Source organism: Alosa sapidissima, chromosome 2 (genome assembly GCF_018492685.1).
Source record: "Alosa sapidissima isolate fAloSap1 chromosome 2, fAloSap1.pri, whole genome shotgun sequence".
In the NCBI taxonomy this organism is placed as follows: domain Eukaryota; kingdom Metazoa; phylum Chordata; class Actinopteri; order Clupeiformes; family Clupeidae; genus Alosa; species Alosa sapidissima.
The window spans coordinates 3,655,270-3,727,358 of NC_055958.1; the positions used below are offsets into that span (position 1 = coordinate 3,655,270).

The following is a 72,089-nucleotide window of genomic DNA, read 5'->3' on the forward strand; positions in this document are numbered from 1 at the left end:
GTTAACAGCTCCACTCCTCTCCAAATTTCACTAAACTATTAAGCTTCTTTTCAACGAAACATAACGTGAACTCCGTCCGAGCTGGTCTATATAGCGCAGACTAGCCTACCTTATAAATGTGCGTGTGTGACATTGGGGATGCAAAACACAGCATTAGCAACGCACAGAATCGACTGTTACATATAGGCCTACAAAGCTAACATATCCTGTGTCAGTTTGAATCTCATCTCCTCTATAGTATTTTAGATATTTTCAATAAGTTCAGTATTCACACCAATGCGCAACAATTCTGGAAATGGTTTGGAAAAATTAATGATGGAAAAAAGTTATTAATTGTGAAATTACGCAGGCTGGAATGCATGTCACGGACCACCTGCAATGATGCTGCGGACCACCAGGGGGCCGCAGACCACCGGTTGAAAACCCCTAGTCTATAGTATCAACCAGTGAGCTTGATGATTTCATTAATCATTATCATTTAACAACCAGCTGACTTTGAAATTACCTCTAGCAAGTTTGCAAAATTGCAAGAATTGAGTCTATTTCATCTAAAGTTTTAGATAGTCACTCACAGACACATTTCCAGCATGCATGATCGAAAAACTCATGTGGGGTGTTGCACACACCCTTAAACAAATCCCCATAAAAAGCTTCCATATAGCCTACCACAAAGTTAATGGATTTGATGACAATGCCCAATCCCCCTTCCTGGAGGATTTCATTTGACAGGCTCTTGTAGCCCAGCAATTGTAATGTAATGTCTTCCTCATTATATTTTAATTATTCAGCCAAGATGGAAAGGTGACATTGTCTTTGTTCAAAAATCCACCTGACCTAAAATTGGTGGCATTTTCTGTGTGAAGGATCCTTGTGTCCTTGTCGAGAAAAATGGAAAGTCCTGACACATAAACTGAACGAGGCCCTCAGGATACAATTTCACAGTCATAAGGACTGAAGTCTCATTTTGACAGCATCCCACTTTTCGCACTACTGTAATCAAATTTCACACCTCATTTTGAATTAATAATTGACATGCTGAGTTAAAATGAGATTTGCATGACTTTGATTGCTTTCAGGCTCTGGCAGTGTGACCACAGTGCTAGGTCTCTACATGTCCCTGACGAGAGAGAAAACACTATCTCAGCATTTGCCATTGCTAGTGTTGATCAATAAGCTTGTGGTTCGTTTCAGTTAAAAAGTCATGAGACAGCGCAAGACCTACAGTAATATTTGTCCAAGCAGATGAAGAATCAGAAGAATTACTTTCTCCCTAACAAACAAAACAATCTTAAATAAATCAAATAAAAAATAAAACATGCACTTCTATTCTATGGTGCGTGTGTACCAGTGCAAATGATTATTTGAGTATTGAGTATATTTGAGTATGAGTATTTTTACCCAACGTGTTCTTATGTCTTTACTAAAGCATGCGCACACACACACACACACACACACACAGATCCCTTAAGGCTCACCTGACAGTCTTTGAGTGCTGTTACTTGTACATGTCCTGAACCCATTACTGATAGCTTCATTGAGCCATTCAGTCATCATTTCCTGTGCAAGATACATGCATGTTACAACACGTCCACATGGTGCCACCCCATGTCTACATAAAAGGCTAGCATGGTTCAATGACAATGGTAAAAGGCTAGCATGGTTCAATGACAATGGTGGGTATTTATTGTGGGGATCCATGACTAGAGCAGTGGGTCTAAATGAGATGAAACAGCCAATGATTAAATTATATACTGTATCCTGTATTTATATAATTGCATTTTATTTGTTCATGTTTAAATGAAAATAGCATATTACATTATACAAACACAATATTATTTGTTAATGCAAGTAGTCTACATTTTCTTTTCTGGGCGTAGGTTTGGTCTGAGCTTTGGTGGGGGACAACCTGCCAAAAAAAAAACAATGTATTTGTTTTCACTGATATCCTCGTATTTTTGCCTATTTGCCTGATATCCTCGTATTTTTGCCAATAGGCTATTAGCACTGTCAGCTAAATTTGTAGGCCTACCAAAAAATGAAGTTTCTGGAATTTATATGCCTTGAACAGTGCATAATATTATGACTTACACTTTTTGTTTCTTGAAATAGGCCTATGTCCTCCACCTTTCTTTTCTTGCCCGACATCCTCGAATCGACAGCAGAGCAAAGATTATAGAGCTAAGATATTTGCAGCTAAGTGTGCCAAAAACGTAGAATCGACACCGTACAGGGAGCTATAAGCCAATCAAAAACAGACCTTTCTTAAAGACGTATTTTGGGAGGCGATACTGAAGTGGGAAATAATTTAACCCTTTGTGTACCACATCCTCTTTTTTCCGTTTTCCGTTTCAACCTGAATATTGGTGGGGACATTTCAGTCGTCATTTGACATTGGTGTGGACACATCCTTCGGTCCACACGCACATCAACGCCTATGCTCCCAGATTACATGCAGTAGATTTCCTGAATCTATGAAACCTGTAGAAACATATAGCTACCGAAAGGAAAATGTATTGTCTCAAATGTCTTTTCTTGATCTTTTCTTGATAAGAAATAAATCTGCTCTTATTGAAATTTCATCTGGTTCTCCTAAACCCACCTTTGGAGAAATAAGGAGCAGAAAGAACAGATTGAGACTTAAATTCATTTATATTTGACAAGAGGAGGGCTATTTCTATAGCCTAGAAATCTAGATGTGGGCAGGGAAAGATGGCTGGGCCCTGCTCTCCTATACCCACATCCACGGCTGAAGTGCCCTTGAGCAAGGCACCTAACCCCTCACTGCTCCCCGAGCGCCGCTGTAGCAGGCAGCTCACTGCTCTGGGTTAGTGTGTGCTTCACCTCACTGTGGGTTCACTGTATGCTGTGTGTTTCACTAATTCACGGATTGGGATAAATGCAGAGACCAAATTTCCCTCACGTATTACTTATTTCTCCCAAAGAAATAACCCATGTTGAATCCTCTGGGGGCCATGTAGTGTTTGGTTAAAATATCCCATTTCAAATCCTCTGGCTGTCATGTAGCATTTTGGTTGCATTACATTTGTGATAGTACATAGTATTTACAGTTACATTCATTTAGCAGATAATTGTATCCAAAGCAGCTTCCAAAACGAGGAATAAGCTACAATAAGCATTCAAGCTATGCAGAGGAGACCTAAGGTCAAAAAAATATTCCTATGCAGAGGGGACCTTAGGTAACAATACAAACTACTAACAAAGGATTGAGAATGCAATAGTGTGAGTACTAGTCAAAAGAGATGAAGATAGAGAGAAGGGGAGATGAAGGTAGAGAGAAGGAGGTGAAGGTAGAGAGAGAAGAAGGTGAAGGGAGAGAGAGGTGAGGGGAGAGAGAGGGAGGTGAAGGTAGAGAGAGAAGGAGGTGAAGGTAGAGAGGGAGAAGGTAGAGAGAAGGTGAAGGTAGAGAAGTAGGTAATAAATGCATGGATTGTTAGATGGTTGGAAATAAGAGGAACTACTCTCAAAAGAGTTAGGTCTTCAATAGCTTCTTGAGGATAGCACTCTTGCTGCTGAAACACTGTAACGGCACAGGTACAAGGACCCATCTTTCTCTTTGTTATTTATACTGACACAAACAACATGTAAATTATCTTGTTTATCCGTGTTCTACAATAGCCACAGAGAACTGCACTGGTGTGGGTGCTGACCCCTTGAGATATTACCGCATTCTGGGCAGATGTGAGGAGAGCTTCCTGAAAACAGTAGAGCAGGGTGACCTAAACACATCAGCCCTGGAGGTAAGATAAAAAGTCATTAAGGAATATTAAAAAGTGATATTTTTTATGGGATGGAGACTGATGGATACAGGAAGAGCAGCTGCAGAGTGCTTTGACATTTGAAGGTTACATTATCGAATGGTTCGCCACCTTGACAGACGCCTCTCAGGTGTGCTGAGAAGTACACAATAATGACACAAGGAAACTGCCTTGTTGTGGTTGTTTTTTCCCACCTACAAGTGTGAGGTGTGGCCACAAGGTGTGGAAACCAATTAGAACTGTAAACAAAGACGCAACAATTTCAGTGTGAAAAATGACAAGAATTGAAGCACCCTGCTGCGGAGCTTACATGAAACATTCTAACTTTTGTTAATTTCATCACGTTGAAGATGCCAGCGGTACAACTGTGGCTTTCAGCTCTATAGACTAGGCTAGAAGTGAGCAGTGAGCAGCCTCCAGCCATAAGCAGGAAACGTCAAGTCTGATAGAGAGAAAAAACCCCAACATATATGCATTCCTTCTTTCCGAATTCACAAAGGCTTGTTTCTCCAAATATGTCAGTACTGTAAGCTTTAAATAGAAGTTTTAATCATATTTCCATATGTTAAACACATTGAGGATAAAAATGAGGCAGGAAATGACTTTGGGGAATCTCTGGAAATCCAGTTAATTTGCTCCCTGGCCAGAATTAGGCCCGCAGCGCTCATAAATTACCATTTCATTAGGATTCAGAAGCCAAACAGACTTAAATATTCATGTATTCCCCATCTCTGATTAGATTTTAATTACATGACTTTGTCTTAAACAAATGGGGGGCGTCAGCATAAAGGAGCTATTTGTTTTGGCTGATAATGAGCACACCTGAAAGGTAGAGAGTGGCAGAGAGAAGAGGAGAGGAGCATTCAGACTCAGAGACAAAAAGGCCCCCAAGGCCTCTCTCCATGTGTGTCTGAAAAAGGGAGGGAGCAAGGGAGAGAGAGAGGCAGACAGAGATGGACAGAAAGGGAGGGAGAGAGAGGGGGGGGTGAGATCAAACTACAGACGCTTTATAGCCCAAAGTCCCAAAGACATCTCTCTGCAATTCAGAAAATGGCGAGACCCCGACTCTCAAGAATGACTTTCTTCTTCAAAGTCACCCCCCATTTTCCACCCCTCTTGTTAAAATTTTCATGACATTGAATTTTTTTTTAATATGGTAAGGGAAATGACTCAATCAGAGTTGCTGCATAATGAGTATTTCAGCCATTCACTACAGTTGGGATGTGACAGTCAGACACTGGAAAGAGATTATTATTATTACATAAAAAAAAAAATTCAAGAGTTCTTACAGTGGATTGTAATAATATGTGAATTGCCATAAATATAATAGGCCTACAATGTGGTGAATAATATAATATAGAATATAATCTCTTAGCGTCTTGCTTCTTGGCCAAAGTATATGTTATATATTGAGTGATGAAGATTGAAATTGATGTATTACCAATAATATAACATCATATCACATATTTCAAGTACAATCACATCCTAATGCATTTCATATGCTTATATTTCTATTTTTGTCATTTTTTTAGCTCTGAACAATGTCAATAATCTTTAACTGTGGCAAAGAGGGTAAATAGTACGTAGATATATTCCTTCTCACCCTTTTTCATTGTCCTTAATGTCAGTAAAAAGTACACAATTAAGATCAACAGAGAAATCAGTGCAAAGCAGTATTATGGAAAGCAACAGTTCACTTTCAAAAGTTCAACGTTCAATCAGCAGGAATTATTATTGCTTTTTGGGCAAATCTTGAGAAATAGATTAACATAATGTATTCATTTAAAATTTCTTTGACAGTGTAGAGGCAGTGCATGTCCTGTCCACTGGCCGCCGGTAATCCTGTGGCGAAGCACATGGGAAAAGTGTGTTTTCATGAGATGGTTTTGCCAACCATCAAACGGTTATTGCTGAAGACAGCCTCGGTAATGGCAGACAGGATTAAGTAAATTACATAAATTCCCACTAATTCAACTTTCAGACTTCCCCATTCAAGCGCTCTAGTCTTGTCATAAGAGAGCAAATTTATCACACACGTATAATTGGAAAATGCCTCCTCACAGATGTCTGTTACCCTCTGTTCTCTGTCTTCCGCTTGTACATTCACTGGCATGACATATCTGGGAAACAACCTAATGTTCTACTACGCACAAATGTAAATGGGAAAAATTACATTTCATAAGCATTATCTACATTCATCCTAAATCACAGAATAGCCCTCTGTCAGAGCCCTTAATCCTTAATCAGATTTCTTGTTCCTGAGTTCCGACAGTGCATAAGTGCATTCATTTTAACATCATCCAACACAATTTTACCAGAAAAATTCTAGAAGTTTCCAAAAGTATTCCTGCCCTCGATGGCATGCTAAATGAATTTGTAAAAGGGATCAGTTGATGGGGTCAGGAAAAGATCTTACGGTTCAGTTGTACGACATCTTTATCAAGTAGCCTTTAAAAAAGCTCCTTTTGAACATGAGTGGTAGTGAGCCTCACAAAGCAGTTGCTCTCTATGCTCTCCTAATTGATTAAAGTAAGCAGCATTAACATTCGTAATTGTTTCTTTCCTTAAAAGTTTTACTGCACATATTTCCGCATGAGAACAAGAGCCTAATTTGTCTAACGTACATCATTTTTTTTATATATCAGGCTGTCTGTGAGGATCCAGCCTAAAGACAACTTCAGGCCAAGACTCTTCATCTTCATCTTCAGGACAAGAGTTGATTTTTTCGCTGATGCAAACTCACTAGGGTCCAAGTCTACATGCTAACTCCCTATTCCAGGACACCCAGTCAGCCTTTTTTTTCATGAACTCATTAAGTCTGTTCACAAGAGGGGAGATTGGTCCAGTTTATTGCCAGCAAGCTTACCAGGGCTTCACCACGAATATGCGACTCATGGCACGCTTTCAAAACAATTTCGGAAAAATACTGATGAGGGCATCCTGGGAGCATTATTGCACACTCGGCCAGCTTATCTCTATATTTCTGAGATAGGGAATAGACTGTTTGAAGTGCACTACAGAGGTGGGAGGAAGCGAAGAGCACTTATTGTGTCTTGGGGACGAAAGTGAGAGGGAAAAAAATAAAAAACATAACAGTCAGGTTGCTGATGCAAGTTGAAATCATACATCCGCACCACTCGACACACACAGGCCTGAAACTGATGCTGATGCTTGGCCTTCAATATAGAAGAATCACACCCGATAAGTGAAGATTAACAAGCTCTTTCTTCTGGTAATTGTGCCTTTAGGGGATTCTTGGGCTTGGCATAATTGCCTGCCTAAACACACTGATTAGGAGAGAAGTAGTTGCTGAGTCAGCAGAGAGAAAGAGAGAGGGGGGGGGGTGTTGAAGAGCTGGAGCATATTGGTTTACATTCAGAAGAATAGTTTCATTCTTTCTTTAGGGGCATTGCCAGGGAGTCACATGGGTGACCCACCTCGCACCCTGAAGGTCCACATTAGAGGTCTGCGTGGGACTGATTTTTCAGTCCCGCTCCCGCCCGCTCCCCAGGGATGGATGACTGCACGGGCCTACCGGGCCCAGGCCCAGGGGCCCAAGGGGTCAGGGGGCCCTGAAGCCCAAGCCTTTGCATGGAATCATTGCCTCAATATCAACAAATCAGGATGTAGGCTATGAATCTGATTGAATACATCTTGGCCCAGGGGCCCGAAAGTTCACAATCCGCCCATTCTGCTCCCGCAATATCCTGTCCAGCTCCCGCCCGCTCCCGCAATATTCTGACCCGCTCCCGCATTAATGTGTCATTTTTAGTCCCGCTCCTGCCCGCATCTGTAACATGATGTCCCGCTCCCGCCCGCTAAAGCCCGCATGCAGGAGGGATAGCCTATTCAGCTTTTCTTTTTGTCTCACAAAAGGAGCACACACCCCTGAGAAAGACTCCAGATGTCAGTTTCTTGGTTCTGAATGTAGGCTAACAACTGAAGTAGGCCTAGCCTGGTGCCCTCTTCCTCTGTCATGCTTTCGATTTTTGAGTTTTGACAATGAGCAGCAGGAACAAATTGAACCCACGTAAACAACAATATAGGCTATAGGCCTGCTATCCGTCAGTTATGCTTAAACCCCGTTTTTTAATGCTGCCTAACAGAACATCCAGCTGAACTATAGTTATGAACAGTACTTTAATCGTTTCCATATTTAATTTTACGCACATATTTAATGTGAAACAAAATCGAGAATCCAGATCCAGAAATCGAAACTTAATCAGGACATTGAAATTGTGTATAGAGTCGTTTGGTGGGCTTAACATAATGATTGCTGAGTTGCAACGGTTTGGCTTGAATTCCCTGCTACTTGAAAACAAATATCCTATTGCGTCCTATTACGTGCAGAGGGAATTTGAAAGACAACTGATTATCCCGCCCCTCGGACTGAGCACTGCGAACGGTGAGTGCCCAGACCCTACATTTTAATGTGGGTCTGGCTCGCCAGGCTACACCTCTTCCCCTTAAAGGATAATTCCGGTGTGATTTTGATCTAAAGTGTCTTGAAACATGATACCAAGTGTGAACATATGTCTCATAGCTCACCTCAGCTTGTCCCCTGCACTCAAAAATCTGGCGCTAGTTAGCCAATGCTACCAACAGTGTTTCATTGTGGTGCCTCGGGCATCGGCCTAGCCATGCAAATAAATCACTGTTTTACACCATTTACGAGGCTCAAAGTAGCTCCATACTTCATTGGTAGACTTCCGAGGGCCATGACATTTAAAACGAGACATGGAGAACTTTGAAAAAGCACTGGTAGTTTATTTACAAGACGATTTATACAGACAGTACCTTAAGGGATTTTACCGTTGGACGCCATCTTGAATTTAGTCACGATAAGTCGAGCGACGAGTACGAATGAACAGGTATGATAAGGGGTCAGATTCCAAAAATAATTAAGTGGAAATGCATGGATTCAGTTGCTTCCAGTAGCAGCAACTGGAATCCATGCAAGCGCACAAGTATATAGTATCCAAGTAGCGCACATATATGTTTTTCATACCAAAGTCAGAGAAATTAGGCAAAAAAAAAAAGAAAACCAGCAACAGAAAGTTGCTAGGTTGGTAATCGCTTATAGAGAGAGACAAAAAAAACAGAAGTAATGAGGTTATGTGCCATAATGAGGTTATGTGCCATCAAAATGATTTTGGAAACGTTTGATAAGAGAGAAAAGTGAATTTCCGCTTTCAGATATCCAGTGCCACGTCACTTTTGATTCATTAGATTTGATTCACTTTTGAATCAGTGAAGTACACACTGAATTCTATTACATTTTTAATTAGCCATTGGTAAATTGATGTTGCCTCACAGTCAAATTAAAAGTATCCTCAATAGCCCAAATATCTATAAAAATATCTGCCATCAAATAGCTAAAAACCTTTTTGTTGTAACCCAACTGCCATTTGCACAGCATCAATGTTCCAACTGCCTCATCTAACATGTACAGTACAGCCCTACATCCACACTAATTAATGGTAATATCCTCACACTAGCCTGTTCATTGTGACAGTGCTCTAGTAATTGGATAACTTGCCCAGCTCATCAATATTATACTATAATCTGAATACAGAAAGAAGAAATTGCCTTGTTGGAGCATTTTCTGTCGAAGCATGGTGCTCCAGTTACATCCTGCCTCTCTCAAATGGAGCCAATAAACATTTTGTCTCATTTCTTTCTCTTTTTTTTGAACAATCTGGTTCTGTTCCACCACTTAGGGTGGATATAGTCGTATCGTTCAGAGTAATTTCCAATTCAATATGTTTTTGTTTTGGATACTGAACATTTTGCTGGATAAGCAGTTCTGAAAGCATTGTCTCACAAAATGGCTTTGACTCTTTTCATGAATGGACTCAATGCTCAATGACGTGTTCACCAACAAGGCAAAGGGGTTTAATTCTGTCGGCTGTGGACTCAACTGCCTTGTGAAGATGAATGTCAACGTGCTCATTGTCCCTGCCAAGTGTGTGCTTGGCTCAAAACTATACAAACCCTGCCGGATTGCTTGCTTTTTTTCCGAACTCACCAACATGTCCTTAGTAGAATGGAGGAGTCTGTTGATATCACACATACAACACTGTGTGACACAGGGAGGCAATACTGTTCAAGTATAAACTTTTAACATCCGAGGTGCTACAAAAAACACGAAGCAACACTTTTACTTTATAAACCGCCCTCCAGCGGGCCACTGCTCTCTAGTAGAGGCTAGAGAGGACAGGCTCACCTTGACCAGAGCTCCAGAATGCGGAAAGCCCTTGGTGTGCAGAGGGCGGTCAGGTGTCATGGCTGTCCCGGTGACGGACATTCGGAGGGGCTAAATATAGCCGCCGTAAGCAGCGCCGTGACCTCTCCTCCTGTGAGGACAGATGTCACTGAGTCAACAAGGGGGACAGAACACCCACACACCCACTCCAACACCAACACTACATCCCTGGCTGCCTTTCCAGAGGTAAACAACAAACAAGCAAACAAGCCAAAAACAGTCTGGCAAACTGAAAGTATATTTGAAATTAATACAATATTGTAGAGAGAGAGAGAGAGATAATTACTCATTAAAACAATTATCTTCTTAATTCAGTTTCTTGGATAATGATTTGCAACATATTTAAAACAATGGAAATCTCTCCAGACTGAAGTGATCATTACGTGTGTTTGTTTTCCCCCCCTTTGTTTTCAATAAGTGCTGTTGCTGTCTAGTCCATAATTCGCCATTTACTCATGCCTTTCCAACTCATCTAATGATCGGTAGCTGCCATCGGTGCTTCTGTAGAATAATAATGCAGTCATTTCTCTGATCTTCTGCAAACACACTTGAATGAGTCAGGCAAACTCCTGCGTAACTAGTAAGCTGTTTTGGGAACAGAGGACAGGAAACAAAGCCATTTTCTTCAGCTTTTCTTCAGCTTTACTCCCTCATCGGTTCCTCTTTGGTATCCTCATGTGGTTGCATGAGATGTGATACACACTTGTATCATGAGCTATATGATGTACTTGCAAGCAAAAGGAAGCCACGCCAGATAGGAAGAGTAGAATTTTGTTTTAACATACTGATTTACAAAGTCAATGAGGGTTTTGAACTGCAATTAGAAATATAAACATCGCGAAATGGAAAGAATACTATCAGACACTTGGAGTGTTGAGAAAAGAAACTAGCTGTGTGAAACTCTCCCATTTATTAACGTACTGAGAGAGCTGGATAAGTATGCCAGTCAAGTACAGTAAGTGTAAAAGGTTATCAAAATGGTTTAATTGCAAATGACCCAACATTGAAGGCCAAATTATACTGACAATAAGGCTGCTCTTTCAACATCTCCAGACTATTCACAATAGAAATACTGCCACTGATTAAATTTAAGCTGATTCTGATTCCGCTGTAAACCATAGAAGAATAGAGGTTACATGATAGCAATAATATAAAAATAAGTCGTCCCATTCATTCTGTCACAGGACTTATGTGGACATAGAACTGTGCATCAGAGGGAACATTGCATAGTATTTTATTTGTCACTTGTAAAGAAACATTGGCTCATTTTAAGTGAGAAAGTTAATGAATGAAAGTTTTAATGTAGTAAAATAATGTTTTTCAAAAAAAAAAAAAAAAAACGATATGACAGTTTATTCAGGAGGGACTTGAGTCTTTTAATGGTAGTGTCTGATTAAGAAAACAGGCCCATTAGTAGAAAAACTCATTAACGCTTGTGAAGAAATTCCCCAACGTAGTTTTCTGCTCCCTCCGATAATTTCCCTGCCCCTTTCCACGAGCACTGTACCACCCAGAATAACCCTATATTTTACTCGGTACGTGCAGTAAGCTCAGCTCCACTCTGCCTTGCCATTAGAGCAAACACGCTCGAACAAAAAAAAGCTCAAACATTCGCTAGAGTCGCGACTTTGAAATGACAATACGCGGCACATATGTCAGTCCATGGTGATGCTGAGCGCGGTGACTCAAACCGAGCTCAGGGCCTTCAGTGCACAAAGGGAACATTTAAACGACTTCCCCTCCTTCCCCTCATCTCCCAGCACAAGAGGGAGCTTTCGTAGGCTTGTGACAAGCTTTCTCTTGTCGCGCGCCTGCGTGCGTGCGTGCGTGTGTGTGTGTGTTTGTGTGTGTGGTGGTATTTTGAGAAGGATGGGGGGACGTTCAGTACAGAGTGACTGAGTGAGAATAAAATGATTTAACTGACTGATCTTTGTACTTGCAGCACAGTTGTGTGATATCACAGTATTACCTCTTGACTTGCGGATGCACATGAAATGATGTGTCCATATAAACACAGTTGAAGGCTTTAACAGTGTGAAGTCAATGTTCCTCTATCATGGCAGTCTAAAGTTGTTGGCAAGCAAACAAAACAAGGGCATGTAAGTAACACCTGTGGACACAGAATCATCCCTGTTGTTTAAGAAAGATGTCTGAGTGTAAAAACATCTGTTCAGACATGTGTTAAAAGTGTTTCACACTAAATCAGCCATCCATGAAGAGTTGACAACAAAAACATCACATTGCATTTACAGCATTTTTCAATGCACGCAAAGCACTTAAGGTAATCGTTGTTAGAGTTAATGACATATTAATGATGCTAATCATAGCTAAGGACTAATGATTCATATAATATTATTTAATATTCATTTAATGCCAGTTTCAAACCAAGAGCTAAAATACAGTATCAACAGTACAATATTATTATAATAACATTTTCATTTTCCTTTTACAAAGACCTTCTGTGGACAATAAAGAACACTGAAGACTTACTGAATGTTGAAGATTCTTGTCTATCTAAGTGTTACAAATAAGTAATGAACATCTTGAATGTTTTTGTTTACCTGCCTTAAGTAAAGTAGCATTTTAACTGAAGGAATTCCAGGTGTGAGACACCATTTGCTGGGTTTATGCTGGTCAATGTTGACCATCTAGTTTTCATTTAATGCCCACTTGGCATCTTCTGTGTAAATATGCCAAATTAGAGCGATGGCCTGTTTAGACAGTTATATAAAACCAAGATGGATTGCATGAAGAAGCACTCTCTGTCAGGATAAAGGGGAATGAATGTCTGAAGCAAACATACCCCACTGTCAAGCATGAGGCACGTCACAGCTAATTCGATCACTAACTACACACCTGCCCAGAATATGCAGCCTCATAAATAATGAAACATGAATGCATTATGCAGTGTACTTATCACAATTATTTGCATTGTGTTGTGCAGGAGGTAGACTTGTATTGTGCTTTGCATTGCTGCACGTGTTTTTGTAAAATCTCTCACATTCCCCTTCTGATGATGGGCGTGCGGCTGAAACGGTGTCATGTTTGTTTGTTTTTGACTTGCCCAAAAATAAACTGGTGAAACAGAGATGAGTCAAATTTCAAGACTTGTATGTGCTTCCTCATTACCTTTGGGTATTTCGTTTGGAATATTTTGTAATAGGTCTAGCACCACAAACAAAGATTGGTAAAGTGCATTCTTTAAAGCAAACAATGTTATAAAAATAATGGGTTTTTATGTTAACTTTCCGTTTGGTCACCATTAAAACTTTTCTTCTCTTGCTTGCCTTGTCTTGCACAAAGTAACTGAGAATGAATAGGTTTCTATAGCAATGGTAAGATGTTGTAATTGCTTGTTTCTGATACAGCAGGGTCAAAAAGATGCACAGGGCAATCTTCTCACAGTGAGATTGCAATTACAACAAGTATACAACTCCCTTGTATGGTGTTTAATGAGTTGAAAGTAATGACAACAGACTTCATTTTGCCGTCTAAACCTCTGGCCGTGTTATGGCCTCTTCCTTCAGATGTTTTTTTATTAACTGGCTGGGTTTTCATAGTGGATTGGATTTGTTGATTAATACACTGTAGGTATACCTCAATGCACCCACAGTTGCCATAAGAACAGTCTCTGAAAGTAAGGTCTGAGAACACACGCTCAATTTGCTTTGTGTATGTCAAAGTTGGAATGGAATCCTATTGCCTCTCACTTTGTTGTGACATAATTGTTTTGTAATTACACACAAAGCTCAAACTAGAATGCACACTGAATGTTATATTTGGTATCAGTCATTTGAAATCGAAGAGTTCTGGCATTATAGAGATACTGCATTCACATTATGCATCACACTTGGGCTAACAATGTTAACTCATCTCTAATATTTAAGATCTTTGTTAACTCATCTCTAATATTTAAGATCTTTTTTCATGCTTGAACTATTTATTCTGCTATATTTGTGCACCTTTGACTTTTTTAGTTGTGATCTGCAGGTTGTTGGGTTGAAGATGGAAGTCTTTGTTTAGAATTTGATGCCATTATCAGTTGTCAAGTTGGGAGGGGGGTTGTTGACAACTGATAATTCCGCTGCTCTGTTAGTCTGGGACTTGCTTGACAAAACCAATAATATCTATCAAACTGAAGGCCGCAGTCTATGGTCCCAAACTCTTACTCAATAATAGCATTTTTAGTGCAATCAAAAACAGCTCCTCATCTGTCGTCTGTGTGTGTGTGTGTCTATTTTCCCCTCTCTCCTCTTCAAAGTTGATTTTCAAACGCATTGGATATGGTTTGACATTGTATTAAATTGTTACCAAGAGGAGAGGGTAAAAAGAATCAGGGAAAGCAACGCACTTGTTGTGTGGCATTTCTGTTCTGCGTAGCTTCATTCACGCCATCGCTGCAAGGTGAAATGGCGTGGTGCTCATTGTGCACACTGTCGCTCGCAGAGCTGATATGCCATAATTGCCTTTGTCATTGTAATGAATTACAAGCCTGTGCGGATGGGCTGCGTGATAAATAGACTTTAATTTATTTTCTATCGAGGACGTGTGCCAACACCAGGCTCTTGCTGATTGGGGTCTTGTGGGTAGAATCGAGGCTATCTTTAGTATATTCTTACCTTACACTAAAAAGTAGGTGCTGGGAATACTCTGTATTATTAATTACAGTTTCATATGATATCAGTAAGGATGTTCTTAATATTATCCTGCCTCATAAAAGATGGCAAATGTTCTGCCACAAATAGCCTATCTAGTGCCCGTTCATTTATGTAGTTGCTTGCTCTCTTTTTTAGGCTATATAATATTAGCACACACTGAGCAGTTCCATGAGGTTAGCTGTTACATGGTACTTCTTAGAATCTGAGAAATATTGATAATATTACTTCAATTCAGAGCTCAAGCTCCTGAGTCAAAGCCCCTCTGGCAAGCAAACGATAACAATCTGAATGGACAAGACAATTAAAATCAAATTGGTCAGGTTGATGTACAGTAATATGAAACATCCTGTCAACCTCTCAGTCTATAGTACACGATTGGAATTCAGTTTCGTTTGTGTTTGTGTTTGTTCAGTTGTTTTAGAAATGCAGACTGTTTTCCCGTTATTATCACACACAAGCTGTACAGACATATACCATGTCATTCCAGGTGGTTATTTAGGCTATAGTTATTTATTTTGGATTATTTTTCTTGAGCTAAGCAGTATTTTGTTCAATAGTCACAGCATTCCATAAATGCAAAACCTACTCGATACAGATTGCAATTTGATTACAATATAAACACTTAATATAAACACAAGATCAGTTTTCAGAAACTGACTTTCTATGAAAACAAACACCTTTGTGTGGAACCAAACAAAACAACCAGCATAATGAAAAACAATTCATTACACATATACCCCCCCCCCCCCCCTTGTTCATTTCCAAAAACACTTCAGATAATTGCTGTTGCTTGATGCCTCCAGCAACAGATGACTGTGAGTCAGTTCTCAGATACATCTATTTATATTCCTACACTGTCACCATTAAAGGAGGCAAATTGGGTTAGGACCAATATCAGGACCTGTCTTCACACTTTCATACTTTGGATTTAACAATATGTCATCAATACTGTTATAACTGATATGCCAAATTATTGTATGTATATGGAATATGTTTATCTTGTTACAATGTTTTATGCATTTGCAAATATAGCAATTACTGAATGTTAGAACAATTAAATGTGTCCTTTACTCTGTTCAGGTGAAGAAATTAAAATCAAATTTCACTGCTCAAATTCTATTACAAATATTTGGCTTTAAGAGGTGTCACAAAACTAACGATAGAAATCCACAATTTTAAATCTGTTACTTACTTAAGTGTTAGTTAAATATTAGTGCTTGAAATGGCAGTAGAATTTTGATTGTGGGCATAATAGATTATATTTTCAGACCACCCCAGATGTGTTGGTTGAGCATTTGATATTCTCAACACTTCTCACTTGGATTCCAATACAACATCCTGCCACATCCAAATCTTTCCAACATTGCTTCTCTGAGAGTACTTTCATGCTATTGTCATGCTTGCTGTAGCCAGCGTCTGTTTTGGTAGAAAACATTTCTCTCTCTCTCTCTCTCTCTCTCTCTCTCTCTCTCTCTCTACAGGACCTCATGAGTAATGTGCATCCACAAAACACTGGGCATTGTAATTAATGTCTCTCTACAAGGCATTATCTCTTTGGTCTACACTTTTCGCATCATTAACTTCATGTCCTTTTCACAGCAAAAAAAAAACAGGAGATCTTTCTGTGAGCGGACAGGGGAAAAAATCCCATTGTAAAATGTTGTCGTTTTTTTATTCTACACTTCAGTCTGGTCAAAATGGACTTCTGACCCCTGAACAAAAGGGTCACATGGTCTTGAATAGCCTTTCTCTTGCTCTATGCGTTTTAAAGAGAGGACTCTTGCAGCAGGGAGCATCCTTCAGCCTGTGCGCTGGTCAGCCAGGTCAGATGAAGTACTCTTTCTTGCTCTCGTCCATAGCGTCCTGCAGTGCTGGGTCGCCCCGGAGCGCCGCGTCTGCTGTCTCGGCAAACTCGGTGCCCTTGGCCTCGTTAGTGTGGTAGGTGCCCTTGTGCCTGTACATGTACCGCAGCAGCACAGCCACCACACACAGGATGACCAGGACGACCGTGGCAATGACCGCTAAGAGTGGAACAGAGACAGAGAGAGAGGAATAGGGAATACAATAGGACACTAAGTGGGTTCAGGTAAATGAATGCATAATGAAGTGACTGGAAATCTGCCTGCTAATTTACAGCACGTTTCTTTAGTTTGTGCTAATTAGCTGACCTCTGCTTTTGTAATGGACAACCCCGTCTGAATATGGGTTCAACAGTCATCGGAAATTAAGGCAAATCATCAAAAAGGTCTGGTCATGGCAAAGCATGGGTTATAGAGTGTTCTTTTCACCGCACCTGACCCTGTGACCTGATATGACAGGACTCCAGAGCTTTCTGGAGGATCTCAGCGAATGAGCCTAGATCATTATTGCGCACTCTTCATCACCATGCTCCCACTCTTTGACCCAAATGGCACTGTTAAAGCTCAGCCTCGGAGTCATTAAAGGCAAGCAAGTGGACAAATATATCTCGCTGACTAGCAGCTGGTCACGGTCAGTGCAGCGGCCAAGCTGCGAAAAAACACATTTTATTAGTTTGCCTCCGCAATAAGGTGACTAATCTATTACGTTTTAGACCGGCTCCTACGGTTGTCTTGAGTTCACAATGGCATTGTTGAAATCTACTGCAGCACATTAAGCAGAGGAGATATTGCACTCTCGCAAGGAGAAAGTCATATCGCCCAGGGGCGGACTGGGACCAAAAATCGGCCCTGGCATATTTGGCCCAAGCGGCCCTCAAATCGGTCGGGCACACCTAATTAAATACAAAATCTTTGCATTACCCTCCTTAACTATGTATATATTTTGAACTGTCATGGAGCACTGAAAGTGATGTACTGTAGGCCTCATTGACTATTACTCATAGCCGTGGGAAGTGGGGGTGCTCGGGGTGCGGCAGCACCCCCTGCAGGAAAGCACGCGTATTTATATGTCATACCACTCACGATCAGAAAAAATATTATCTGTCTATTATTCTATTATGCACTAAAAAATGTTAGGCCTACATTAGACCTGGGAGATCTAAACAAAAACTAAACAAATTAAAACAAAACAAACCTGAGGGAGATATCCTATGACGCTAGCTTTATGGTACGACAATATGCCATATTAAGTAGGCTAGCTGAATATTACCGTGAGTTTCCCAAGGAGCTGAACACGGGCCGCCTCAATCTTCAGCTTAAAATGATGCATAGTGTTATCGGGGAGTCTCGGTGCACCACGGTGAAAGGTGGCATGGATACTGAGTAAGCTCCATCCACAAACAAGAGCTCTCTTCAGCGAGGTAGATGAACTTATTCATCTGTGTCTTTGCGTGCCTGTTTCAGTGGCCTCCTCAGAGCGTTCTTTCTCTTCTTTTTGAAAGTGTAGGTTAAAGGCTACACTGTGCGTTTATGATGTCAGCATTTGTTGTAGGCTATATTTGTGATATGTGGATCAATTTAATGTAGGCTAGCCTGTGAATATTGCGTTGTGTAGGCCTATGTTATGCATATGTTTTGAGTCAATGTGTTCTGTCTAATATGCTGTTTTGACACCCATGTCAGAAGCGTCAATAATTATTACGTTTTATTAATGTTGGTGTTCAACAGTTTTATATTTCTCGTGTTCACCGATCAGAGGTAGCCATGGAGGACATGATCTCCATATTCAAGTAGGCTAACAAGCATTTATCAAAGAAGAGTTTCTGCTTGAATTTCTAAGTATCATTTCAAATTATTCAATAGGCTACAATTGACAGCAGCACCACAAATTACTGAAGCCTATGTGTAAAGAGTTAAATTACCCAAATTGTCCCACATTGGGACTGTACGATATTTACGGGGGGAGGGCCGGTCGTCAGGGGGGGGAGGGCCTAAGAGAATTTTTTAAGCCTTAGGGGAAGGCCCAGGAGAATTTATTTGGCCTGGGGGGAGGGCCGAGGAAAATTATTTTTTCCTGATCCATGATATTTTTTCCCCCTGATCAATGATCCGTTTTCGATATTTTTAAGGTTTGTAGGCCAAAACATGATTCACGTCTCTTTGACAGAGTGGGCGAGTCCAAAAAGTCGCAACCCTACCTGAATCTCCCACAACTCCCCTCGTAAGCTTGCAGGTCACCCGCGGTTATGAGTCATAAACCAAATATTTTAATGATATTCGGGTCATTTGCGGGAGGGTCAGTTAAAATTAATTAAATATATATTTTCTACAAATAGGCCTACTTAAAATATCACGAGAAGGCTAGCATCAAGCATCAATACAGTTAAGTCAACAGTAAAGAAGCTGAAGACGCGAGTTAAAATAATAAAGACACCCCTTCAGGAAAAGCGATATAGGCTATTGGAAATATTGGGAAAAGTTCTTAAAGAAGATGACAGTAGTACAAGTTATGGTCTATGTAAGCCTACTTCTTGCGAAGCCATTTAAAAGTATGACAGCCGAAACGGGCAGCCTGCAGGAATAAATATTATGGCACAGACTACACAGCAATATCTACCGGGTTCGCGCATGCATAAAAATACCTTAGTTCGTTGTGTTTGTGACTTTAAACAGTGGATGTGCTTTAGTAAAGCTTTGTGCTTCATTCAGCATTTTAAACCAGTTCTTACGCTAACGTTTTGACCAGCAATGTATCTCTCTTGCCTACTTTGCCTCCCCATTTCTATTTTCGAAAGATGTATGTCCATGGCCAAATCTTATTCTAGTGTTCTAATCCTTGGGGGTTGCGTGCGTGCTTGCGCTCTTATTCTCGTTCTCTCTCCTGCGCAAACATTATGTCCTGCATGCCTGCGTGTAGTTCTACTGCATAAAGTTTCGCAAATAAATTAGTTTGTTTTACATAAATGGACTACTGCATGCAGGCTATAACCAAAAGCACACATTTTGTAAATAAGCGGGTCGGATCGCGGGTCGGGTATAATTTTGTCCTAATTAATATTCGCGGTCCGAGTTGCGGTCGGGTTGATTAAAATATCGGGCGACCGCGGGCCGCTTGTGACCAAACCCGCGCAACACTGGTTTGTAGCCCCGTGTGTGTGTAGGCCCTATGTGCTTATGACATTTGCTGGCCGTTTTAACCTTGTAAACGTCATTTTTCGACCAGTTTTATTTGATTCACGTAGGGGGGAGGGCCTAGGAGAATTTTTTTGAGCCGGGGGGAGGCCCCTGTAGGCTATACTACATTGCTGGTACATTTTGGAACATTATAGCTACATTAACTAATTATCTTTAATGTCTTCCAGTAGCCTATCGTATAGGTTAGGCCTACTGTATATTAGTTGGCTTGTGCATGAATATGACTTGATGTTTTGTAGCCTACATTTCCGTCAGTCTACAGTAGTGTTTCTCAAACTTTTTCAGACCAAGGACCACTTAACCAGTAAAAAAAACCTCACGGACCACCTAGCTAGTTGATCAGCTGGAGACTTCGCTCACTGCCTTGCACAACAGACAGACTGAGAAAGTAATTTGTCCGCAGGGCCATTGAGCTGTTCAATGCTTCACTTAAGGGAAGAGGAGAGATAGACGTCTCTGCATAGTCTGTCTGCCTCTTCACCCCCTCTATGTTTGGACACTGTCTGTCCACAAGCCACTTTTTACCACTGTCTTTCTGCCTCACTGTTTGCGTGCTATATTAGCACATTAGCACATATGCATAACCCCTCCCTCCATGCCACAGCCGAACTGTGGCCACACTTATACCTTTTCTTAATATAGTTATATAGATATATAGATATATAGACTGTATTCTTGCACTGTTGCACTGTTGGATTTACTCATTTGCACTATCACCATGACACTTACTCACACAGAGCACCTTACCTTACCTTACTATGCACAGAGAATCACAGGCTCAGTCCCTGCCTCAGTCATTGCAAGCACCTCTTGATTGATTAATCACCCACTATGTGGATACTGTTTTTAGAATTGATTTAGATTAAGTGTTAGTTAGTATAATTTGTATTTTAGTATATTCTTTATACTTATTGTACTTATTGTCTGTACTTATTGCTTAGTTGTGTTTTTTATATTATATACTTTAAATTACTTTTTTCTGCTGTTAGTGAATGTGTGTGTATTGTCTGTATGCTACTGAGACCTTGAATCCCCCCTGGGAATCAATAAAGTATCTATCTATCTATCTATCTATCTATCTATCTAATAGACACAATAGGCCTACTCACTGAACCGCCTTGCTAATTGTCTTTGCATCTTGCTTACTGTGTCAGAGGATTCATATGATTTAAATTGGCATAGCTTCATATTTGGGGCAGCCTTGGCCTACTGGTTAGCACTTCGAACCTGTAACCGGAGGGTTGCCGGTTCAAACCCCGACCAGTAGAAAGCGGCTTAAGTGCCCTTGAGCAAGGCACCTAACCCCTCACTGCTCCCCGAGCGCCGCTGTTGATGCAGGCAGTTTACTGCGCCGGGATTAGTGTGTGCTTCACCTCACTGTGTGTTCACTGTGTGCTGTGTGTGTTTCACTAATTCACGGATTAGGATAAAAGCAGAGACCAAATTTCCCTCACGGGATCAAAAGAGTATATATACTTATACTTATATACATAGGCAGTGTTGCAGAACTGTTTGGATTTACATACAAGTTGGTTCAATATTGCAAACAACTCATCTATATTATGTTTAACCACGTCTGCCCGCGGACCACTTGGGATAGCTTGCGGACCACCAGTGGTCCCCAGACCTCACTTTGAGAAACACTGGTCTACAGTCTTTTAGCCCATCTTTACCATGATAACTCTTCCAAGATAGAACCCTTTCGACGCTCTACTTTGAGACCAACCACCACTCATGCCATCGATGTTGAATTTTGGGCGTCTGATGGAAACTGATCAATCTGACCAACAATTAACATCGATTTGACACTCTTTTGCTGTCCGGGTTTGCAAATCATTTATTTAGAATATTTAAATTGCGCTATTTGTTATTATAATCACAGCACGGCCTTACGTTATCATTACCATATCATTACATTATCGCAATTAATAAGTCATCATAATCATCATCGTCAGCATGGCATGTCACACATAGCCTACCTGCTCCACCACTGAGTTCTTATCATGTAGCCTCAATAGGCTCCACCACCTGCTCACTGTCCCTTGCTCTGTATGCTTGCTTACATCCTCGTTCAAACTCAACGAACTTCAACATGTTGCTGACGCCTTTCTCTGTTAATGGAAAATGCCCGGTATGCCAGATGGCCAGTCCACCCATGATATCGCCGTTATTAAACAATTCACTTTGTCCGGCCCACAGATCAATGTTCTATCTGTCTGAGATTCATTTAGGTGTAGCAGTTAAGTACTGCTGACGGCACGCAGACCATTGGAGGCTAACCCCTATGTTCACTCACCTCCTAGTATGGCATCAAAATAGCCATTATCCACTCCATCTGAAAGAGAGAAGAAATAAAAGAGAGATTGCACCCATTACTTTGTTTGATTTTGAAGCTGAGAACTGAACAGCTATGCTTATATTCCTAGAGAATATTTTGACTCGTTCAATATACACAGTTTCTGTGGCTTTGTTATGGTAAAAGTTCAGAATTTATGAGGTTGTTCTAATAGACAGATGTTTCTTTTGCTTGCAGAGAAGGACTCCATATCCATCACTGGGGACAAAAAGCTCATTAAAGACAGTGATTAAAGGTAATCATGAATTATTGCCGTAGCAACATCTGCCTGCCTGGTCTTGACTTTCTCTGAAGGACATAAAATTGACTGCATCATCACTTGTGACATCAACCAGGTAAGATTTAAAATGGAGATGGATGTAACATGCCCCACAACATAACTTTCAAAGACAAAGAAGAGTAACTCCCTGTGATGAATGTCTGACATATTCATTAGTGCCTAATAAACCACAACATTGAGCTGTTCGCTTGTCATTAAAATCTCATTATTTTGTCTTGTTGACCATATAGTCATACACAACCCATCACTGAATGGAAACGTCCCAGTATTGCTGAAGGGCACTTCATTTAGGGTACTGTTAAGACATTATTATTGGTGCAGTGATAATTAATCTCATTTCAGAAGTGGGACTTAATATGGTTCCTTTTTAGTTCTCTACCCAAGTGACAGGACATTATTGGTTTTACAGATCAAATATTGTTGTGATTTTGGGGAGAGAGTGCATGTTGTCTGGCTGTTTTCTTTAGCCTGTGATGTTGAACTATTCTGTAATTAACTTACTGAATGAATACACACACACACACACACACACACACACACACACACACACACACACTTTGACAGCTGCTGATACAAATGACACAACAAAGCCAACTTTGACAACTGTTACTGAGCCTTCTTTGATTAGTACACATTAAGACAGGACTTCAAGGTGAAGAAGCTCTAAATAAAAATCAGTAGTTGCCCTAAATGTCATCAGCAGTAAAATTTAGTAAAAATAAGTCTTTCCACATAGGCAGAGTAAAAGCAAGGAGCATTTGATACATCATACTATACGATACTTGCATAGGCCCTCTCCTCTTTAGTCCAGATGACTCTATGATTTCCAAAAAGAATGGCAAACTTTGATTGGACTAACCACAGGACCTTTTTCCATGTTACCTCAGTCCATTTTAAACAAGCTCAGGCCCAGATGAGACGGTGGTATTTCCTGTATCATGTCTCAATACAATTTTACCTGTTAATTTTGGCTGGAGTTTTTGAACTGAGTATCAAACTGTGCACATAGACAATGGTTATCCGAGGTTTTCCTGAGCCCATACAATGACAGGTCTGGAAACAGGTCTGGTGTTGATGCAGTGCCATCTGGGTCCAAAAGACCACGGCCATCCAATTTGTTTTTGAGCTCTTTCCCTTGCTTGCAAAGATTTCTCTGGATTCTCTGAATGTTTTAATAACATTATATGTCCTGTAGATGATGCACTCCCCAAATATTTCACAATTTCATGTTAAGAAGCATTAAAATGACATTGTTTCATCATTAGTGCACACAGGTTGACACAGAGTGATGAATACTCCTACATCTTTTCTTTTAAGAGACCCTGCCTCTCTGGGATGCTCTTTTTCCATATCCAATCGTGTTGCCATAGTTACTCTAATTAGTTGTGAAACATTTTTCCTTTTGTTTTCTTTATCATTACACAACTTTTTCAGCATTTTGTTACCCCCGTCCCAACTTTTTTTGAAACATGTTGCTGGTATCAAATTCAAAATTAACATATATTTTCCATTAAATAGTCAGATTTGTCATTTTCAACATTTGATATGTTGTCTGTGTCCCTTTTGTAACTAAATATGAGTTTAAGAGATTACAGATTATTACATTCTGTTTTTATTCACATTTTACACAACATCCCAACTTTTTCTGTTTTGGGGTTGTATTTAAATAATCATATCTATACTTTACAGTTGTAGTTATTCATCTCAGTTTTTCTACAGTAACAGAATAGCAGCTGAAATGAAGAGATTTGTCTTTTCCAGGACAGAGAGACGGCGTGGTGCCTTGACAAGCAGAAATGGCTGCTAAATTTGACAAGCAGAAATGGCTGCTAAATTTGCCGCTGCCTTGAGGTGCCCCCTCGTTAGCCTCGTTAGTGAGATCTGCTGGCTGCCGTGACAGATCGAGACGTCTGCGTTATTCAGGCACTCCCGCGGACGGCTTTCTTTTTTTTTTCAACGGCTGCCATGAAGCCCTGAGGACCCGGCAGACAGGCAGCCGGTGCCAATGGCATGAGATGGCGCTGAGTGTTAGACACATCACTCCTCACTTTTTCTGCCTTCACACATTTTAGCTCACACATACACACACACACAACACATACACAGACACATACACACATACACACACACACAACACATACACAGACACATACACACACACACACACACAACACATACACAGACACATACACACACACACACACACACACACAACCACAGGGCCAAGGGGCCACACAGTCACAAGGAAAATCTAACCTGGGGGCTAAGACTTTCGCTTTCATCACTTTCCCAGAAGTGCAGTAATCTTGCCCAAATGCGGGGCTTTGAAGCACACTGGTAATTGTCTCCCGGTAGGAAGGACTGTAAAACTGGGAGCAAAATTAATTCCTCCCTCCAGTCTCATGGCAGACACAGCGCTGATATGATATTCTCAGGAATAAACTCGATGCTAATATCTAGATCACTGCTATGTGTGGCAGGAATAAACTCGATGCTAATATCTAGATCACTGCTATGTGTGGCAGGAATAAACTCGATGCTAATATCTAGATCACTGCTATGTGTGACAGGAATAAACTCGATGCTAATATCTAGATCACTGCTATGTGTGGCAGGAATAAACTCGACGCTAATATCTAGATCACTGCTATGTGTGGCAGGAATAAACTCGACGCTAATATCTAGATCACTGCTATGTGTGGCAGTAGGGCCAGTGACTATCCCTACTGATACATGGGCCACAATTTATCATGGCATTGCACAGTGGATATGCTGTGGTGCTTAGTCTGTCCACTGTGATATTTTTCAAGGTTAATAAAGCTATTCTGTTTGCGGATGGACTGTTGATTGTAGTCATAACGGTGATGTACATTAAGAGAATCATCAAGACCACAGAGGTATCCTAGAGGTAGTCTAGTTGTATGAACGGTGACCCCCTCTTTTTTCTTTGATATCAGAGACTCATTGTTTGAGTGCATGATTGCATTTCATTTACTGTCACCCCTGCTTTTCATTGTGGAAGTATGATAAAATGGCAAAAGATGATTTTTATACCTCTTTTAATCTGTGTATCTATCTCTCTGGCTATGTTAGGTAGCTTTTTATGTGTAGATAGTCTACTTCCCAGGTTAGCAAGTAGACCTTACCAGTAGATCTCCAGGAAACACTGTTCACCGATAACAATAATAATACATCAATATCTTTTTGAAACTTTTTTAGTCAAGACCTGAATGAAACGCTGAAAGAGGGGTTCATTTGAAATCATATGATGTGCTGTCTCCTGCTTTGCTACAACACCACTAAGATCATTTCATTTGGCTTTCAATCACTGTTAAATTGTGAGGAATTTTCGGTGTCACATGCAATCAAAATTTGATTCCTCGTTCAATACTTGTCATTTTCTAAAAGGTGTGCCGGTTCCATTAAAAGACAAAATGAGGCAGCAACATAATATGTCAGAGGCACCAACAGTTTTATTCTTGCCCCTCACTCAAATCTGTCAGATGAGGAAGCATTGCTACTGCCAGTTTTGTCACTTGTTCATCAGTGGCTTGTCTCTTTTATTTTGTTTTGAATGTTTACCTGATGAACACAGTTGATTTGTTGTTGAATGAACCTCTCTACTTTCTCCAAATGTGCAGCTCATCTGTTTTGACCTGTAGCTGACATAGATTCAGGTGTATATCTGAATGCCTTGAGTGTGTGTGTCTCACCAGTATTTAGTTTATCAAACTCAGATTTATTCAGCTTTTCAATATAGTATTTTATATAGAGTACATGCTTAACTGTTGCCTTTCATGAACTTGTAGAAACTATTAGGTCTCATGAGGATTGTTGGTTCCATCATAAATGATAAACGGGTATAAACCACGGTATAGATTTTCTGATTTTCTGCGAGGTACATAATTCAACATTTCAAGGTCCTCACCTCTCTTTTAGTTAAATCACTTGAGCGGATCATTAAAACACACATCATTAACTCCTGTAGACATGCCTTTGACCCTCTACAATTTGCCTACAGATTTGGGAGGGGGTGGACAATGCCATTGTAGTGCTTTTAAATGATCTGTATACACACCTGGATGGTTGTAAAACACATGCTCGCGATTTATTTGCAAACTTTTTATCAGCATTCAATACAATTCACCCACAAATTTTAGCAAAATTCAACACTAATTAAATGGATCTTGGACTTCTTGAGTGGGCGGCCACAAAGAGTAAGGGTGGGCAACACATTATCTGGGGTCCGCTTCACTTCAATTGGGACACCACAAGGTAGTGTCACCACTGCTATATATATTGTACACGGACTGTTGTCGCAGTAGTTACCCTGGACGTCATATAATCACATTTGCAGATGATACTGAACACAGTTGATTTGTTGTTGAATGAACCTCTCTACTTTCTCCAAATGTGCAGCTCATCTGTTTTGACCTGGAGCACCTTAGAGCAACTTCTAAAAGACAGTTTCCTCAGCGGATATCTACAGGCAACAGTCTACAAAAATGTAGACTGTTTGGGTGAAATGTTTAAATATTTCACCCAAACTGTCTCAGTATTTCACCAGTGCAACTGAAAAAAAAAAGCATCTCTGCATCCCCCAAGACCACCAGCACTAACCCATATGACCACAAGCAATGACAAGGAGTAAAAAATAAATAATGGCAAAAAAATGGCTTCAAACTCATTCTGATGCCACATCGACTTAGACTTAGGCAAATGGAGTGTCTGACATTGCCAATTGCCAATGGAAATGGTATCACTTAAAACACAGGTACAGACCGGTTAGACAGCTCTAGCGTGAGATCATCATTATTGGTTCTAAAGAAACACATCAGTCGTTCATCACAGAAGAATGTTATGTAGGGTTTGTTAACAGAAGGACTCACACAATGTCCAAACAAACCCCAACATTCTTAAATGGTAGTTGTTGGTGGCAGTCATTAGAATGTTATATATATATATATATATAACATTCTAATGACTGCCACCAACACAGACTGATGGTGCACACTGACCCAACTGTAGGTGTTTGTTGGAGTTTGTTGGCGTTTGTTGGGGCACTGTGCAAGCACCTTAACACATCTGGGGGGGAATACATAGAAGTAGGCGTACAAGTCAGATTTAGCACTTCATTGCCATACTGGTACTAATCGAAACATTCAGACTAAAATGCACTACAGCATTAAGAAAATACATGATACGCATATATCCATTTACTTATAAACATACCAACCATTAGCATCACCATCAGCTGGTGATTAAGCAATTAAGCAAATCATGAAATGCACACATTAGCTGCGCAATTATATACCGGTAAGCAATCAGTCTGGAGGTCTGATATGATACATTAGTGATATTTAGGAGTTCTACAATGAACCTTAGAGCTTTCTCTTCTTCTTCTCTCTCTCTCTCTCTCTCTCTCTCTCATAGTGAGCTGTCTTTCCAGCTGTTTGTTTCCACGGATACCGCTATAGCAAATGATGTCTTTTAAAATGATTAGTCGTTCAAAGCAGTCTAGTCCTCAATAATACACTGTATCCCTGTTTAAAATATGCACATATATGTATAGAAATATCCCAATTCTTGCAATAAACATAAGCCACTATGTTGCACTCTTCGAATTTGTAACGATATAGCACAGAACTTTTTACCTCAAGCTCCAAAACTGCCTAATTTTTTTTCTGTCTTTTTTTCAACAGAAGCTACTTTCTCCTGAGTTAAAATGATTCCTGCTGAGAATGGCTACAGAAAGGGACCTGCTCCCAAAGTCCTCCCGAATGAATCTCATCCCAGGGAGGAAAGGGTTTCAGGGGGTCGAGCCAAGGACTGGGATTCATCTACTCACATTTTTCAAGAGCTTAACAGACGGAGAAAGAGGGAGTGTGTAAAGATGACTTTTTGATTGGGTCATTTTGTGGGAGACATCCATGATCTAAGAACTTGGACTCCCAGAAAAAAAGATGAACTAACAAAAATGTTGCCACTGTAGAACTGTAGAAATGTTCAATACCTACACAGTTTGCTTTTTGCAAACAATGAAATAATACAATAGACATTACAGACAATTATCTTATTTTGTAATTGCATAGATTTCTTCATCTGAGCATTCCGATTACATCCTGGAGGTTTATTTTTGAGTGGTATTATTAGCAAATATCCTGTGGGCCTATACAACTATATTAATTCATTGAAATTCACATCATCACATGAATGTTATCAATTAATATGAAATCGATGCAGTTTCATTATAAAATGCACAATCTACATCACAAGTCTTTGGAAGTCGGATACCCTAGTCACTTTCCTATATTCTACAAGATCAAGCTGCAGAATTGGCTGACTGATATTCCCATCAAAGCCTGAATACAGCATATTCATATTCCTGAACTTGCATAACAGCAAACGACTATGCAGGACATATACTGCAAAGGATGTTATGAGGCTGACTCTGGACTAAGATTATGCACCTGAGGTGCATTTCTGAACGTTAAATTGGCAGCTCAGAAAAAGTCCCCATATGTGTCATATAAATTATCCTCTCAAAAACACAATTACATCACTGGCGTATTCAGTTCAGATGCTGTAACACCTCCTCAATTAAAAACATGATTTCTCATCTCTTCATGTGAAATATCTGTTAAAGCAATATCTTGAGCTCAGTAGTACACCATTTATTTTACCAAAGGACAATAAATGATTTATAGAAGGGGGTCCTTCCCATTTGTCTCGGTGGTATACAGTGCTGTTAGATTCAATGGAGTGGCCTCTGCACAGCCTTGAGTGAAACTGTGTGCAGGGCCAAATAAATCAGATAGCTACAGGCAAGATTGCCTGAGGTTTAACTCTCTATACCTCTTAGTTAGAGAGGCCCTCTGTTATATGGCCAAGGCTACACAGGCGCCACCCCCCCCCCACCCCCCTTTAAACTTTTCATACTATCAGACCTTCCCATCAAACAAGTGGATATCAGACTCTAGATTTTTCTAAGCTAGGCAGCAGTCTCTCAGGCTACCAGTCCCTCAGATCAGAAAATAAGGCTAGCGGAACATGTCGAGTGTCAAAGGCAGTTCTTCAGATGTTGTTGCGCAAATGCTGAAGAATGTTGGCTCAATGGTGTCAAAACATGAATTATGTCTAGCGTTCCACTATTCTGCCTTTGACAAATCCAACAAGTGGTGAAAAGGAGTAATATGTGGCTGTGTTATATAGTTTTTGTGAGAGATGTGAGCGTCAGCTACTGGTTGATGGCTCTTAAATGGAGAGCTTACTGGAACTGCCCACATATACTTTCTTTAGCAGCCATTACATATTTGAGTTTCACTCTGGTCTACAGGACACTTCTGGATATGCACCATTTAATCTTAATTCTATGATCTAGCGTTATGCCTTCTTTCACCCATGGCAGTCTTCTGATGAATGTCTGCTGTATCGGCCTTCCATCAACTCTAAGATGTCACAGTCAAGACTCTTTTTGTCTCTGATTCGTCATTGGTGGAATATCCCTGTTTTTTACACTAGTCCATCACAGGTTACAACCCAGTGAAAGCTGTTACTTAACTTGAACTGAAATAGTGAGGATAAAGTTATGTGCAAAGGCAAGTTTCCTCGTTAGACCACAACCTTGTCTATAGATAGTCAGAGAGTTCAGGAGTGAGAGAGGAGGCCACAACCTTTCAATTGCCAGGCTAACCCACAACACAAATAAACTGTGTGTACTGTGTTGATCAGCATTATTCAGCACCTATAGAGTATGTCCTTGAATAGAGAGCTTAAAGGACAGTGCTTGTTTTTGTTGTGTTTTCCATTTAAAGTAGGGACCTCTTCTTCTTTAGCTGTAGGCTCAAATGCATTTTCTTTCTCTATATACATCCATATATTATCCTGGCAAGTGCTTCTGATATTGATTCACATTTGCTTGAATTTCCATGGTCACCAATAAAAAAAGAAAAAAAAAAACTCTTTTCAGTGCAGACATTCATAACTATTGCACTATAATTATGATTATGAAGATTTTGTCACTGTATGGCACTCGCCCTTGTCAAGGTCAGCCTACAATCACAGCGAGCAGGACATCTAATCTTTTATGGCAGGTAAGGCGGAGGAAATGGATTAAGAATCTCTGAAAAAAGTAACAAATGGGAAATTGCAAATGACCCAAAGGTCACCCGGACACTGATATAGTTATTCAGTGACCTAGAAATCAGATTACGGTGCTGGAGGGAAAGACATATCAAATTGGGAAATAAAGCTGCAAGGGTAACAGTTCCTCTGTGAAGATGAGGTTGGGTGTCACAGGGACACCCTTGGGTTCTTGAACTGAGCAGTGTGAAGGCATTTCAAACTTTTGATTTTGCATGTGTGAAAAAAAGTTTGAGGAGCCAGTGTGCTAAAGCAGAACTCCTCCACCCTTGTCTTTTACCGTCTCCTGTTCTGTCTTCCTCTGTACAGCTTTATTTTCTGGGTTTCAGATTTAAATGAATGAACGTGATTATTTGACTTTATGGTACTTGGATTGAAAGGAAACACAAGGATGCATGGCAATAGCATGGCAATTCCTATTTTTAATAGGAAGCTGCTTGGATTCATGAGAGTTAAGCTTACTGCAGATCCTATCTTGAAATCCAGGGCAGATGGCTGCCTTGTACAACACTGTTGTTTTTTTAATAACAAATACCTCATTAAAGAGACACAGTTAAAGCTAGCATACACTGGCTCTGTGGCAAACTGCAATAGACATTTTGTTCCATTGTTTTTGTATTTGAGGGTCTGGACTCATGGAACAATGTGGCTCAATTGACCAGTGAGTTGACAACACACCCACCACAACAAGCTACTGTCAAGGGCAACACACCCACCACAACAAGCTACTGTCAAGGGCAACACACCCACCACAACAAGCTACTGTCAAGGGCAACACACCCACCACAACAAGCTACTGTCAAGGGCAACACACCCACCACAACAAGCTACTGTCAAGGGCAAAACACCCACCACCACCACAAGCTACTGTCAAGGGCAACACACCCACCACAACAAGCTACTGTCAAGGGCAAAACACCCACCACCACCACAAGCTACTGTCAAGGGCAACACACCCACCACAACAAGCTACTGTCAAGGGCAACACACCCACCACCACAAGCTACTGTCAAGGGCAACACACCCACCACAACAAGCTACTGTCAAGGGCAACACACCCACTAGTGCACAAGCCACCCACCACAACAAGCTACTGTCAAGGGCAACACACCCACAACCACAAGCTACTGTCAAGGGCAGCACACCCACCACAACAAGCTACTGTCAAGGGCAACACACCCACCACCACAAGCTACTGTCAAGGGCAGCACACCCACCACCACAAGCTACTGTCAAGGGCAACACACCCACCACAACAAGCTACTGTCAAGGGCAACACACCCACCACAACAAGCTACTGTCAAGGGCAACACACCCACCACAAGCTACTGTCAAGGGCAACACACCCACCACAACAAGCTACTGTCAAGGGCAGCACACCCACCACCACAAGCTACTGTCAAGGGCAACACACCCACTAGTGCACAAGCCACCCACCACAACAAGCTACTGTCAAGGGCAGCACACCCACCACCACAAGCTACTGTCAAGGGCAACACACCCACCACCACAAGCTACTGTCAAGGGCAACACACCCACCACAACAAGCTACTGTCAAGGGCAACACACCCACTAGTGCACAAGCCACCCACCACAACAAGCTACTGTCAAGGGCAACACACCCACTAGTGCACAAGTCACCCACCACAACAAGCTACTGTCAAGGGCAACACACCCACCACAACAAGCTACTGTCAAGGGCAACACACCCACCACCACAAGCTACTGTCAAGGGCAACACACCCACTAGTGCACAAGCCACCCACCACAACAAGCTACTGTCAAGGGCAACACACCCACCACCACAAGCTACTGTCAAGGGAACACACCCACCACAACAAGCTACTGTCAAGGGCAACACACCCACCACCACAAGCTACTGTCAAGGGCAACACACCCACCACAACAAGCTACTGTCAAGGGCAACACACCCACTAGTGCACAAGCCACCCACCACAACAAGCTACTGTCAAGGGCAACACACCCATTAGTGCACAAGCCACCCACCACAACAAGCTACTGTCAAGGGCAACACACCCACCACAACAAGCTACTTTCAAGGGCAACACACCCACTAGTGCACAAGCCACCCACCACAACAAGCTACTGTCAAGGGCAACACACCCACCACAACAAGCTACTTTCAAGGGCAACACACCCACCACCACAAGCTACTGTCAAGGGCAACACACCCACCACAACAAGCTACTGTCAAGGGCAACACACCCACCACAACAAGCTACTGTCAAGGGCAACACACCCACCACAAGCTACTGTCAAGGGCAACACACCCACTAGTGCACAAGTCACCCACCACAACAAGCTACTGTCAAGGGCAACACACCCACTAGTACACAAGTCACTCGGCACAAACAGAAACAAGCAGTTCTGACAGTTCGCTGAAGTGCAGGGGAAAGTCTTTACCAGGTGGTGACATGTACCAGCCCTGCTCGCCAATGGGACCTGATGGGGTCAGCAGAATACAAACGCCCTACATACTCAGGGCTTTGGGCTCATGATGCCCATAAAGTCTGGCCACTCAGAGTGACTGCGGGTTAATGATGTACTGGATCAGCCGGTGAGTGGCTCACCCTTCAGTGGATCCTCCATAGCATGCCTCTCACATTGGCATAAGCTTCTTATACAGTATGTCTTGCACATAAGTGCAGCTCAACGCTCCAAACAAGATGCCTAATACATGGCCTTCCGCCTTTCCCATAAGTGTGGATAAACTCAAAAAGGTCAGAAGTCTTTGACCAAAACTCCAACATGGTCACATTATGCAAAGAACATGCTTACTGTATTTCTACAAGACTGATGTGGATAAAAGATAGCAAGGGAAACCTTCTCTTGTAGAGAGAGTCTACTGTCTCTCACTCTTTTCAACATGCCCACCTAACAGGGACAGCTATAGCAGCTATTTGCAGCTCCTTACTGTACATACATTCATGTGTGGAAGTAGGTTGCACTCACAGGTTGCAGAAAGCCAACTCACAGCCTCTCTAGGCCACGGCACTTCCATCTAAACTCGCCTCAGATGAAATAGCTAAACGAGTAACAGAATCTTGTGTAAGCGGAATCAGCCTAGTCCAGCCCTGTCTGTACAAGATAGCAGTGTGGTTTCAGTCACTAGAGACAGAGGTGATTTTAAAATGCAGATGACAGGGGGCTAACACTTTTGCAACCTATCCTGCTGTTAGATTGACGTATTTAAGATGAATGGCATGTTGGAAGTGGCAGGGTTTTATAGAGAGCAGCTGTCTGTGGTTGGCTGTACATTTACATTTGAGAGAAAATCAGCTCTAAGAGCCATTTGATGACGTTTAAGGAAGCTAACCATTCTCTGCACATATCCAAAGGCAGCCCAACTTTTGGGCATATTTCCATAAACTTAACTCCAACTGGGGAGCCTTTTTTCAGAAACCTTGAAAGCTCTACTCAATCAATTTTATGGACATTGCCCTTGGCACATTTGCTAAAATTACTATTTGCAACCTGCAATGACCCCCGCGTAAGGGTATCTTAATTTACCTTCCATTACTGATCTTAGAAAATAGAACCATCATTAATCATGTTGTGGGAAAGGGATAATGGAGGAATACAGTATTTCCTATCAGAAGGTTACTTGTCCCAAGAAAGATCACTGCCTTGCACAACATCTCTGCAAAAGGCGGCGACACTAAGGAAAGAGAAGCGTATCATCTTGTATTGTTTCTAACATTCCTTAATGAGAAATTGATCTCAACTGAACTAATTTTAATTAAATCAAGGGTCCGTATTTGCTTTAAATAATATGTGAATGCCTAGCAAGGTCAGTTTGTTACTGTGATGGGTCTTATTAAAATGAGTTACTCCCACAAGGAAAGAACACAGTTAATAGAGATATGATATCATCAAACCGAATCTGTACGGGCCATTTCACTTGCTTTCATTCTGTTATTTGTGTTCAACTAGAGCTTGGGGTGCGGAATGAAATGAATGCACACAGTTCCCAAACGTTTCCTCCTAAGAGGCTGTTTACTTTATAAAACAGCAATGAAATGCTGCTATTGAATGTTATTTGAAAGTAAGGCACACAACAATGTTTAGTGAAGAAAGTTTACATGTTGTGTAAACACTCTAATATCATTACAATAACAATGCACAAACAACGTGTACTTGTTTTGATTGTCACTGTAGGGAAACTAGCTTCTCAAATGATGTCATTAACATGCCCCTGATAAGGTAAGGGGAATCTTCTGATGCAGATTCAGGTGAATATATCTGACACAAGTCAGTCTCTCCTTTCCATGTTACACTTACAATAACATTCATGGGCCTGTCAGTGTTGTGAAAGAATGCTTTCCTTTTATGGGCTAGGTTGGCCCATAGGATTGCATTGTACAGTATCATATGACCTTACTGAGGAAATGACCCTTATTGTTTTGCTGGCCAAACTCTTTATTTGGCTCCGACCTCTGACTCTTCAGTTTGGTCCCCGTGGCTTTTGTGCTCTATGATAAATTGGAGTTAAAATCGTTGCTCTTGCTCTCAATAGCTTTCCTTCTTACTGAAACTTGGCAGTTTTGCCTCCAGTGTATGTTGCTATGGATGAAAGTGCCTGGCAAACTAACGAGTGCAAATGTATGTAGTCAAGTCAAGGTCACCATCATTTGGTTGCCAGCAAGTAAAATATATTGAATCTTTCCAACACTAAGTATCAACAGTATATACTCAGTTTTGTGTTACTTGCTGAATACCATTCATATATCGCATTCATTTGACTAAATAGAATTATGATCTTGCTGACCTCTTTTCTCAACTTTAGTCAATTCTCAATTCTTGACTCAATTAGTCACACACACACACTAACACACACACACACAGAGGCCCCCAGGTTACATGCTACACAGAGGCCTCTTTCTTAGAGAGACTAACCTTCTATGAAGGAGTAAAGGCATGGCCATTCTTCACCCACCCCCCCCCCCCCCCCCCTTCTGACTCTGAGCTGCACTGAACACCCCCCCCCCCCCCCCACACACACACACACACACACACTCCTTACACCCTACATATCCTTAGCCTGGGGTCTCGTCTGGCTGAGAATTTGAAGCGAAGAACAAATTCTGTTCTCGTATCTCGACAAAACATATGGCCTGGCCCAACCACAGCATCAGAACAGCCTCCTCCACCCCTGCCTGCTTGTCCCTTTTTCTGTGCTGGTTGTAGGTCCCCTTAGGCCCCCATCTCTGGGACCGAGGCAGTGGGGGTTTGGAGTGTGTGTGTGTGTGTGTGTGTGTGCGTGTGTGTGTGAGTGTGTGTGTGTGTTTGGGTCGGGGGTGGGGGGGGTGCATGAGCAGTGGATGAGTCAGTTGGCTAACAACTATGAATTCTTATGACTGAATCAGATGACTGGGCCTGATTGCCTGCAGATGGTGCTTAGCCTCGTGCTCCTCCATGCCTGTTAGCAACAGCCTTCTGAGGAAGACTGATACATCAAAACAAATAAACAACAACACAAACAGCCAGCAAATACACTTGAACTAAGCTAGATTAGCATGAACACGGCTCGCTTTTGACTAGATGACTAAATACTGTGTGTGATTGGACCTCACTGTTGAGGTAATGAAGAGGAAGCCTGTGTGTTATTATCCCATCTACTACAGCTGGGCTTCAGAGCAGGAAGTGAGGGATCTTGCAGACCAGAGATAAACTCCCCACATCCAGCGCTGGGTCTCCAGACTTTCTCTTGGCAAATTTCACACATCCTTTTCCCTTCCTCCTCCCCCAAGGGCTGAGAAACAGTTCCAACTCCCAGGATGCAGACCAAGAAAATATTGCACTCCAAGAAAATAATGAACGCAATGTCCCACTCTTATCCCCCTTATTCTCCCAACCTCCTTTCTCCTCTTCCAAAGAAGTCTTCTGCTGCCTCTTATGAATGCATATATCAAGTCGCTTCCCTTTTTTTATTTCGCAACCTCTGAGTCTTGTTTGTGCTTTTTTTTGTCTCTGGTATGCACTGTAACATTCAGGGAGGAGAGGAGAGAGAGAGAGCGCTAAACACAGACGGAGTCAGGAGAGGCACATGTTGTGCAGACTCCGACTCTGAACTGGCACTGTGCCAACGGTACACAAGGCAGGCACCTTCCCAACAGTGTGTGCCCAGCTGAGAGAGAGAGAGAGAAGATGACATGCATGGACGCTTTAGAAATCTACCTGATAATTGAGACTATTTTCTTCCACAAAGAATTGTTGCATTACTTGAAAAAAAAACTATTTTGTGCTGAAGATGAGAGTCCTGAACCTGTAGATGAGTGCTTATGTGCTGTAGATCAGGGGTCTCCAACCTTTTACGTACCATGGACCGGTTTGATTCCTATTTTTTTCACGGACCGGCGGCGGGGGGGGGGGGGGGCGGGGGGTTCGGGGGTTCCATGTTCCATATGTGTTGTGCATGCATTACTTGAAAAGAACTAGCTCCAGTTATGTATGAACAGTGAAGGTAACGATCTCTTGTGAAAAACGTGAACTTGAAGAAGTGAAAATTGAACAATATGAACTATGAATATTGAACAACTTGAAGCTACATCTACAAGTGTGAACATGCTTAACAAAATATGGGAACAAAACATGGGAACTAAACGTGCATTACGAATATAATCAGTGGGAGCCCTGCTTGTTTCCCTGCAACAAGAAGCTTCCATCTGGGGGTGATGGAAGACAGTGACACCCTCAGTGTGTTTGAAATGTCCAGTCGATTACGCAATTTGGTCTTAGTTGCAGTCATTGCCGAAAACCCGGCCTCACATAGATACGTGGTGGGAAACGTTTTCAGCGCTTTTACGGCTATCTCGGGGATATTCTACTTTGTTTTTGATCCAAAAACCCGCCAGAGAGGTTTCCTTCTACACACTCTTTTTCACACTGCAATTTCGATCAACTGCTCTTCCTCCTGCGCTGACAAGTTGTTAGGACTATTTGGGATATTGACAAATGGGTTGCGGACCCACTCATTGGTTTGCCGTGGATCTTTGGAGGATGGGAAGTAACGCTCAAACTCATTTGAAAGTGCAACAAGGTGATCGCGCACCAGCTGCGAGAGAAAGGGCCCTGCCTCAGTCTCTCCCAAAACCCCCACTACTGTTTGGAACATATCAAATACACCCCGGTCCACTCGTCGTCCCCACAAATCAAGCTTGGCTTTAAATGCAGCGACTTTATCTGCCACTTTAAAGACAGTCGTCATTCTCCCCTGGAGTGACAGGTTGAGGTCATTAAGCAACCCGAATATGTCACACAGGTAAGCGAGTTTTGACACCCAGTCCTCATCATAAAATGTGCAGCTAACGGTGACTTTTTTTCTGTAAGAAATCTCTGCAGCGGCTCTCGCAACTCAAACACTCTGGCCAGTGACCTGCTAAAGATGCTTGTTTTTTGTTGCTCATTCTAGCAGTTTAGCTAACTTCGTGTGACACTACTGTTCGCCAAGAACTGATCAAGTAAAGTGAGCTGACCTGAGGCTGCGCAGCGCTGAAGGCAATATGTGAAAGTGTTGAAGGCGGGACAGACAGACGTAAGAAAATAGACCTTGCAAAATGCAAACATGCGTGCAATCAAACAACTGCATATAGGCCTAAGCCATGTAAAAACGTGACATTATTGCGAATTAAATTTAGTTTAGTTTGCATGCATTTTTTTAAACTCATGTCGTAGGATACGGCCCGGTTAGGAATGTCCTGCGGCCCGGTGGTTGGGGACCGCTGCTGTAGATGAGTGCTTATGTGCTGTAGATGAGTGCTTACGTGCTGTAGATGAGTGCTTATGTGCTGTATCTTGTATTGTGGCCGGTACTATACAACTAGAGTAACACCAACATCATTTCATGGATTTTCTGTTATGTTGTGTTATGGCCTTCGCTGGATACATACAGGCATCTATTGAAATATCCTGGTGTTCTGCTGATAACACAGTAGTCCATGAACTCATATTAGGAGTCGCATTATTGATACTGGCATTGACATTATTATTATGGACAATAGCAATAGCATGAAGGAAAACCCCATTTACTCTCAAAGTTCTGTATTCTCTAGGGACATGTAAATAGGTTGATGCAACATGCGGTGTCAGTGCACCCATAGGTTGCAGAGAAAATATAATCAACCTCTCAGAGCAGGCAATCATCATTTAACAGCAACATCAAATCTGATTTTTGCCCATACCCACCAGGGACACCAACTGTGAAGTGTATCGTAAATATTATCCTTGCATAACAAATGCTATGCAAATACACACCATGCTCTTACCCCCTGAATGTTTCACATCACAAAATGTAAACAAGCCTTTTAAGTTAGGAATGATATATTCTGTTATTTTCACCTCATTCTTATAATGGCTCCACAAGCAGTGAGAGTGTTCTCTAAATTGGGGGTCTCGTATTCGTGCCACGTTTGTGTCCACGACGAGTGCTTATTAGCTTTCAACATTCTTTGAACTGTTTTGGCGGACTTTTATGCCACATCCCAGTTTATAATAATATTGTTTCCCTTTGGTGTTGAAGCGCTGCTTATCTGTTTTCCCAAGCCTCTGGTCACAGGACAGAGGCAAAATCAGCGAGGTTCAATGGAAAACAACAGCAGGAAACAGAGCTGACCCACACTCTGTTTGTTATTCCTTTGTGTTGGCAGGACAGTTTTGTGTGCATTTAAATGTTTTTGTAGAGGACACAGTTTCAGCCATGCGATTCACACTCCGACTCCAATAGACCAGCACACACTTTGTGATTCGACAGAGATTTGGCTCACCAAATTTAGCTCCCTTGCTATACTATTAAAATAATATATTAATATAATATTAAAATGAGATATTGAGTACACAAACCATATATATTTGCAGCTGTACAGCAGCCATGTTAGATGATCGTATATTGAAACAAACAGCCCCTATCTTATTACATTCCATTACATTTAGCAGACACTTCTTGACCAAAGTGACTTACATGTCAGCTATATTACAAGGGATCACATTGTCCCTGGAGCAACTTGGGGTTAAGTGCCTTTCTCAAGGGCACAACGGTAGAAGCCGGGAATTGAACCGACAATTTTCAGGCTACTGCACGCTAGCCCAGCTCCTTAACCACTACACTACCACCGCCCCACTACCACTACGTACCACTACCTTATAATGTGTGTGTTTGGCCCCCAATGGGGCAATTTGTGGGGACAAAATAAAGTAACTTGAACTTGATGTATAATGTATTATGTATGACATAAACTTGATTTTGAATAGTAATTTGTTATTTGCCTGAAGAAGAGCACAGAGCACAGGGTTGGTGTGTGCGGGGTGGCTGAAGTGTTCCATAAGTGTTTTGGCTTTGTCTGCTGTGGTCGTATTATTGTCACAGCTGGTGGCGGCTGGGCCGGCCTCAAACGCATTCAGCTGTGTTCTCTCAGAGATCCGCTGCATTGTTTGCCTCCTGTCACCGAGGCCTACTCGACGCATGTCATCTCACCCATGCCACCAACGCGTGTCACGCTCATCGCCTTGCTTAATGTTTAGGCGCCGAAAAGTAAACAGTCAACATGACGCACACCGTGTGACCACCTGTCCTCTGCTGAATTATCAAGAAAGCCACAAACAAGCCACAAACAAAGCAGACGTTGAACAAATGCAGTTTCTTTTTGTCATAATGTTGCAGTAGTTATTATTATGATTAGCAACTTCATCAGAAAAATAGTTTTGGGATGGTGTAAGCCAGGTGTAGAAAGGCTTCCCCATATCATATCAAGATACACCTTCAAATATGGTCTGTCATGACGGTAAATGGCCCTAGAAAAATGTAATAATGCCACTGACAGCTGTTCTTCATATTGACATTGATACAAATTAGATAATGGAATTATATCAAATGCCACTGTAAGCCGAGAGCAGTCTCGAGATTAAATGAACAGCCTGAATATGAGATGTATTCATTTACAGTGATGCATAGGCTGGAAGAATGCATTTTCTCATTCTTCACATTTTAATAATGGCAACAGTTTCCAAACTGAAATTAATCATTTGTATTTGCCAGGTTGGTCGATGACACTATTACACCGCACCATATTCATCTGGGGGCCTCTCTGTTTGATTTAATTGAAGTGTGTGTTGATTGTTTGTGTGTGTGTGTGGGGGCGGGGGGGGGGGGTTGGGGGCTGTACTTATATGGCAATTAATCTATATCCAGATAGATTTCCAAATTGTTATGGATATTACCAAGAACCTTATCAGGCTAATTCAGTAAAGAGCATTCATTGCAACGGCATGGTCAGTATTATGATATTGGCTGTGAATTGTTTGTCAGTGTGTCTGTGCCTTGTGCACACATGCGCATGTAATTGCCCTCCCCAGTCATATTTTTGCATTATTGCCCCATGGACCAGTACACCTGAAGTATGCACAGGCGCTGACAACTCATACATAGAAAACCTAAGAGCTATAGAATAATGTCTCCGCTGTGCTCTTTTGGAGATGGAATAACAATGACTCTGCACTTCTAAATATCAACTCTATGTACGTGGCACCTTCTCAGTGTATTAAAAAAAAAAGATTATTTATAGGTGCACTGTGGGGAACTGCGGCCAACTCACCTGTGTTTGTGACCTGGGTCTGGTCAGTTACATTGAGTTCCCCTGTAGTGGAGTCCATGCTGCTGGAGTTGCAGGGCTTCCCGGGATCGGATTGAGAGGGACAGCTGATGGGAGCGAAAGTATCCGGAGGCTGTGAGTACTCCTGGGGGAGGAGAGGGGGGAGTGGGGGGTGGGGGGATTGCAATGCTGTCCCCTTTGGTTTCAGCTTTCTATGGGAAAGAGAAGGAGATGGAGAATGTGGTCGTAGAAGTTGTTATTATGTCAGTGTTACAGTATCTAGGTTATATACATAGATATAAAAATAGGATAAATAACAGTTGTGCAATCCAACTCTCAAAAGAAAAGGTCTGAGACCTCTGAGGCCTGACACTGAATGAAAGGTGTAAAAGGTATAACAGTCTATTATAGGTCTAAAATAGGACATATATCTTGAATATTAATTTATTAAACATTTTACAGGACAATCGCAAAGTCAATAGTGATTACATTATTTCCTCTCTAAGTTTAATACTGTAAGAATTAACTATGTGAATTCTAATCAACTATATAATTAGGCCATAAGATGTTTCACCAGGAGAGTTGCATGCTTGTTGTGTTTTGAAAGCCCTTACTCTTAAGTTACAGCGCTTGTGAAATTAGCTTAGATAACTCATTCAAACCCCTTTGAGCTTTACCTTCATTTTGCCCTCCTTGTTGTTTTAAGGTAAAGTTTCAATAGCTAAGCACTTCTGTCCCATCTGAGCGTTGTGGGAAATGAACTCTGCTGGCCTCTCCCACAACAAACACAGGAAAAGGAAGCCGATGTGGAGCTTTATCGAGGCCCAGCAGTCCTGCACACGCCAAACTCCCGAGGACTGGTTTCGATTAGTCTCAAGAAACTGACATCAGCCTGATTCCTGGAGACAGATTCATCCCCTCCGATTTCCCCTCTTGCTTAGCCCCATTGTCTTGTGTCTTATCAGACAGTTAAGACGAAAGATCAGCAACACTTCAAGCTCTTCTTTACCGATTTCATAAGACCAATACCACACATACCTAAGCACATCTGTAGCTCATCTTTGTGTCACCGGCTTTGCCAGAGAAAACCTGTTGCTCTCTCTCTCTCTCGCACTTCAGATGCCAAATAAAATAGGCTGGCCAAAGAGAAAGGAATATACATAAATAGGTCTATAAATGGAAGCACTTTGCACACGTGTGGTTGTCACATTATTTTGACAGTGACTGTAAGTTGCTCTGGTTTCGCAGTGACACAATAAGAAGTGATTGTGTGTGCATGCTAATCAGCTCTAATGTGAAAAGACACTTTTGCCGTCTGATAGATGACTGACACAGATGTTCCGTGATTTAGTCCACTTTAGCACTGTGATATCTGTTCCATTGTTCATTAAGCATGCAACTTTTGTACAAATGGGAAAATGTTCCTCTTGAACATTTCAACATGTACTGTATGCAAGAGTATATTAGTAGCTAGCTGTTGGTGCAGAGGAGTTTTGAGTTTTGCACAAAACTTTTACCCTTTTGAGACTTTTCAGGTAATGAACTTAAGCCACTCAAGACAAACATGTTTTTGTGCTCTTATTTTCAAGTTTCAGTTGTGGCTGTCAGGGCATTTCCTGCCAAGCATGTATGCACATCTTGAGTACTCTGGCTCCACACCAACCTGTTTACAAAGTTCTAAAAGTGAAGTTGCCAAAGAGAAGGAGCTCACTTACCCGACGTTCCTGAGTCTCAGAAAGAGATAGTTAGAGAGAGAGAGAGACTTCAGCTTCACTTTAGTTTCCCTTGGATGTCACTCTCTTCTATGTCATATTCCACGTTGAGAGAAAGCCCCCTGGACATAGTCCACATTCAGCGTAGGCAGCAGCTTGCTTTGTGGTTAAAAAAAAAACAGACTGACACAAAAAAAGGGAGGAGAACTAGAGTAATTTCCCCATTAGTTTTGCATGTATGGAGAGGAGTAGATCTGTTGCACGTGAACTTTCGCTTGGCACCTCCCCCTCCCCTCGGTCGGTGTATCCCCTTGCTGGAGATCTCTTCTGTCCCTCTAATGGTAATCCCCTCCCCTCGGTCGGCAGAAAAAAAAAAAATATCCCACAGCTGTTGCACTGGGAAGCGCGCAGAAGGGAAGGAGGAAAAGAAGAGAGAAGAAAGGAAGCAGAAGGGAAGAAAGAAGTAGAGAGAGAAGAAAGGGAGCAGAAGGGAAGAAAATAGGCTTGCGTCTCCTCACACTGTTTCATGCTGTTTTGGGTGTTTGTGCGTGGAACTGAAACAAGAGACTGTTTCTGAGACAAAGCCATGTGTAGAGTGGACACACAGACCACAACTAGATGAATGAATATTATCAACAAGATAATATTCATTCATCTAGTTGTGAGAGTCAAGATTGCAACACTTCACAGTGCTTCTGTGGTTCTGAATGTATTTACCGTATGTCCAATTCTTGAAAGGGGGTCCAGTACCTACATAACTGTTCATAATATACATAAAAAGTTATTATCTGACACACTACACTCTAGGGCTTGGATAGTGTATCCTTTGTTTGTTAATGAGTACCATTATTGTTGCAGACAATGTAATGAGTTTCAAAATCCCACCGCTATAATGTTTTTTGTATGTCATCAGCATTACATAAATCTGTCATACCAAACATAACACACCATACCAATTCAGACAGTGACAGAGAATGACAACAGAAACTTGTACAAAAGGTGTGCAGCAGTAGAGTCCGTTTGGAATCTGTGTAAACTGTATATTTACTGTCTGTTTATATGTCTATCAGTTGTCATGAGTCCATGTTGCCCTGACTTTAGGCATACAGTCAGGATCCGTCCAAAAAGATGGCATCAGTAATTCCCTTCTTGTTTGCTGTGATGTCCAACCATAAACTCCACAGCTAAATTTAGACACGAAGGACACATATTGGTTCTGCCAAATCCAGTTTGGTTGCAGTGAGGGCATAGATTAATATCCACCAAGCACCACCCTTCTCTCCTACCCGCATAGCTTGACTGATTTCAGTAGACATGACCGTGTGATGGGGGTGACGTGTGTAAGAAATTAATGACAGTGGAAGGGAAATAATCTTCTCACAGCCCGTCAGTGTTTTTCTATCAGTGTTAGTGCTACCGCAAAGTGGCTATTGTATTTGTCTCATGTGTGGCATTTTGTTATGGTTCAGTGGTTTAGAATTCAATATAACAGCAAAACACAGCTTTTTTCACCAATTACAAATACAATTTATAATTAATTTCTGGGTTTTTGCATGTTCTATCCCATAAAATAAAAATTCTATGGACGAAGTGATTATAGATGTTTCAACATCTAACCATGATTATTTTGGGGGTTTGTTTGTCAAATATAAAACTGTCTCATGTTGAAATCACATTGATTCGTTCATCCATATTTCAACGAAACAGGATTCCTCTCCATATACAGTAAGAAAGTGAACTGCTCAACATCTAGATAACACGTTTCACTTCTAGATGATATCATTTGTAAAAAAAGAAGACAAAACAGTAGTGAGTGGTGCACCATAATTAGCACTGTGTATTTTACCAGCTCATTAAATATAAGTGTAGGCCTGATCATCACATGTATTGGAAATGTTTACATGGAACTGATGTCTGTCAGGTCTCTCTTCATGGCTGCCACAGCCCAAAAATAGAACTTTGTGATGACAGCGATTTATGTCCTCATTGAGAATGCATGTCACACCGGGTGTGCCAATTGTTCTGGGTTTTTGTGTATAATTGATTGACTGTGCTGTAAATTAAGTTTGCCTAACAGGAAGGAGAATGGTTTTTTAATTGCCTCCATTTTCCTTTTAAAAATTGTGTGACTGTTGGCTGTCAGGAGGTGCAGATGCTAAACAAACTGTTGCCATTTCTTCTTTCAGCCACCAGATGCTGTCTCATTGTCAGGGCTGTTGTATTAATTACCTTGAAGAGCTCGGGCGTGGGTGGCGTCCTCTCTGTGAAACGAGACATGAAATAAGGACTTTTTTTTCCCGTGAAATATTCGTAAATTTCTGACTGTGCCCCCCAGGTACTTCTAGCTTTAGAACTTAACGAGGCTTATTAACAATGAACTGTCAAGACATTCCACACCATCCAGGCTGTGTGCTGTGTATATCTACACCACTGCTCATACACAGCATGAGCACCAGAAGCCTCCCCAGAGCCACGTGAAAACAAAACAATAACATCAGTCTGAACTGAACTATATTTAAAACACTACACCCCACCACGAACAACAACAACAACAACCTGCCCTTTGATACCAGCCCTGAGTTTGATTGATATCAGCGAGGCATCCCACCCCACCACAGCTACAGGTGTGAGGTGATTTGTGCTGGGCTATTGACGCCAGATGTGCATAATCCATTAGCTCGATGGCAGCTTTGTGTAATTACGCAAAACCAGAACAATGCTGGCGGAGCTGAGCTGGGCAGGCCCAGGCAGGCCGTGATTGGCCTCCTCAACGGAGATCCCGGTCTCAACACACACAGACAGAAATCAATTGGGAGGTAAATTGTGCAAACAAAATCCATTAGTACCTCTCGGCTACAAGATGTTAATTATATCAGATGCCACAGGCTTTAATTGAAATTACTAGCATTATGGACTAGGAGCCAAAGGACACAGTTTCTATTGAGAGAGAGAGAGAGAGGATGAGAAAGAGGGAGGGGATGAGAAAGAGATAGCATATGTTCTATGTGAGCTGTAAAGCCACTGTGAATAATAATGTTTACTGAGTAATTTACTAGACTAATGCCTTTTCCCATTTCTGTACCAGGAATCACAAATCCACTGGGTTGGGGACACATTCATATGCGTACCGATGTTTATGCATACGTGTGTGCAAAGTCAAGTTGGTTCTTACTTTCTGTGGAGATTGAGCTGCCATTCGGGAGAAAAGGTAACTTGATTATGACTGACAGTCTAACATCAGATAAACACCAGAGAAATGCACATACTGGTAAATACAACTTCAAACAATAGATGATTTGACAGAGAACAGTAAGTGCCATGCGATGAGACTCCAGTATCTGCACTCATGTTTAATACTTAATATGTTTTAAACATGTATTTGTTGTGTCCAGATCACATGACCAAGTTGATGGGAAAAAGATGTAAAGTTAGATCATGTGCCTGACAATAGTCTCAGAATCGATCACTTTTCCTCATCTTTAGTCATGGATGTTGACTAAGAAGGGCTAGACTACTATGCCTGGCTGATGTCTGCTCAGTTAGCCAACTGTGTGTGTGTGTTTGTGTACTAGGGTATGTGTGTGTGTGTGTGTGTGTTTGTGTGTGTGTTTGTTTGTGTGTTTTTGTTTGTGTGTGTGTGCGTGCGTGTGTGCACCTGCTGTGCCGTAGAGTCACCTGAAAAGTCCTGTGAGGAGTTCATGAACATGTATCCTTGTGTCCATTCAGGCAGCACATTGAGTAATGCTGGACACAGGCATGCATCAGGCATATGCGTATGACACAGTGTTGGTGTGGCTCGTTCCTGACCATCTGCGTCCCTGATGAGGTGCACCATCGGGACCTCAGGGGCCTTCCCCCCTCTGATGACATATTACCCAGAGCTTAGACCTAGCGTGGCTAGTGTCCTTGAGTGGCTCTCCAACTCTCTGTTGTGCCTGCCTGCCTGCCCTTGGGAATGTGTTTGTCCTCATCTAAAATGGATGCCACAGTCTCCGTGAGGGATGCAGACCACTGTGTATATACAGTATATATATACAGTATATATAAAGTTTTATTTTTGAATTGATCATCTTACCAAACCTTATATGTCACTGACCCACATATATATATATATATATACTGTATATATATATATATATGTGGGTCAGTGACATATAAGGTTTGGTAAGATGATCAATTCAAAAATAAAACTTTAAAACAAAACATGCATGAGGTTTGTTAAAGTGTATACTTTGTATTTCTGTTGTATTCATATTATTTAATATGACGTTTAAACTATTTTATTAGCAAAAGATAGAACTGACAGCCTGTAAATTGTCAAATGGTGTAACCACATAAAATGACAAATATCTAATATTTCACACCTCCTAACACCACCTAAGTTCATGCAAATGCTTTCATGAAATTAGTAGTTTATTTAGTAACATCCTATGAGAATATGTTTTTTTTACATTTATTTCTAAATTTAAATTATATGGGGTTTTCATTGTACTGAGCAAGACCATATGCTGTAAACATCTTGTTTTATGTCTATTCTTTGACCATTTGAGTAAAAATGGTTTAAACAGCCATTATTACAGTGTAGTAGGGTATTAAATAAATATCCATATTAACTTTTTTGTACAATATTAGTCTTTTAGACAAAATACTGGTTACACCAATTGACATAAATCGGTTACACCAACTGACCATAAAACGTCTATAGCAATAGGACAAGAAATTGACACAGAAAATAGGCATCAAAGTAAACTGAATTGGATATTTTCATATATATATTCATGTCATTCATCATACTCCATATCAAAAATAATTTTATAACATAAATGAAGAAACAGGATTAACTTGTGTTCCATTTAACTTCAGTTCAGTTCTCATACGATTTCAGTCTAGTAGGGGGGCCTATGAACAAATGATAATAATGATAAAACGACAAAATGATAATATTCCTCTATAAACTAATAACAGATTCAAACAAACATGGCATAATAAACACATTCAAATGAGTACATACAGGGACAAACATACAGAGCAACGTGATCAGGATTGCCCTGCCCCCCCTCCCCCCCTTAGCGCTACCCACTTGAACGTGGCCAATTCCCTCCGAAACACAATAAATGGTCCATTGTTTCCCGGCGGCACCCTTTTGCTGCCGGACAGTCAGACGGACTGAATGCAGCAGCAGCCGCCGGTAACCCAACATGCAAACACCTTACACAAAAGTTTGTGCACCAACTTTGTATAAATAAAATGTTATGCATAGTAAATAGTCTTTGTATAGCCGTAAATTCCATGTATTTGGCGCGAGTGACATTGTTTAAAGAGTTCGTGAATTTGTTTCGTGCGTGTATCAAGCGTATCCTAACCCATAGTCTATGCCGACAGGGCGCTAGATATGTGCGGTCACATTTGTCACAGTGATATTAGTGACCTTCTAGCCTTCTACATTTGAGCAAGCACATTTTCATAGTCCATGGTGGCACAGTCTAGTTAGGTTATATTCTGAGGTGTGTCTTTCTGTTAGTCAGGTGATGGCACACATATTCTAAAAGAAACAGATTTTGGGCTATGTATCCAGTGGCAGATATGTGTGGACTGGTGAATGAACCATCACTAGAGACATATGCCAAATTTCTTGTTTTTGTCCATGAGAGAGTATAGAGATGGGGATCACAGATTAGCCAACGATTACATTGTTACAGTGCAGTTACCTTACAAGAGAACAAAGCAGTTTGGCACAGGAACTGCTACAAATCCACCTGTAACAGTGAGCATCTGCAGCATGCTAAGATTCGCTACTAGAAATCATGTGAAGCAGACAGGACTCAGTGTCTTCAGAAAAGACGTGGTAGACCATCTTCTGAACCTGCAGCAACACCTGCAACTGCATCAAGTCCATCTAGAGGGACTTTGTACACTTGTTCAGCAGCAGCTGCTTCCAGCATAGATAAGTGCTTCTTCTGTCAGAAGCAGACAAAAGAGCGTCTTCATGAGGTGTCCTCTTTCAATGCAGGCAACCAACCAAGAACTATAAGTAATATTTTGAAGTCAATGACTTTTAACAGGTAGCCAGTGTAAAGATGCTAGGATGGGGAAAATATGTTCATATTTTTTGTGTGTGTGAGCAGCTGCATTTTGAATAAACTGTTAGCTCTTTAGACAGGTATTATTACAGCCAGCATAATAGCATTGCAATAGTCTATCCTTGAGATGACAAAACATTAATTTCTTGGCATCTGGTAAGGAGAAGGACTTCCTTATCTTTGAAATGTTCTTTAAATGGTAAAATTAAGTTTTGGTGATCTGTTATATGTGATTACTTAGTGCTAGGTCCTGGTCAATTATAACTCCCAGGTTTTTAACACTTGTGGATGAGGTCAGTGGAAGATCACTATATGTAGCCTGTGATGTGGATAGGATATCCCTCATCTTTTTGAACCTAAAACCATGACTTCTGTATTATCTGAGTTCAAAAGCAGGAAATTATTCGTCATCCATGTCTTTATAGCTCTTATACATGTGTCAAGTTTGGCTAGCGGGGTTAATTCATCAGGTTTTATGGAGAGGTATAGTTATGTATCATCTGCTAAACAACAGGGGCCCCAGTACTGAGCCTTGAGGCACTCCATATTTTACCATAATCTGGGTAGATGGTTTATTATGGACCTGTACAAATTGTTGACGGTTAGGAAGGTATGATCTAAACCAAGCGAGTGCTGAGTCTTTGATGCCTATCAAATTTTCAAGCCTAAGTAGTATGTCATGGTCTATGCTGTCAAAGGCAGCGCTGAGGTCCAGGAGGACCAGTATAGATACAAGGCTAGGTTTTTTGAGGGAGAGCTTAATAACAGATGTCTTAAACGACTGCGGTACATGCCCTGACAGAATTATTTATAATCTAGAGCAAAACATTATCCAGGAAGGGGAGACCAGTCTTAAGAAGGTGAGTACAAATAGGGTTTAGTAGACTAGTTGTGGAGGTGACATGGAGGTGAGATCTAATATGTTGTGTATATGTAAATGAATTAAATGTTGTTTGAGGTCTCATCTGTGATTCAGTGATTTTGCTATCTTTCAGCAATGGAGTTTGTGTATTTGGTGAAACTGATTGGTTATTGATCTTATCTCTAATTGTTTGACATACAATCATAATACTGACATACAATCATACTGTTGAAAATAATAAAATAACTATTATACAATTTCACAAAAATAGGGATAAAACAGGTAAAAAAAATGGAGACATAATTTTTCTCCATGTTCAATGACCTCTAAAGACAGTCCAACCAATTCTCCAAAAATTAACATTTCAATCCCACAGAAACCACATAGGCCCCCTGACTTTGTTTTCAAAGAGAGTGAGATAAAGGGCCCTATTTTCGCAAAACCCAGCAAAAGCGTATTATTATCCGACGCAAAGCTTTTTCCTATCTTACACTTCACTTTTATTAAACAATGCGCCCAGGGGTGTGCCAATTATCCACATAAGGTGTGGTCTGGCACATGATCTAAAAATCGCTATCTTAGACCATCTAAAAAGCATTACGCTACTGGCCAAGAAAACCTGGTCTATAGCGAAAGGCGCATATGAAGCACAGCTGAAGACACACTGTCACGAGATGTAAGCAAGCAGCAACTGCTCCTTGTGGTTTTTTATTCAGTCATTCGAACATTATTGGGGTAAGTGTTGCTTTTTTCAGGCTACAGTATATTTTCGATGGTAACCCATTGTCAATCAATAGTGAAAGTAATTAACTGTTTATAACTGTTTTGTCGTTGATTATGACCACGGTGAAGTTAGTGCTTTCTCCGCGAGGGAGGAAGTTGTCCTGCATGGCTTTGATGGTAATAGGGGTTTCGATTTCCAGCGTGGGGCTGTGGCGGGGCACAGATGGGCAGCCACCGAGTCTTCCAAACGTGGCATTGCGGAGTAGCCGTGCTCCGCGACGCCGTCCACATTTGTGTAGGAGGAGATGCCTTGGACCGGAACACAAGAGGAGTACGGGGTTTTCCAGGATCTGACGAGTTCCTGGTGAACTTCAGGGAAAAAGGGGGCTTTGGTCTCCTCCACCTTTTTCTTCGCCAGGAACCGGTCATCGATGCGGGAGGGGACGGGAGGTGCAGTCTTCGGCCACTCCAACTCCAGTAACTCGGCAGCCCGCCGAAGCACCTCGTAAAGCTCCACTTTAGGATTGGCTTTTCTTGGGCTAGGTCGGGGTTGAGAGGTCTCAGTCACTCCTCCCTCTGACCCGGTGCCTCTTCTTCTTCCCTGGCATAGCCGTCGAAGAATAAAATTATAATCCAATAAATCCAAAAAAATCCAAATGAATCCAAAAGTCGGCTAATCGTGATTAGCAGGCTAGCTATCAAGTTTCCACAGCTTCTGAGTGTTGTCGCGCTGAAGGGAAAAAAGAGGATGCACACAGCACGTAACGGGAAGTATTGGCAGGGGGAGGTCCTAAGCATTACGTGCTTTGAGCCTATTGGCTCTTGGTGTTATACAGCTTCAGCAGTCGCCCTGATAGGGCTCTTCTCCCATAGTGTCATTGACGCAGCGTCTCGTTCCCTCATTCGGGGAACCGTGGTTACTATTTGTAACCTAGACGTTTCACTTTACCTATGAGTTCAAATAATAGATGAGTGCAGATGTGTGTAGCCTATACTCTGCTAGGTTTTAGTAAAGCATAGTTTAGTGGGATACCTGTTCCATACGGTCTTGCGTGTAAAGCAGATTCCTGCTTCCAAACATGTGCTGTTTGAAGTTTTGCTGCTTGCTGTTAAAGGGAATTACAGATTTCATTCTCATTGGTTTAAAGGATGTCACGCCCAAAACACACCCATGACTAATTAAGAAACATAAGAGCCGCCTTAAGAAACATAAGAGCCGTTTGATAACAAAACCACCCCGAATGTGGACTGGACAAACCCCTGAATGTATTAACGCTATCTGCTAGTGACCATGGATTTTAGATCGCTACAGGGCCCAAAGTGTGTGTGTGAGAGACAATAACCGTGAAAGAGTGTGTATGATCATTTCTTAACAACCAACCAACAGCAGGATCTGCGTGACATGCGCTCTGTGGCGAGACACATTTTCCTTGCTTGAAAGTGGCATCTATTGGGGGACAAGAAGTATACTTTATTTATAATACATGTATTTATATTATTTATTTATAATTTAAACATACTATTTACATACATCATAAAAAAATATTAAAATGAATTATGAGAAGTTTAAATTTAAAATATACATGTATGTACATGTATACATGAAATGTCAAAAATCGCTTAAATTACAATCTAATTAAACCATTTTAAAGCTACTGTTCATGCTAAACAGTTAGTCACTATTTAACTTATAAAACTAATATAATTGGCACCTAAAATTAAACACACTTGAATTAAACACACTGAATCTGAACAGAAACCAGTTACACCATTTGACATTTCTATTTAAAAGCAACATTTGCCAACCAACCGTATAACACAATGCTTGGACAAAGTACTGTTGACTTCATATGCAACACTCATATTTATGCTGATTACAGTATGATATGTACACAAACATGGCCCCGAGGCTTGATCTATGGGTCTATGCTATTAGGATAATTAAATTCCTCCACAACATTAGATCCATTTGATATGGAATGTAGCAATTACATTTTCTCCACATAGAAGGGATGTGAAGGCCTTGATCTATGGTTTATACTCTCTATCTCAACACGCCCCATTCAATATTGCCATACGCACAAGATACAGTTGTTTATTACACCCTACTCCAGGTGGGGAAGACTGAAAGAGTCATATTGAGTGTGACGTTATGGAGGTGTCAGTAAGTCTTGTCATACTGACACCTCCACACAGCTGCCTCATGCTGTTGGCAACATCTGAAAGTTGATGTCAGATGCATAATATTCACTGCTGATGACAACATCTGAAAGTTGATGTCAGATGCATAGTGATGTCAGATGCATAGTATTCACTGCTGTTGACGACATCTGAACGTTGATGTCAGATGCATAGTGATGTCAGATGCATAGTATTCACTGCTGTTGACGACATCTGAACGTTGATGTCAGATGCATAGTGATGTCAGATGCATAGTATTCACTGCTGATGACGACATCTGAAAGTTGATGTCAGATGCATAGTATTCACTGCTGATGACGACATCTGAACGTTGATGTCAGATGCATAGTGATGTCAGATGCATAGTATTCACTGCTGGGACACAAGAAGGTGTAGCACACAGTAGGTTGTGCAATGCAACTTTGAGAAAAGAGAATGCATTATTCACAGCTAACTGTGGAGGAGACGTATCTTTGCACGATATGCCATGTTCTATCCCACTAACCAAAACAGAGAACTGGTAATACCCTCCAGATATACCCTCTTCATGTCAGGAGACACTTGTCAAAACTTCCTCAGCCACACTGTAAAAACAAAAAAGAAATTGTAAAAAAAAACTCAGTGGGATAGATGTGAATGTGAGTATCATGTTTTTTGTTACTTTCCATGAACCTCTCTTTCTCTCACTGATGTTGAGGAGTGAGAGCGGTGCGGAGTGAGAGATGCGGCGACAGGAGATGGATGTCAGCGTGCCCGTGCCCGGTGGGCATCCGTATGGCTGGCATTTCTGCCTGTCAGTATAGCGGCACCGTTACCACCACCGCAGTTGCCAGCGGCAGCCGCCGCATTACAAAAACAAGATGACAAACGTGAGGGATGGGTGCAGGTGCGGAGAATACCGCGCTGTGGATATGGCGGATATTTATCTAGAAAAAAAAGAGAGAGACTTGTCTTCAGACACAAGGCTGGCATCTGTTTTTCTTTTCTGCTCAATTGAGCTCTACATTTTTATTCCCGGGAAGTAACAGCCTCAAAGCGTCATGTTTTGAAAGCCTACTTTTTTTTTTAGCAAGGCAGGGCAATGCATTTATAAACAGGCAGGTAATTTGGACCCCCTTCACAAAATCCAAGCTCTCGGGCTAAATGTAACTGCAGCAACATGGATATTTCCGGTTCAATATTACAGAATTGTAATATGCATTTCTGCCGTTATGAAAAGTGATACACACAGGATATGAAATTGCAATACATGCTGAATAAAAATGAGTTTGTAGTGAAATAGTTATTTATGGTATCCTGTCCCATGTCTTGATGCGTTGATACAGAACATGCATCCTGCTAAAAAGAGATGGAAAAATGTGTACATCTAAAACTCTTGTAAGGAATCACAATCTGGCAGGACTGTATAGTACATGTACCAGTGAACAGTTGACTATCAGAAGGTAGAGGGAGAAAAAGTGTCCGTTCAAGGAGGTCAGGAGGGCCAGTTTGTTCAGTTATCTGACAACCCGTCACTTTCATGCTGTCCACCAATCCAACTCATGCTGGGTGATCTTTTAGACCTTCTCTCATTCTGTAGCACATGTCAGGACGTACCCACCTCTTCCCAGATCCTCCTCTTTGAAGGCACTTTGAGTGCCTCTCTCGGACCCATTTCTGTCAATTGTGGCTCTTGAAAGTAAAATCATTTGATCTTGACTTGATCTTTTGAGCACTTATTCCTGGCGGTTTGTTGTGCTGTTCACTCTCTGCTGGTGTATAAAATAACATCTAGTAGCTTTGAACTGTATTTAATACCCTTTTGTGACATGTCTCTTACTGCCTTCCTCGCATTCTCCACGCCTGTCTGTGTGTCATTGTGATTAGGCGCAGCTTGCATAAGGCTGTGGAATCAGCTCTGCTTAATGAAGGACGAAAGTCGAGAGATAATCAATCCCTATGATTGGCAAGTCTTGTACTAACAAGACAATACGATATCCAGCTATGTTAGTGCGCTGACTTTACCATCCCTTACTGTAGCCAAGACTGTAGAATAGCATATGGCTATTAAACTCACAACTAGCTATTAAGATAACAACAAGGTCATTTGTCATAATGATCTGTTATTACTAAGCTACACATACTGACCATCGTATGTTCCAAAAGACCAGTGAGTTGCCCCAGGAAGGTCAGGAGTTCTCACAGCAAACCCTACCCAAAGTAGCCAACAGGGGATGCTCTGGCACTTTTCTCGGGCAAAACACATAAACAACACTGGACTCCATATTGATCACATGGGCTCTCAGCTCTGCTCCTCTCCATTCTCTGATGAACCTGAGCAGAGTCGGTGAATGCATGGAGTAAGAGGGTCTCAGTATACTGGACCCTTGAAAAAAAAAAGAATTTGAGGCTCCCAACATGTGGATGATAAAATTATGTCTTACATATATCATAAGCCTGTTATCACCTGGATATTACCATTTTAATGGGGTATTAATCAGACACAGCATCAAATAAATATATTACAGGCATATAATAGAGTGTTAATAGTCTCAGAGTTGGTCTCAGGTTCCACCTATAGTGCCAGTGACAAGACATTTTCTCAACTACTTCTACTCTCTCTCTCTCCATCTCTCTCTTACTCTCTCTCTCTCCATCTCTCTTCTACTCTCTCTCTCTCCATCTCTCTCTTACTCTCTCTCTCTCCATCTCTCTCTTACTCTCTCTCTCTCCATCTCTCTCTTACTCTCTCTCTTTCCTTCCATGCATCCATTTGCTCCCAGAAGCTCTCTTTCATTTTTTTCCTCCATTTCCTTCACCATACTCTCCCTCTATTATTTTCTCTTTCTGTTTTCTGTCACCGTTTCCCACCAGCATCATCATCCTCGTCTGCCCTTCCTCTCCGGGAGCCTTTCATCATCTCCCTTCCCCGTGCACCTCATCTTCTCTCACTCTTCATCCTCATACTCCAGCTACTCTGACATCCTCTCTCCATCTCCCTCCCTCTCCCTTTCTCTCTCCCTCTCCCTCTGTCTCTCTCTCCCTCTTCTCCTCTGTCCCTCTGTGAGGTTCATCTCTGGCTCCACCTCTCCTCTCCCTTCTCCTCCTGAGCGCCTTGAGTGGGAGCGTTTGTTCAGTAATGGAGGAGGACAGAGTCGATGGCTAACGCCAGACGACTGGAAATCCATACTACTCACGTTTGGCCTGGGGAGGCGAGGGGGTGAGGGGGTGAGGGGGGCCCAGGCGACAACATCTGGCACATGATTGCCAATGCAGCCCTCAGACAGTTGTGCCATAAAACCAATGTCTCTCTCTCTCTCTCTCTCTCTCTCTCTCTCCCGTCTGTCTGGCTGTGTGTCTCTCCCTGTCAGACCATGTCAACTGTGAGGATGCCGGAAAAAGAGACAGGAAATAAAATGGACAAAAAGCGGCCCATTGTTTGCCGCAGGGCCGGAGCTGAGCAGGCAGCTGTGGTGTGTGGTGTGTGTGTGTGTGAGTATGTGTGAGTGAGTGTGTGTGTGTGACAGACAGAATGTGTGAGTGTGTGTATGGCTGTCTGCGACCCTGTGACAGACTGGATAATGTGAAGGTGCCAAAGGAGGGTGTTACGCTCTTACACACTGGTTCAGGGTCAGTGATATAGAAACTACAGCAGTTTAACCAACACTTATGTCTTTAGTTTGTTTTTCCATCTGTTTTATAAGTTTTATATGATTTTGCATGTAATGGTATTGGGTGCATGTAATGGTATTGGGTGTATGTAATGTCCTCGCACAGACATAGACAGACAGTGGAGATGGATAGATAGACACTAGTATTCATCCTGAGGGAAATTCTTCCTCTGCATCTGACCCATCTGTGGTTAGTGAACACACACACACACAGAGAGAGAGAGAGAGAGAGACACACACACACACACACTATGAACAGTGAACACAAAGTGAGTAGTGAGCATACACAAATACCTAGAGCAGTGGACAGCCATTGCCAAAGTGCCCAGCGGGGTCAGGTGCCTTGCTCAAGGGCACCTCAGCCATGTGGGCATGGGAGACAGCTGTTCAACCACTGCCCACATTGTTTGGGGATGGAACTGACCACTCTTCAGTCACCAGTCTGATTCCCCAACCAGTAATCCATGGCTGCACATATTTTGTAAGCTTACTTACATGGTTCAGCATTCTTATATTGGTTGGCCAAATGCTTTCACTGAAACTGTGAGTGAGTGAGTGTGTGTGAATGAGAGAGTGTGTGTGTATGTGTGTGTGTGTGTGTGTGTGAGAGAGAGAGTGTGTGTGTATGTGTGTGTGTGCATGTGCATGTGTGAGTGTGTATGTGTGTGTGTGTGTGTGTGTGTGTGTGTGTGCGTATGTGCACCTGTGAGTGTCAGTGAGTAATCCACTGACTGATAGAAGTGTGCCTCTCCTCCCTCCTCCTGCCAGCCTCCCCATGGTTCCCCGACATAATGCTTCATCAAATTACGAGACCAAATAAGCCTGGATGTGATAACACATCCGCAGCAGCCTCCTCAAGCTACGCATGGGCCTGGCAGGACGTAGTTAAATCAATTATCACATGTTTGTTCTTCACAAAGCACCCTCGACGGCTACTCTGACCTTGTAGGAAAACAGTGTGAGAGCAGTTTCGATTTACAGGAATATCAGTAGAAATATCAGTAATCTTTGAAATGAAGCTATCAGACCGAAAGGCACAAAAAATGAGTGAAATCCAGAAAGATCTGTCTGTTGTGCTGGACAACAAACTGCTGAGGCAAAACCATCACAACAAGGTTCTTGATGTTATTAATTTGAAAAAAGGGCTTAGTCACGCCGTTGGCCTCCACTGAATGGTTTTACACACTGCAGTGATCACCACTGCATTAATATTGCTCCAGTCTCATTGAAGAGTGCAAATTGCCTGCCCAATGGACTGAGGAAAACGAGAGAGTGAGCTCCTCTCTTCAGGAAGCAGCCGAGAGACCCCATGAGGCACGTAACCTGGAGCTGACCACCTCCACCACCACCTCAATCACCACCACCACCTCCTCATCACCTGCCCGCCCCACTGCCCGCCTCCACCCCCATCCCAATCAGGTAGAGGCCTCTCGAGAGGCACACTGTGCGTGAGCCGAAGCTGCAGAAATCCATATTCCATCTCAGTCTCTTGCGCTCCCCTGGCACTTCAACATGCATGTAGCTGCTATGGACTAGAAATGTGCGGCTCATTAGCAACCCGCAAGATATGCTAATATTTCATTCTCGGTGTATAATCTGTACAGCACAAACATGCGGTGTGCTACAGAGTTGGATATCTTTGTACTCAATCCTGTAATTATGATTTCGGATAGCCTTTATTCATGTGTTTCTTATTTCTACTTCAGACTATAAATCAGCTATTATTACTAACTTATTAGTATGTTGTGCTGGGGCCCATGTATTACGCTGGCTAGAAGAGCATAGACGTTCATTAATTATGAAATGCCAGGTGCTTTTTCTTATTTTGATCAACAAATGACATGAGATGCTCATCTGTTTACATGTAACACCCAGCAATATGTTTTTTTTTTTATTAGAACAGTGGCCAAGGTATCTGTTTATTGTTTAGATGTTTTTCTCATTTGGATGCGTTTTGATGTGTCTCTAAAGTGTCGACACAACTGCTTACCTACTCTGGCTTACTGTCCTATTTTCTTACTCACCGGCCAGTTGTTCATTTATCAGTAACACTTGCATTACGCTCATGCGTTTTTAATAACCGGTTTCTAGGAAATTTAGAGCTGATTGTGTGCCATGAATTCACATGTTTTTGACATCGGTCTCCCTGGCTCCCTGCCTTTGAGTGTCATGTCTCCGATCGATCGTTCAGCCAATCAAACACTCCTCGGAGACTGTTTTCTCTTCTTGAGATGATGAACACAAACAGAGTGACCTAGATTCAGTCATGTCCCAGTGTGCTGTTGCTGGTGGATGCTAAAGAAGACGGAATGTTTTTTTACGGTGGACTTTTCACTGCCTCACATATTTACATTACAAACGATATTATCAGCCCCAATAGGAAATCTAAACTGAGAAATCCATTTGATGTAAGGCTGGAATGTTCATAGTGAGATAATAACATCTGAATGTTATCATCAAGTTATACATTTTACAAGATATGCAGTTATCCCAGCCTTGTACTAACTGTTGATGAAGCATTTTTTAAATTATTTTTTGCAGGAAATATGTTGAGCAGGTCATTCACTTCAAGTTAGCTTCAGACAGTAGACCTATAGCACTCGCTCCTTCTAAAGTTAGCTTCAGACAGTAGACCTATAGCACTCAGTTAGCTTCAGACAGTAGACCTATAGCACTCACTCCTTCTAAAGTTAGCTTCAGACAGTAGACCTATAGCACTCAGTTAGCTTCAGACAGTAGACCTATAGCACTTGCTCCTTCTAGACATCCCTCATGGCCTGGTTGAAAAGTCTGACAATGTGGGCATTGACTGGAGCCGACATGATTAAATAATATTGGCGCCTTACTGTGAGGTATTGCATTATTCAGATTTTTTGCTAAAAAGTCTGAGCCTTTTCTACAATCCTCTCAAGCAATTAGAAAATCTTGCTGACACTAGCAAGAGACTAGAACTACACTCTGTACAAATCCCCAAACTTTGAAGCTCTCGCTGCCTCTCATCTCCCAACCGCATGTTCTCCAGCTTTTCCACAGATGTCTCAGTAAATACAGAGATGTTTCCTCAAAGAAAACAGCTACTACTTTTCTTATGCCAAACATACAGTACATTTACCTAAATTCCGATTTGAACATACTGTATGTGTGAAATGAAACAGACAAGGTAGGCAATATTTCCTCAAGCTGGGCACTGCCACAATTGTATCAGGGTGGTCTCGAGGTTTTAGTCCAGGGGTGGGCAAACTGCAGCCCGCGGGCAGGATCCGGCCCGCCGAGCATTTCATTTACTTATCAGGCTGCTCGCTATTTTTTTCCTGCGATAGAGACGACGTTGGTTAGCTTTACTGCAAACTGCTTTTCACTCTCCTTAGATAACGTTTACAATGTCAATGTCAAAACGTCATGTTAAATAGAGATAACATCATGTTAAACTAAGTTAACTCTTAGTTATCTCCTTTGCAGCAGATCTAACGTGAACATTATGCAATCCATTTAATTGGGAACGCGTCTGCACTCACGAGAGGGAGAGAGCCGCAGGTTCCACCTGGCTTGTGATTGTTGATAATTGATATCTCCTTCTTATAAGAAACTTTTAAAAGGAAATCATGAAGGCAACAGTAGTTCCCACTACTGACCATTTAAAAACTGTGAGAGGGCCCAGCCGTAGGTACAGCACTAGCCATAGCGGAGCAGGCAGAAGATCATTGAGAAATAAACGTGAATTGAAGCGACTGTCTTTAAGCGACAGTGCACAATTTATACATTTGTTAAGACGGACCAATAAAGCTGATTATCTTGATTGTGCTACATTGATTCCTGATATATTTATTGTATGAGGTGACAGTTGATATTTGTTACAGTGACTATATCAATCCACTAATTCACCTTCAAGTAAATACAGTGAGTACCAAAATCATCCATTTCAGATGAGGCTTGTAAACAAAGTAGGCCATTAATGGAACAAGATGTGACACTGAATAAGGAAATCATGTGTGAGTGACTACAACAAGCTCATCCACATTCCTTACTATACAGTAAACATACTGCATTTAGTATACGTCTGGTTTATGTGTTTAAGTGAATTTAAGAAACAGTTTGTATACAGATGCTTGGGTAAAGGAAGGAGAGACTGGTAACTGAAAGGGTTAAAGTAGGAGAGAATTGTATGCAATTTGTACGTGTCTGTTGCTCATCTATGCTCTTTTTGGAGGATAGAAATTGCATACTAAATGCCAAGCAGCCAGGGAGGTGAACACAAGCATTGTGTCAGCAAATTTGATTTATTATTTTTTTTTTCAATTTAGTCTGAATTGAATGCCAATTGAATTGGAATGCTGCTAGAAATGCCCCACCACATATTGGACTGCCTCTTACTTCAGCCTCACCAACATGATGAGAGTTGCGGAAATTGCATTTGAATAAGAACCCCACTAAGAAAAACACATCCTTCACCACGGGGCAAATGTAGCTCTCAATATACAGTCCAAGAGCTTAAGGGTCTTGGACTCTGTCTGCATTTCCCCTTCAGTTTCTTGTTCCAATGCTTTATTTTCCATACTAATCAAGGGAAACTGAGAGTATTTTGTCCTAGATCTACATACAGTCAAAATTTCCTCAACATTTCATAGCTCATTCATTGATACCGTTGACATACAGACATGTATACATCCATAAAGAGAAGTGCAGTCCTATCAGCACCACACCAGGTGGGTCAATGTCCTAGTGAGTGTCATCACGCTATGCTAAATCTATCTTCTGTGTTGGCCCTAGGCGTCTATGTGGGAAAATAATGTCTGTGGTCCACTAACATAAAATCAATCAGGTTAAGAATCAGCCAATTAGTTATCAGGCCAGTGCCCGTTTTGGAGGCCCTTAGTGGTGAATTAAACTGACTGATGTGTGTTCAGGGGCGCCGGAACGAGTTTCAAAGTGCAGGGGCCAGATAACGAATCCCCCCCCCCCCCCCCCCCCCAAATCGCGTACACTGTATTTTGTCTTTCTTGCGCAAACAAAATATGTGCGTTTCTAATAGCCTGCGTAATTCTGCTTCATAAAGTTGAGCAAACGCATGCGGTAATTTTACAGATAAATAGAAATAGCCTACTGTCATGCAGTTTATGTGGTAGGCCAAAACGTTGTTACCTTATTACTGAGCGGAAAACAGTGCACAACTAACTAGCTAATGACTGTCAATCACACCACTAATTGATTCCAAAAAAGATATCAGGGTGTTACAATTGGGACTGCACTGTTTTCAGTGTGAAGAAGAGCATCTAAGGCTATTAATGACCGAAGGAACGCAACTCGCAAGCGCACTTCACTCAAAGCAGTTCAATGTTTTGCAAGTTGTGTGCGTGTCACCATTCAACTTTGTGAAGGAGTGTTCGCCAGCTGGGCTGCAACGCTTCCATAAAGCAATTCGAATTGGCACAATTTTTAAAAGCACTAGCTAGTGCCGTGCTCATTAACTTTTGAAGGCAGATTAGCTATAAGAAATGCCTGGTAGGCCTCATTTTTGTCAGCAGAAGTTCGTATCAGCAAATGTGGTTTGGTAAACGGGGACAGAAGTGAAATAGGTTAACCTGGTCTATTTGAACATTGCTGGTAATCTTAAGTGCAGGTTATCATACAAACCTTGCGAAGGCTTGGTAGCTTACATGTTTCGGATATATCACGTTGCGCATGATATTAATTGAATCTCATGTCGCGCAATAGGCTAAATCTGGTTATCCAACAGATTCATAACTTCAGTAATTGTCATTAACCTTTATTAATGGTGAACAAACCATACCAAACCAGAATAAAATTAGATTCGGCTACATTTCAAATCCATCTCTCCATGTTGCATTGATTGAGAATGAACATCCCAGAGTGGAGCGCTGTCTGCTCCCTGGGGGTGTAGCCTGGGTGCTCTGCTGGTGTTTTGCTCATCGGTTTTGACCCATGGGCAGAAAGCTTAAGGTTTTGCAACAGTGAAGCTGCACAAATAGCTCTAGGCTATATTAGATGCCGCTATAATGGTTAACACCTCTCCGTTTTTTGCGCGGACGTTTTTTTTTTTTTTTTTCGTGGATGATTTTGTTTATTAAAATATATTTTGAGCCAAAAGTGTAGGGGCAATTGGCCCCCTGGCCACTGTGCTTCCGGCGCCTGACTGTTTATCCGTCCGTTATCCAATGCATATGTCGTAGATTTAGGGTGGGACGCTAAGGACTAGTCCTAATCAATATTTTAAGATGACAAAATTGTCCCCACCAATATTTTAGCGAACTTATTTGTGCTGCTGATCATTCCGACAGCCAGCACAACAGTAGGCTACAAGAAACGTCGTCATATGATTTGCTGAAAAACAAAGGGGGAGGGGGAAGGGTTATCTGACATGCACGCTACAGTAGGCCTACACGCACGGAACATGTCAGGCTACTGTACTTGTTTGCACCGGCAGTCAAGCGAGCGGGTGTGTCAACGACAACGGTAAGTTAGGGCTGTCTGCCAATACCTATCCCATAAAAGGCCAGAGTAAAACATTGTGATATTCTCTTTGTCCTTCAGCATGTACATGTTTGCCCCCTTTTTGTGGTTTGTAGATCAGCTATGCCACCCAAAAATACGAAGCTTTTTCATTGCAGTCTAGGCAAAATAATTAGCCATACAAACTGGCAACTGGTGACCAGGCTTTCAAATGCGGATTTTACTGTGTAAAATAGCATTAGCTGTTAGGATATATTGTCACAACGAACCTAGCTTCTGTAATCTTTCCACCAAAGTTAGGAGTCATGTTGAATAAGGGTGTGTCGCACGGACAGTCACATAGGCTATAAGTCACCATCACTGACTGTTAGGCTAATTGGGCTACCAATCTTGCAGTAGCAATAAACAATGGATCCGAGACATTTTCCTGTTCCTATATTCTGTTTATGTTGGCTAATGTATTTGTGAATGTAGCCTGCACAATGCAAAGAAATAAAAGATAAACTGGTGCATTTCCATACTCATAGAAATTAACATTGCGAGACACTTATCTCTTCTATGATCTCATCCCAGAAAGATTTTCTTTGACTTGTTAGTTTTTTGAACATTTATTTTATCTAATGACATAGCAAAGATGAATTTAATCCACATATCCTTGCACTTGCGAAACTATTTTTCAGCATTCACGTTCCTCTTAAAGTGACAGGCACTCAATTAGATTTACACACCAAATGTGATGATATAGACAAGTGTAGCCTAATAATGTAAATATCAATATGATGTAATCAAATTACTAAATATGTTAAGCTATTAGTAATCATGCAGATCATAAAATACTATACATAATTATCAATACAAATGTATAGTTTATATGAATTCCAAAATATGAAAAAGAAACCTATGACAACCATCACTTTCAATGTGTGTGTGTGTGGAGGGTCAATCAAATTCTATGATTGCCACTGATGTGAATGATCTCACAAATCACACAAACCAAATCAAATTTTAAAAAATCGCAAGTAGTAAATAGTATCGAAATCGAGATTCTTCACTTGCTATTGGTATTGAAACAATAATGTTGGTATCGTGACAACAGGAGTTGTGGATGTGTCCCCACCAAAGCTGAGACCAAACCTACGCTCTTGATCCCATGGGTGTTTAGCTTTCACGTAAAGCCATGTCAATGCTAAATGCTAATGAACACGTTTGTCTGTATCAATATCTGTAACCTTGCACATCATTTTGTTTACCTTTTACTAAGGATGTTATTGACCCCTTTTCTGTACAATAAACATTGTGACGCTTTTATGGGTTGGGGTTTAGCTGGAGGCAGACACATTGGAAGTGATTGAAGTTTGTTTCCAATCTTTTTTGTTTTGCCTCCAGCTAACACCGTGACGTGGCGATAAGGTGACCTTCAGGTGAGGTGTTATCTACTATCTACTATAGCCATGACTCACCTGCATTCCCAATGTGAGGCTTGAACATAGGCGGATTATGAACTTTCGGGCCCCTGGGCCCAGATGTATTGAGGGCCCCCCACTAATGTGGGAGGGGGGCATTGGGGGTCCTCCCCCAGAAATTTTTTAATTTGTTTGATGTGATTTCCTGTATTCTGGTGCATTTTGGGGATGGCCAATACTAAATTCAATTCATGAATTCATAGCCTACATCCTGATTTGTTGATATTGAGGCAATGATTCCATGCAAAGGCTTGGGCTTCAGGGCCCCTTGACCCCTTGGGCCTGGGCCCGGTAGGCCCATGCAGTAATCCATCCCTGGGCTTGAGGCTTGAAGCCTCCTATACTACAACAAGCCATCTTAAACAAAGTGCGCTAACAGGAGCATTGTACCAAAGATCCTTGATTACTAGCAAGATAGAGCAACGTAATTCGTTACTATGGGAGCAAAACGGGACAGTTCCGGTCTGCATAATTGGGAGTGTCACCTTACGTCACTAAATAAACTTTCTCTCTTAAAGGAGAATTCCGGTGTGATATTGACCTAAAGTGTATTGAAACATGATACCGAGTGTGAACGTATGTCTCATAGCCCATCTCGGCTTGTCCCCTGCACTCCAAAATCTGGCGCTAGTTAGCCGATGCTACCAACAGCATCAATAGTGGTGCTTCGGCATCGGGCTAGCCATGCAAATAAATCACTGTTTTACACCCATTTACGAGGCTCAATGTATCTCCACACTTCATTGGTAGACTTCCGAGGGCCCTGACATTTAAAACGAGACATTGAGAACTTTGAAAAAGCACTGGTAGTTTACTTACAAGACGATTTATACAGACAGTACCTTCACGAAGTTTAGCGTTTGCAGCCATCTTGAATTTAGTCACAATAAGTCGAGCAACGAGTAAGAATGAACAGGTATGATAAGGGATCAGATTCCAAAAATAATTCAGTGGAAATGCATGGATTCCAGTTGCTGCTACTGGAAGAAACTGGAATCCATGCATTTCCACTGAATTATTTTTGGAATCTGATCCCTTATCTAACGCTAGCTTAAAATGCTATACAAGTGGATGGGAGTAGCTATGGCAATACAGCTATGCGCTAACAAGTGACTAGTAGTTGAAGGACTTCGCTTAAACTTAATATACTGTTGCAAATTCACTTGAGTATAAACTATCCACTTTAACTAATGTCAGCAATGTTATTCAGCTAGTTGTCATTTCAAAGAAATTACACTTCTCCGTTTAAAATGTTACCTTAGCTAAGAGGCTAGCTAGCATGCTAACAACCGGACAGTAAACTGGCAGCAGCATGGTCTGATATTAAGTTATTTTATTACAAATCCCCTAAATTATTAAAAAACCCTCAACAAATCCAGAAAGACATAATGACCAATTTATTGGTAAAATTCCACAAGTCTCCATTGACATTAGTGCAGCGAGGGTTTACTCTGGTCTGCATAAAGGGGGATTTTCCCCCCTCCCCCTTGCAATAATCGAACGCGGAAATTGTCGAACGTTTGCGCCTCTCGCTCCGCTTTAACCCTCTCTGGTTGTACTACTCTGAGACTAGTGGGCAGAGATCATAGTGCAGGGCGATATGTAGCAAATAAAGGTGTTTGGAACATTTCATATAGATCTTTGTAAAGTATGATTTTTCACTTTTTCAGACCCTATAGTTTGCAAAACTACCTGTTTCCAATTTTTTCCCGGACTGCACAGGTCCAAAATCCAAGATGGCGGATATATCACCAAAAATTGCAAATAATCACCTTTTTAAACATTTTAAATGGATATATGTGAGGTATTATCATTATATACATACATTTTCTAATAAAATTGAATGGCTTAGGTAATAAATATGACCATGGGTGACATGAGATGTCATGATTATCAACCAGTGATGGGTGTAACCACCATTATGCTATTTATTGGCATACCCGGAAAAACACATTGACTGATTAAAAGTTTCCTTCACATAACCTAATAATCATTTGAATTAAAGTAATGTTCTGCAATCACCACAATAGATTAGATTAGATTAGATTCAACTTCATTGTCATTGCAGAGTACAAGTATGAAAACAATGAAATGTGGTTTGCGTCTAATCAGTGCAAAAAAGGAGAAAAGTGCAATGTGATATAGAAAGTATAAACAGGTGGTGCATAGACAGGTCAAGAAATTTAGTGCAGTGTAGACAGTAGTATACAGTTGATTTATATAAGGTAGAGAGGTTTAGAGTAATATAAATATGTGCAGTGTATATTAGCAGTTACCTTATAAGAGCAGAATAAATATGGCTATGTAATGTGAACAATGTATAAGCAACATATATTTGGGGGGGGGGCAGGCAAGGAGGCATTGGGCGGGGGTGGGGGTGGGGGCTTTGTAGGTTGGTTGTCACCGGGATGCAGAGCTAGAGTTCAGCTGCAGGAAAGCTTCCTCTGAACCTGCTGTGCGTCTTATGCAAGCATCACTTGCCCTGGATGGCCTCAATGGAGGGGAGTGAGGAATGTGTTGGGCAGTTTTCACCACCCTCTCTGCAGTGCTTTTCGGTCGTGGGCAGAGCAGTTGCCATACCAAACTGTGACACAGTTGGTAAGGATACGCTTGATGGTGCAGGGGTAGAAGTTCACCAGGATCTGAGGAGCCGGTGGACCTTCTTTAGCCTCCTCAGATAGAAGAGACGCTGGTAAGCCTTCTTGATCAGGGTAGAGGTGTTGAGGGTCCAAGAGAGGTCCTCAGAGATGTGGACACTCAGAAATCTGAAGCTGGTGATACACTCCACTTCAGTCCCATTGATGATAATGGGAGTGTGTGCTAAGTCCACAATGAGCTCTTTTGTCTTCAATAATTCTGTTAACAGGACTTGCAGGAAATTTTGGGAATATATGAATTTGTTGATTATATGCAAGCCTAATGCTGCCCACTACAGCTAAGTCTGCGTTCATCCATGAATTGTGACTGGTTTCAGAAACAGCGTCATCTGAACAATCTACAGAGAGTAGCTCAGTGCAATTAACACACACATTGGATGGCATCTTAATAGATGGCATGGCTGTTGTGCAGGAGATGGTTGTCAGGAAAAGTGACATAAACTGTTGCTAAGATCTGGCAGAATGCTTCTTTGAAAATGTTGAAAGTAAGGCACGAGGCTACAATGACATATAGGCTACTTATTATTTAACAACTTGACCATCACAAACTCCATGAAAGACAGGACGAGACAGGTCCATACAAAGGGAAAAGCACATGATAAGGGATACAAAATACAAGACTACACCAATCAAAGACTTTAAAGCTTTCCTGGGATCAAAGGAAACCAAAGCCAACCTCGTCCTCTACCTTGCTCATAAAGCTGTTGAACTATGTAAACTGCCAGTCACCGTTCACACACACAAAGGTGGCAGTAGCAGTAAATAATTTTAGCAAAACCCCACATATCTACACGTCACACAGATGTCTTGGTGCTTGCCCTTCGCAGGGTACCAGACATCAACAAAGACAGTCTCATTATCATGGGCACTGGAGAACGTCGACAAAAGATACATCTCAGCCTAGAAATCTTGACGTACCCTAGCGGCAGCAAATGTAATTTCCAGCCAGGGTAGTCTAGCAACTCTCCGTTGGCTTGTGAGGTGGAAAAAACAAACTTCGGTCCGGCCAATCACATTGTGCATAGAGTCGGTGGACCTATCGGGTATCCTATTGTATCCTATCCTATCAGGAAATTGATGGACAACCGTTTGTCCTGCCATTTACCGTTTATCCCGTGGGAAAGGAAAGGTTTCTGTTTCAAGTCAATCAAGTCATGATGATGTCATTAACACACTTGTAGGCTTGTAGTAGGTCCTCATCCATCTCCAGACGTGTTAGCTGGATGTGAGAAATTTGTGTGTCAGCTCCTCAAAACATGGTTTTCAAACAGCTAAAGCCCTTAAGTGGAACTCGGGAACAAGGGAAATCCCATCCCTATGATTGCCCTACCATCGCCTATTGCTGTCCCCATGCTTGGATTCCTGCCCGCGCAGCCTAGAGACCCACTACTTGCCCGATGACAACTCCTAATCCCTATGGACAATTCATCCCCTACACTGGACTATTTGAACTTAACACTAAATAGGATTCATGAATTATCATACTGGTTATGTAACCATCTAACCACTTTGTAACATATACCTCAGGTGGCTCTAAATACCATGTTATTCTCTGTATATAGACCTTACTGTCCTGTAACTGACCACAGGCAGATGGGTCAGGCCCTTGAGTCGTGGATCTGCTTGAGGTTTCATCCTATATGTTTCTCCAGTTCTTGGGAGTTTTTCCTCGCCCCTGTTACTCATGGGCTCTGTCTGAATGTTTAACACTCTGTAAAGCGCCATGAGACATGGGTAATGTTTTGACACTCTATAAGTGAAATTAAGTTGAAATTGAAATTCTGAGAGCACACAGGCAAGCAAATGTTTGGGCACAAGATACAGTGCCTGCTCCAAAGATTCTTGACTCACTATCACTGGGATGGAGGCAAATTGTTGATGGGCAATGGGCTCCTGTTTTGTCAAAACTTCCACCAGCACCAGAGGCTGTTGTGGAGCTTGTGAAGTGCAGTTGTCTTGCCAGCCAATGCAGTAGAAAGTGTTCTTGCAAGAGTAACAACTGACCATTCACACAACTTTGCAGGTTTGAAGGCTCTGAGGAGATGTGCACCAATATTAAAAAGACAGTGACAGTGGTGAGGATAAATACTTGAGTGACAATGACAATGTTTTGTTGAACTCTTCAATAATGAAACAAGATGCAGATTTTAAAACAATTTTCATTTTTTTCCATTTTTTCTCCAAATTTCTTGGCAAATGATGCAATACATCTTTTGTAAATAGTCTGTATCTCACTTGTCTACCTTATTATGTGTATATTTATCAAAAAATGTGACCACTTTAAGCCTTTATATTATTTTTATGCATATATTGTCCGCCATCTTGAATTTTGGCACTGAAAATGAAGAAAAAAATTGGAAACAGGTTGTTTTGTATTCAATGGGGTCCTAGCAAGTAAAAAATCACCAGTTGCAAAAATCTATATGAACTGTTCCTAAAATTACACGATTCCCCATATCATGCTATATTGCACACGCTGGGTTGTAAAGTGGGTTCACTGTAAGTACTGTGAGCCCTGCATTCAGAGGTTCACACACACACACACAGAGTGGGGCCAGTGCTCTCTCACTCTTCCTCTCTAATCAGAGCTGAATAGACCTGGGCTTGTTATTGGCCCCTTAGGGACTGCTGTACTGTAATCAGAGCGTAATATTTTCGCCGTGGGGGAGGCGTGGGACCCGTAATTTTACAAAGTGATGGGTGGTCAGGTCCAGATCCCCCTCCCGAGAGCCAGGCGATTAGGCGATCACACTGTCTCACAGTGGCAGCCCTGAAGGGAATACATTTCAGTCCGAAGTGCAAGACTTTCACGGTGTGTGTACACCAGTCAACAATCTCCTGTTTACAGGAAAAATGGCAACATGGGGTTCTAAACTGCAGTGGTAAGGGAAATGTTGATAGGTGTTCCGGCACTAGCTATAGATGCAGATGCTGTGTTTAAGTGCGTCCCCCACCTCTCCCTCTGCATGACTGACTTATATTACCACTGCATATATAATCAATGCCAATCAAATCAATCAAATGACTTTATATGGAGCAAATGACTACTAATGCTTAAGGTTCGTCTGACTAAGACTTGGTAATGAATGTTATTATATAATTAAGAAATGTAATGGAATTCTTGATAAAAATGTAAGCATAAATGCTTTAGGTTCTCATTGGGTTGTTACATTGTGAATTCATTACATACTTAGACATGACTTATTGTGGTGGCACCTTTGGAGTTAAAAAGTGATATGTATTAAATTACTTATATGGCTTATTGTGGTGGCACCTGTGAAGTTAAAAGTCCTCTTACAGTACAAAGACCATCATTCATCATTTACCATAATGAAAAAAAACTTTTCAATTCATAATTCACCAATAACATTATAAACTGTGTGATGTTATTAATTCCAAGTCAATAGCTTTGTACACTTTCAAAAATGAATATGACATGACTGTGCAGAATTTGGAATTTATAGCAGTTTGAATCTAAAGGTGTTTTCAGTTCACCAAGCCATCAGGGATAGCGAACATCAGCAGTTTGCCAATAGCGTGAGTTTCAGGTCTCCAAATGATTATGAGTCCCATTGTTCTCTCGTGGACTTGGATGGTTTTCACTCCAGTCGGCCCTGATGGCCTTTGGAATCTACCCTGAGGCAAATAGATGGATTTAATTGTCCAACACCATGCCACCAGGCAACGTCCACAAAGCCCTGGAATGGCTGATGGCAGAAAAAGGTCACAAGAGCTGTATTTATAAGATGGCCGCTAGCAGCTAGTCAATTTCACAGGACCTGCTCCAGTGACACGTAATTTCATGGTACTTTTGCCATGCACCTCACCCGAGCATTGCATTGATCTGATTGATAATCTGGAATTCTCATATCATATTTACTCACCCGAGGGCTAACATGGTCATAAGGTTAACAGGCAGAACTAATGTGACATACGTGTATGAAAAAAAAAGTACAGGCCTCCATCATGGTGAAATGGAAAATACACACACACACAGGCATGTAATTGCTGATTGTGTGTTTATTGGTTACAAAGTGAAAGAGATTAAATATGATACATGGCTTTAATTATATTCAAAGGTTGAATGTGGGCAACTTACTGAGATTAATGGAAATCAATTAAATCAGAACATTAGATGAGAAGAAGAGATGATAGCTCCAGGAGTCCTTTTTGTAACTAAGAGGATCCTCAGAGAGAGGACTTATTGATGACATTAACGCAACCATCAAATCAAATCCAAAAACTCCGAAAACATTCTCCAAATAAACAAGCAAAGATTTTTTTGTTTGTAACAGTGATGTGGTCGACTGGCATCTGTCCTTTGCTGATGTGACTGTGTAGGTCAGAACTGTGAACATGACAGCATACCTCTCCAGCCTCATGGGGCCAATGTGGTCCTGTTGGCTACTCCAGCTCTGGCTTCAGCTCAGTTCCTATCCTCTGCCCCTCCTGCCTGGTTATGGAACACTGAGACTTTCTCTGAGGTGTGTTTCTGTCATTCTCACAGCATCAGGACGGCTGTTTAGAGTCACAACTCGGATGGATATTCAAATGACTTGGGATATGTGCGCCTCGGCCATTGGATGGTGGCTCCTCTTCATCACTGTGTGATGTAGCCCAAAGCCTCTGAACCATGGCCCAGGGATCCTGGCATGTGTGCTACCCGGGAAAGATGCTCTCATGTATATCTCACATAACTGTGTGCAGGGTGGTGTGGAGGACTGTCATGCAGCTGTGATGCTGCTGCTATCTCTGCCTCGTAGTGTAGGAGCCTTCATGCTTAAGCACTCTTGAAAATGGTGAGAGAACTGACAACGGGCAGAAAGAAATCTGGGGATTCTCCAGCTGGGCTCTGCCCTCTTTCATGACAGGAGACAGGCTGAGCACATGGGGGATGATACAGGGTCCCCCCTGGTTGGCTGGGTGTCTGTAGCCTTACTAACATTACTTATCCCTAGCACAGTAAAGCACTTCTAACAGGAAAGGACCTCTAAAATGGAGGTAAAAATGAACTGCACCTTCTCAAACATGATTTGCCAGAGTTGTTGATATACCCTGCGCACATTACAGGAACATATACAAATCATGTCCTATTTAGCCAGCGTTGCCAATATCTTTTAGTCTTTAGTTGGCAAGAACCCAATTTACTGAAGCACTT

The 72,089-nt window shown here is 41.6% G+C and overlaps 1 protein-coding gene and 1 long non-coding RNA gene across 3 annotated transcripts; one reads left to right on the top strand and one right to left on the bottom strand.

The window, feature by feature from the left end:
- The first annotated feature begins 5,236 nt into the window (after positions 1 to 5,236).
- On the top strand, positions 5,237 to 20,937 carry LOC121694514. The gene is made up of 3 exons (XR_006025793.1): positions 5,237 to 5,248; positions 15,239 to 15,247; positions 20,844 to 20,937. It is a non-coding gene; the product is annotated as an uncharacterized LOC121694514 (long non-coding RNA).
- gypc (glycophorin C (Gerbich blood group)) lies at positions 15,194 to 56,571 on the bottom strand. 2 transcript variants are annotated; one of them, XM_042074600.1, is made up of 5 exons: positions 56,559 to 56,571; positions 42,851 to 42,897; positions 41,139 to 41,347; positions 22,050 to 22,088; positions 15,194 to 16,720 (listed from the first exon to the last, which is right to left on the bottom strand). In XM_042074600.1, the coding sequence occupies exons 3-5, from the start codon at positions 41,194 to 41,196 to the stop codon at positions 16,524 to 16,526; spliced, it is 294 nt and encodes a 97-aa protein (XP_041930534.1). In that variant the 5' UTR covers positions 41,197 to 41,347; positions 42,851 to 42,897; positions 56,559 to 56,571; the 3' UTR covers positions 15,194 to 16,523. The 2 variants fall into 2 exon arrangements, with proteins under 2 accessions (XP_041930534.1, XP_041930529.1); XM_042074595.1 differs by lacking the exon at positions 56,559 to 56,571 and having other exon boundaries at positions 41,139 to 41,343; positions 42,851 to 43,166.
- Positions 56,572 to 72,089: the final 15,518 nt, after the last annotated feature.

Coding starts and splice junctions, on each gene's coding strand:
- gypc (XM_042074600.1), bottom strand. CDS start 41,196: ATGGACTCCACTACAGGGGAACTCAATGTAACTGACCAGACCCAGGTC. Junction 22,089..41,138: donor GACCCAGGTCACAAACACAG/GTGAGTTGGCCG, acceptor TCTCTCTTTCAG/ATGGAGTGGATAATGGCTAT. Junction 16,721..22,049: donor TTTTGATGCCATACTAGGAG/GTGAGTGAACAT, acceptor TTCCACTCTTAG/CGGTCATTGCCACGGTCGTC.